Source organism: Magallana gigas, chromosome 1 (assembly GCF_963853765.1).
Source record: "Magallana gigas chromosome 1, xbMagGiga1.1, whole genome shotgun sequence".
In the NCBI taxonomy this organism is placed as follows: Eukaryota; Metazoa; Mollusca; class Bivalvia; order Ostreida; family Ostreidae; genus Magallana; species Magallana gigas.
In genome coordinates, this window is record NC_088853.1 from 33,412,634 (window position 1) to 33,484,722 (window position 72,089).

A 72,089-nucleotide genomic window follows, 5' to 3' on the forward strand; every position below is an offset into this window, starting at 1 on the left:
CTAAGATTAAGTTTTGTAATTTTTTTCTATAAATATTACAAAAAAAACTATTATTCTATCATGATCATCAATTTTGAGCTCATATATTAGTTTTCAGATTATGTACTATCTTAATGGAAAAAGTGGTCAAAGTGAGACTTGAGTTGGGTTCCTACCGAAATATCAGGAGTAATCGGGAGGCTGCCATGAGGAATTACCCAGCTCCAATAGCAGACTCCTATTCACATGTCCCAAAGACTGAACTTGTTGAACATCTGTCACATCTGTCGTTTTAAAAAAAAAGTGATTATCAATAATCTGAAATGAATAAAATTGTAATCTAATGTTTTTAACTTTATTAAAATCATGACATTTTTAACAAAATTTGTTAAATTTATTGTTGGATATTTTATTTAAATCCAGTTTAGAAGACTTTACAAACAATATCATTTTATTTCAAATGCCAGTGAAAGTGATAAGCAGGTAATTTATATGATTTATGTAAATACATGTACACTGTACCTATAAACTCCCTGATGGGTACTTAAAACCAGGGTATTGTTGGGAGGGAAAAGAAGTTCTAATCTTGTTAACAACACAAGATGGCAGAATCCTCCTGTTGTTTTCCACAGTCGCTGCCAAATATGCTAGGTGTCTGTAAACACTGAGATTATAAAAATGTTCCGTCGTTATTTTATTTGTAATGAATATAACTGGCTATCTAAGATACTAACAATTAAATGACAACTCTAGCTAATATTTATATTAGAAATGCTGTACCTTCATAAATAAGAAAATAAAAACACAAAGTTTGATTAATTTAATTTGGAATATTCTATGATATTTATTGTTTCTATTGTACATGTAGATCAAGAATGTGGTAGTAGGATATTTACTTGTGTATCAACTCGTTTTCTTCCAAAGGTCCATTTTCATGTAAATTTTCATAAAGGGATGTTTCCAAGACCAATCTGTTAAGGCAATTTGCAACAAACCCCTCATGTTCTTTCATGCACTTGACACTGGCCTCCTGTAGTATAAACTCTATAGCAGAAAACATATTGCAGCACTTGTACTCTCTTGCAGTAGGCATATTAGTGCAATTTTCACAGGAACACCTGCATTACAAAATGAATGCATGAAAAGTTATTTACATAGGCTTGACAGGGCACAAACAACCACGCATACTTGGCTTACTTAATTACCATGCCACTCAACCCCGCCTTCCTACCCTGAAACCATTTCGATCTCGTCTCCTACCCCCCCCCCCACCCCCCATGGCTACTGTTTACTTTAATCAGCGACATGTATACGTCAGTAATTTAATTAAAACTAATTTTTTATTTCATTCTAATTTAATTACTTTATCATCATTTATTTTTATCCAGTAGATTTACGGTATTTAGATGCATTTACCAGTCCAAGTCTGAAGGTATTATCACCATGTAAAATGTACATTGTACATGTTGCGAACTTTTTCTATAATTAAGCTTGTTGGTAAATTAACGTTAGTTACTCTTCTTAATTATCGTGAAATTCCTCCTGACTGTGATGTGATAGAATGTAAATTAATGCTTATCAAAAGTCTTAACTGTAACAAAGAAATAGGACATCAAAGTAATCAAGTGTAGCTTTAGGAAATATACTTATTAGAAAGGCAGGATTGAAGGACAATGGTTTCAGCTAAGAAATGTGTGTTTGACAATAATAGAGTTAATGCAATTACATAACAATTAGCGGATTAACGCAGGTGAATAAATTGGCGTTTACCTGGTAGATGGTCAGTTTAGGGATAAAGAAATATTCTCTAATTGGGTGATTTATACATGTCAATTATTTAGATGGTCACGCCCGTAAAATATTATTATATGTTTTAGAGATGCTTGTAAGTTAGTCTAGAAGAGAGTAGAGAGTTAGAGTTGATAATTAGAGATTAAGAGTCAAGGTACAAGTCGTCCGTCTAATCCGTTACGTTTCCCCTCACTGTCATATGTAGGTTAACTGTTAACATTAAGTTAGAATTATTAATAAGCGAGTTTCCCCTTTTTAATGTGTACGGAGTGGAGAGTAACTGTTTGTATTAACTGGAATAAATGTGGAAAATACAGCGAGTGTTGAGCTAATTCCCTAGTAATCGCCCGGTACAGAAAATACCCCATACGGTACAAACCGGGCGGTTATAGTATATTTTCATTCTCCGTTGGGTATTCGTCGTCGATTTGCGACGGTTCCGGGTCACTGTCTTCATTAAAAATCTGTTTAGACGGTTCTTTTCGTCGTAGAGGTTCATATTGATAGGGCGTTCATTTGATTTAAGGCATATGTCTATTTCTGGTATACTTTCGCCCGAGTCACGTTCGTTGGATTCGAAATCAACGCGCAAGGCCATGTGCCACTAAAGGGCAGATAACTCGTTGCAAACTTTCTACCTGCTTTTTGCGTTTTTGTTAATTTCTACCTGTGCATCAATAAGGAGACAAAAATAAAAGTGTGGTAATTTTTATTTTAACGTAAACTTACTAAAACGTATTCTTATAAAAAAATGAATATCGTTCCAGTTGACCTTGAAACTGTAAAATTCACACACGTTAATCTGTAACTTTTACACTTTAATCTGTAAATTTTACACTTTAAAGTGAAAAACTCTCAGTGTTGAGAGTGTAAATTTCACACTATAAAAGTGTAAAATCACAAATTTATCTGTAAAATACTGTGTAAACACAACATGGCTGTTTTAATTAAATGTCCGGCATTTCTTTGATCTTGCTTGAATAACAAACATTGCAATCGACAAATGAGTTCTCATTAACAGTATTCAATTTTCTAAAAGTGAAACAGTTATGATTAAATTCTCTTAGACAAAATGTATCAGTGTTACATGGCAAACAAATGTTCAACGCTAAGGGTTTTTTATAATGAAAGCCATTTCCCTCGTCTCTTTTAATTAGATTAAAATTTTAACAAAAACTGAAATAACTAATGATTTAATGGATTAAAACTTGAATCACCCTGTTTTGTTTTGTTTTTGAATTTCAATAAATGTTATGAATCGTCATGCATTTTATTGAGGCCTGTCTTTGTTTTTCTTCGCAGCATTGATAGAGAACAAAAGTAGCTATAATTTGCAATGTTTAGAATATGACATTCGTTCGTCAAACGCGTCTTATTTTCATTTTTAGACTGATAAAGAGTTTTCTCATGAACGTTTTTAGATTAAACCATGAGACTTTCAGAAATATTAAATATATTTTAAGAAGGGTGTAAATTATGGAAGCTGGAAAGTCACAGGTGGAAAATATATTTCATCAGGCGGCCGTCACTTTATAACTGACGATCGCAACGGTCGCCAAAAAATAAGGGGACCGCTTTTCTGGCGAACGCTATATAACTTTATGTGGCGGCCACCAGATAAATAAGTAGCAGTCGTCATAGCGACCGCCACTTATTTATCTGGCGGCCAACCAAGTTTTTGTATACTATATCGAGATGTAGACAGAATGATGCATAATGTATATTCTTCGAATGATCAGTAATTTAAAACTGTTTGTTATTTTTATTGTAAAATCATCAAAGAATGTGTAGTAATAAGCAAAAGCATAAAAACCACTTTTATCTATTTGAAAAACCCACTTTTTTTTTATAAATATTACTTTGTAAAGATATCACTGTATTTAAGACAACTTTTGAAATATTCACTAATTAAAATATTTCTGTACATAATGCTTCGATCAAACCATTGGAAATGATAAATACTTTCCAATTTACGTGTTTATATGTGAATTTTACTCTTTTAAGTGTAGATTTTACAGATTAAATTGTATATTTTACACTTTAAAGTGTAAATTTTACAGATTAAAGTGTGCTTTTAATAGATTTAAATGTAAAATTTACAGATTTAAGGTAGCTCCATACTCGTAAAATTCTCTGAGGAAAGTTGAAAAACCGAACTGATTTCAACTTAATAGACTTAAATGCCATCAATTGTTAGAAAAAATATACATGTCATCACACTTTTTGAGATGCCAGATAAACATAAACTAAAGCATATTTTAGCATTAGAAAAATGTATTTTTTTGTGTTAAAAGTAAAATCTTGTAGGCAGAAATTTGTTTTTCTTGTTTAATTTTAATGTCAACTTTATCAGAAAACGAAAATTACAAAAATATTTTAAAATTAATCGTTGGAATAAGAAAAACTATAGCATTTAGACATACAACTGAGAGAAAAATCAGAAAAAGAGTTATTTCCCCTTTGTATAGATAATATATATAAAAATTTGGAAATTAAGTATAAAATTAAGTGCGAAAATATCTTGAACCTACCAATAATTCTAATTACATCCATGTGATTATATTCACCTTAAATAAATGAAACTATCTTGCACAACTTTTAAAGAATTCAAAGTTTTACCAAAAAGTGTGACATCACAGAACACTGGATCTACTTTAAGTGTGGAAAAAAAAGTGAAATGCATATGTGGCACTAATACACTTCCGTACTTTAGTCATATTTTCAGTGTGTTTATTTTCTGTTTTTACTTCCTCATTTTCTATCGCAAACACGTAAGGAGGACATACACATTTTCTTCCCCATAATGTTTGCTTTACGCTGGATTTTCATCGTTGGTTTTAACTGTTATGTTTTCTGTTATGGTAAGCATTTGTAAACATTTATCAAATTATCATTGAACTGTATCATTGCTTTATGTGTGTTATTATCTGAACCCGCTAATCGTCCTGTGTTATTATTGGCTTTAAAGCTGAACACCGCTCTTAAATAGGCACCGTCACACAGATACCTGGGGCCCGTTTCACTAAAAGGCGTACGCCCGGCGTAACTTTGCACCTGTCGTACATTGTAAGTCCGGACTTAAGACAAATATTTGGACTAAGGTCCGTTTCACTAAAAGGTGTAACTTTGCGCCCGCCATAAGTTACGACAACAATTTACGTCTTGCCAAGGGTAGTCGTAAACAGGAATTGACTGTTAATTCTGTTGCTGAGAATATCGGTGCTGACCGTAATGTTAAATTGTACAATTTGTCATGTAAATTTTCTTAATTTTGATAGGTGGTACCAATTCTCGAATAGAAACCTTGTTTTATGCACATTCTTTATTTCTGCACTTGCCGTTTACATTTTAAAATGACATATTTAGACAATCGATATATAGTTTTTATTCGATTATTTTATTCAATAATTTGATTTACGTTTCATATTTTTTAGTAAATTCGGCAATGAATAATGCAGAAAATATACATACATGATGCACGTGTAGTACAAAGGTATTAGTATAAGAAATGTCTAGCATTTCAAGCATTGCATCCCCCCCCCCAAACTTCCACGCAACATATGTGTGAGCGGGATATTAACTCGCTAAGTGAATTACTGACTTTAATCTTACTCTTTTTTTATTTTTTATTTGGTGAGTAAAAGGTGTTAGCTTAGGTAGTTAATTCACAAAAGTATTTTCAGTATTGTTAAAATGTAAATACCAACATATGATGAAAGCTCCAACTATGTTTTAGAGTCGTCAAAAGTCCTTTTCTTTAAATTAGATAATGTGTTAATCATACAACCGATGCAAACACTGACTCCAGATTAAATAGATTTTAATCGTAGGTTACATACACCTACTCTTTATTAAATTCAAAGTTATATTAAACCTCGTTCGATATACTAAATACACATGTAAGTGTACTTAGTTAGTTTATGTTGAGTTCATCATACGTTTGACACATATATCACCGGGGAAAATTAGGTGTTTCTATATATCCGGCGACAATAAAACTAAAATGCTTTAGATGGTAAAAAGCACTTTATTTGAACTTTAGGTCGGTATGGGTGATTTCTGGGAATCCAAAAACTACACCCGAACAATCCGAAACCTAATTCCTCTCTGTCGACAATGGTGTATAACACAATATAAATAAGAATTGAAAACAATAGAAATTAGCACGAGTGACATATGTCATAGAGTAAAACCTCAATATGAGTGAGTCAATTAAATCAAAGGTGAGGTGTAAGAGTTAATAAAATAATTAAGCAATTATAACTGAAGTGAATTATTGTCTTGTACAAAGAGAAAGGTATATTTATGAATAGATAACAGTTACTCAAATTGCACTCCATGATTTTTCCCTCGCGCTTCGAAAAATGAGACGTCCTCGTCTAGAAGATCATCGGAATGATTTGTAGGGAATGTGCGGTTTGTATCTCAGCGTCGTTTGCTTAGGTCTTGGCCGGAATATGCAAAATGTGTTCTACATTGCGGAGATCCACAACTGCAACACGGCATTCTGGGCTGAACCATATTTAAAACGAACCTTTGTCGTCGGTCGCCACACCAGAAAAATATTCCTAGCATTCGAATGCAATAAATCGGTCTCTTAAAAGAACATATTAGCATAATGGCAAAGAAATCCACACACGAAACACACAGAACGAGAACAAGTGTTCACAGGATGATGTCATCCATCTCTTGTTACATGCTGGATGGAATCCAGGCGTATAGTATGTCCGTGAAAGTCCTGGGATGTCCAAAACTCGAAAAGCAGCGACGTTGGTATATGGTCGTAAAAGGCGGTCGAATCTTCTGCTCTTGGGTTGTATTATCGTCGTTTGTTGACGCTCTTGGAAACTCGCTCGCTTGCTGGTACGCAGGATCTAACTGCTGCAAAGTATATGTAGCAATCCCGGGTAAAATACCCTTAGGATATCTCCACCAAACTATCACTGGGGAAAATTAGGTGTTTCTATATATCCGGCGACAATAAAACTAAAATGCTTTAGATGGTAAAAAGCACTTTATTTGAACTTTAGGTCGGTATGGGTGATTTCTGGGAATCCAAAAACTACACCCGAACAATCCGAAACCTAATTCCTCTCTCTCAACAATGGTGTATAACACAATATAAATAAGAATTGAAAACAATAGAAATTAGCACTTAAGCACGAGTGACATATGTCATAGAGTAAAACTTCAATATGAGTGAGTCAATTAAATCAAAGGTGAGGTGTAAGAGTTAATAAAATAATTAAGCAATTATAACTGAAGTGAATTATTGTCTTGTACAAAGAGAAAGGTATATTTATGAATAGATAACAGTTACTCAAATTTCACTCCATGATACATACATCTGTACCTTGGAACTGATAACTTTAGTGAAACATCTACAAATAAACGTGCATGGTTTGTGTGTACCCTTTGACTTAAATAGATCGGAAAAAAATAACTTCGGAAACAAATTGTGTAAAAAAAAATTAAACTTGGAATTCATCAATTATTTCCTAGGTCCTTTTTGCTTCACATTTTACGTTGACACAAATCTTAATATGATATTTATCCGAGCCTCTACGGTTTTTTTTTTTTTGTTTTTTTGGGGTTTTTTTTTTTTTGGGGGGGGGGGGTATTTTTTTGGCATGAAATATTAAAATTTCGTTATTTTTAGTATCTGTTGTATGGTTGTTTGATGCTTGCTTAATATTGCCCAATCCATGATTAAATACCTCATTACTGCATTTATTCGCTATATTTTCTATTTTAAAACTAATTCACTTCTTTCAATGATAAAGGAAGAGGATACCAGAAAATGTAATAAAAAATATTTATACTCGGACCATAATTGACGCGTGATCAAAAGAGAAATTCCAAGGGTGTTCGAAGCATGATTAAATCACCGTAGCTGTCAATAACAAAATAGTTCTGTTGAGTTAATAATTTTGAATGACCATATTTTATATGCTTCATCAAATATTCTTTCAAATAAAACATTTTAGCAAGTTTTGCTGTGTGATTTTGTCACTTAACAGGATTACTATGCCTGAATACTTTACGGTTCTCTCTCTCTCTCTCTCACTCTCTCGTAAAGAATTTTGGCCTATTATAAATCAATGTTAATAATGGAATAATCCGACACCCCTTTCCAGTGGACTCTCCCATGTGTAAATAAGTGAGAGAAGCTGAGAGTCGGTGTGATTCCTGTTTGAGCAGTGTAAGGAGAAGGTAACAGAAACACTATTTTAAACTTCTGGACCCACACAATTAGATCAGTGGCCCGAATAGAGCCGAAGCTGTTCTATTGTGTGGTATTGTATGTTAGGGGTGTTTGTAAAACACATTACTGACAGTTTGTCAGGGAAGATAGCAAGTGCCAGGGTTAGGGGCCCGAATAGAGCCGACCTGTCCTTGGAACTTGTCTATCTAATAGTTAAGCAGAAGTTAGGTTTTCCTCCTTTATTGCCAATCATTTGTTATTCTTGATTCACTCTTGATTTACCCAAAGTAGGGACATTTGATATTAAATATAAATCTAATTAGTGATTGAGAAAAATTGTATGCCTTTTAATTTTACATTGACAAGCAAAGAAGCGAGTGAACTCATTTACACATTACACTCTCTCTCTCTCTCTCTCTCTCTCTCTCTCTCTCTCTCGCAACCACAATTGACAAGTTTCCATCTTTTTATCTATCTAAAGAATATCTATCTATATATTTATCTATCCTCCTTTCTTCTGTTTAGCATCTGTCTGCGCATGTGCATTAGCTCGTTGTCAAGGACGTAAGTCTGGCCTTAACTAAGTCCGATACTAGTGTTTACGGCCAGGCGTACACCTCTTAGTGAAACGCAGTTTACGCCGGACTAAATTTTGGCGTACGCCCTTAGGCCTAACTTAAGTTTCGTCTTGTCTTACGCCTTTTAGTGAAACGGGCCCCTGATTTTTTTATGAGTTGAAAAACAACGTGTAAGATGTCTAACTATCCGAGTTTTGTAATAATGCGAGGTCATTTGAAATTTTGATTCGTGTTGTTTCCGGAGGGGGGTGAAAAGGCCCAGGCTTGATTTTCAAGCCTCATGTGTAACTTCGAGGTAAACAAAATCTCATGCCTTGCTCGATGCACGTGTGTATTTTGCTAGACAATTGTAAATGAAGCGTTGTTTCAAAGATGTCAAGAGGATTTTTTTCCAGAAGTTTGTTCTGAACTTTTTTAAAATATGTATGTAAAGTTGTGCAATTTTGGTAAGAATATATAGTAAAATTTAATAATGTTATGCAACCTGCACTCCGGCGGGTTACATGGCACGGAGCGTTGCAGATTTCCCGCACTCTCCTCCACTTATTTTGTTTTACAACTTACAAAACACGGTCAAGGGCGTTGTCACGATTTTGGTCAAACAATATTTGTCCGATTTAAATGTTAAGAATGTTTAATCAGTAAGGCATTTTTAATAGGCAACCAAAATTTGAGTGTCATTCGTTGAGTTATAAGCGAGTTACAGAGATTACAAATATTTGCTATGTAAACAAAGATTTTGTTTACATTCTCAATGCTGAAGTGAAAATTCTAGTGTTAGACCTACAATGAATGTGTTAAACGTCAGGAACTGTTTATTTTTGCTTAAAGCTGATATGAATTCATAAATACGCACCATTCCCCTTATATGTACGACTACCGTCATATTAGTTGTCGATTTCTATTGTTCTGTCATCGTTACACACCCCCTATATAAGTCTGAAAGCGCTATTCATATTTTACCGGAGTCATGCAGTTCACTCACCCGATATATTAGACAGAAAGACTTGTAGAAACGCTTTTTTAATAAAACTGATATGACCACCACTGAACTGCTAAGGAATATCCATGAAAGACGAAACAAGACAGACTGAAATCCAGATACACATATTTCAAAAATCTTCGATAGTTGTTGATATTTCTTCACAAAGTTTCTGGCACCATTTTTTTTCGTCGCGGAAACTAACTAAATAATGTGTTTATATGGCTGTTCCATGTGTGTTTAATATCCCTAAGAGCGTCAAAATGGCTTTATAGCGGCGATGCATAATATTTCATACAAATATAGACATCAGTATGAAAATATTAATGTTAGGATTGACTGTTTATTTTTGCAGACAACTGAATACCGAACGTTATGTCAACGGTCCTATGACCCACTAAGCGGTGCAGACAAATTGAATACCGCGCGATGATGAGCGATCAAAACTAATATAGCGACCAAAAGCTTTTATGAATTCATGTCAGCTTTAAACTGATTAAGAAAACAGACAAAACAGCTTCAACAGAAGATTGTTTACTGGTACATGGAACCTTTGTAAACAAAATCAGAGTAGAGCCTTGTTTACATGACAAAGAATTATGAGCCTTGTATCTTGCTTATAACTCTATGCATAACTTTAAAATTTTACATGATCATTAGAAATACATTAGTTAAGTAATATAAATATTAAAAACAGTAAAATTGAATTGGACCGAAAATGTGACCATGCACCTTTAAATACATGTAATAAAATAATCGGTTTGTCGGTATGCAAGTGCATGTATATCTTGATTTGTGTTAACCTTGAGTCAAAATTATTCGTGTAATAATGTTGCCCTTTATGAAACACATAGAAAAATATGCACCGTCTTAGCAATGGATACTTCTCTTCCTTTCTATTTCCTTATGTATCACAAACGGCTAAAACCCGAAAACATAATTAAAACCAACACAAGCATTATTGTTACGGTGATATGGTTACTACAAGACGAGTTTTATTAAAGTGATATAATTACTAAAGGATGTATGGTTTTTTTTTACGATGATATGATAAAAAGGTGGATCAATCGTGTTATGTAACAGTTTGTGGAATTAATTTAAACATACATCAACAGATTGTTTCAAATGATTTATAGTCTGTATGTTTTTTTTTATACAAGAAAATCTCAGTAGAAGACCAACAACAGTGCTCACCCAAAGTTCGACCTACCATGCACAGACAGCATCACTTGCTAACGATGGCGATGTTCAGACTGACGAACAACATTGTGTTCATACTGCCAATAATCACACAAAGGCATGGCTACAGGTGGACTTTGGAGAAGTACACAGTATACACAATGTCAAAATATACCATAGAAGAGAAGGTATGCATTGCGTTCCATTCATTTGTTTTATTCTTAAACATACACAATTTAACAAGTAATAGGTTTCCGAAAAGCTTGCCTGACTAAACAAAATTATACAATGGAATCATGCATGTATCAATAAGGCTCTATTATCAAAAATAAATTTTAGTTATCTCTGCTGATCATTAATTTATAAACGGAACGTGAAAACTTAATAAGAAATATCGGTACATACCGTATATCAGTTTTTTGCACGTGTATCCAATTTCCGCTTTGTTAGCGACGGTTTCCGAATCGCGGAAAATAAAGCAGCGTAAATTTGATTTAAAGTTTTCTTTTTGAAATAGAGTTATCCCTCTTTGCTCATAAAGTAAACAGGTAAGTAAATGTACGGTGAACAATATTCAGTTAGTTTTGTTCAGTGTGCTTTGTTCCCACTATATAAGGAAAACCCCATTAGTAAGGCAATATTTCAAGATCTATATTCTTAGATACATCACTGTAAGTAACAAGAATGTATCTAACACCGGCGCATTTAAAGAAACCACCGCTGACGTTGCAAAGGAACTTGAACAGGGCCAATCAACTCCAAAGCGACTGGGAAATTATGGAACGTATTCTCCGAAGCAACGGTATGAAATCGGAAATATGCAGCAGAAAACAGCCCGACTAGAGCTGCCTGAAAATGTTCACCTTTATTGGATAGAAAATTAATAGAGGTTTCAAAAAAGACTATCTCAGTTATGTAAAATCTGCAGTAAAGCGAAAAATGATCGATACCGACAGCGAGATAGAAACCGAAGTTTTGACCCCAAAGAAAATAGGAAGAAAACTGTTACTCGGGAGATGTGTTAGACAAGAAAGTTAAACCATTTGTTACAGCAATTAGAAGTTCTGGCGGAGTCGTTAATACTGCCATAGTGAAAGCCGCTGGACGTGGGGTAGTTCTTTCTGTGGATCGCTCCCTTCTACGGGAAAATAGGGGTCACAGGAGATCAACTTCCTCTTTAATAAGTACTTTGTTTATTTCTAGCCAAAATGTTTAAACAAATTCCCTTTAAAGATATCTCTGCACGTTTTTATCGCGGATGCTTGAAATTTTAACATACTATTTGTTTTGGCATGCCATATTGTGGCATATATTTTTGTATCAATCGGACGTCAACTTCCTGTTGAATAATGAATTCGTTTGTTTTTAGCCAAAATTTTCAAACAAATTTTCGTCAAAGATTTCACACCCACACCACCAGCTTTTTATGCAGAATGTTAGAAATGTTTACACAGTGTTTGTTAAGGCATGCCATATCGTGGGATATATTTGTGTACAAATCGGACGTCAACTTCCTGTTTAAAGAGTACTTTGTTTATTTTAGCCAAAATTGTCAAACAAATTTTCCTCAAATATTTCTCAGCAGTTATTTATCGCATATGCTTGAAATTTTAACACAATATTTGTTTAGGCATGTGTGACGGTGCACATTTTGATTGTGCTCATGAACTCATGTAAATTATTTATCTAGCACAACGCTTTCATCTTAATATTTATTTAGCCCACAAATTCTTAACTTTCATGTAACTGAAATCTTTAATTGTAAAATATAAATAATTAAAACATTTATCAAATATTATTGACTATATGTAATTGGTACGTAAAATATATAACAATCAATCAAAATGTGCACCGTCACACTACCCCCTATGTACTTTGAATCCTCGACCTTGTCTTTATTCAGGTCAGTATTTTTATGTATTATAAGTTAGTTTGTTTTATATGAATTATAAGTATTTTATTAATCAAGTTGTTAAAAATTAAGTTAAATATTAAGTGATAGCTTTAAATTAAGAAATTAGTAAAAGTTCCATAACATTTTAGCTTGGGTGATAAGATAATTTTGAACATAATTTTGTACAGTAAATATGATTCATATTCACTTACTTTAATGATAATTTAATATTATTTTGGATATTGAGTTCAGTATTTGAAAATTTGTTTAGTCAATATTTTTTACTTTAAAATTATAATACTGTCAATCAACGGCCGGGAATTGATACCGGAAGTTGATTTTAAATATGGCGGCCAATCTTTTAATGGCGGACCGGTGATGTTATATTAATGTTTATTTTAATCATGTTCTTTAATAATGTTCAATTTAAATTTAATTGTCAATATTTTGTAATTATTATTCATTTTTATATACTCGTCACTTACGCTTGGGACACAGAGGAATAAATATCATATGTACATTGAATCCTCAACTTTGTCTTTATTCAGGTTAATAAGGTTTCTAACCATATACGTCCGGGTGTAAGGCTACATTGCAACAGCGAGTTCCCCTTTACGAGAAGAACTTTGTAAAACATGCCATATTGTGGGATATATTTCTGTACCAATCGGATGTCAGCTTTCTGTTAAATGTCAACTTTGCTTAGTTTGCATATTTACATCAGAGCGGGGGTATCACTAGTGAGCATCGGCTTACAGATATCTTGTTTACATTTCTCAATGTACTTGATTTTTTCGGACGAGGTTTTCCGCCATAAACGCAAAATAGAATACACACCCAAAGGACTAAAGACAGTTTTTTTTAAGGTTAGACGACACGTTCCTCAATTTTATATAACTTTTTCCAGGAATTTGTTATTGATTTACTACTACTTTGAGAAGTTTTCTTGCAAAACTATAGGATACCTTACAAGGAACCTCTGCAAAATAGTAGTGTATGCAATTTCCTATATAATCTTTTTGAAAATACACTTGAAATGCTGATTAAAAAAATATGTATTGATATATACAGCAAGAACTGGTGTTTGAACTGACAACCTATGGGTCCTACAGTCCTAGCAGTGTGCGGCCACCGCTCTAACATCTCGGCTATCTGGTTTACAAATGCAAAGAATAAAAATTCTAAATCATTTTAAAAATGATTATAAATAATAATATTTATTGGAACTTTTTATTACAAGGAGATACAAAAAGATGCTCGAGGAACGTGTCGTCTGACTTTAATACGTCTAAAGTAGAATTCTCTCTCCTTCTTTCTCTCTCTCTCTCTTTCTTTCTTCAAACTTAAGTGCGTACAAAAAATTGATAGTACATTGTAAATTAGTTTTTTAAATTATTATGTTTTTTTTTTTTTGTTTTTTTTTTTTTACAAATTCCGAATAATCGGCTTAAGAATTTACAACGGCAAATTTGATACATAGAGGTTGTTATACATTGTACATGTATTTATTTCGTTTCGTTTCGATTGGTTTCGTTTCGTTTCTTTCGGTTTCGTTTCGTTTCGATTTCGTTTCGCACTTTACAGGCGCCCAACTTTGTGTTGGCGAATTTAAGACGGGATGAAACCGTTTGACAGCATAGAATGGCTAAAATAGGAGGGTTGTCAAACAATTCGTGGACACATGTAATTTTATTTAAAATGACGGCGGCATTATCAGGGAAGTATTATAATAGTTTTGATATAGAATATAATAAGGTATATGTATAAAAATCAGAGCAAAATACATTTTTGTTTTGAATTTATCATTATAAATACATTGCATATACAGGTCGCACGGCCCAGTCTGACGTTGAGTTTTAAGGATGTTGGCTCCTTAAAAAAAATTATAGTAAATTTTGCATTTGAATAGACATACATTTAAAGTCACATTTACAAGTAAAACAAGTATGGGCCATATTTCTAAAATTTGAGATATAGCATGAAATAAGCTAATTTTAGGCAAAAATTAAAGTTTTTTTTTTACTTCAATGAAATATAAGCTAAATATGCCAAAATATATCGTAAGAAATATCAAAATATTGTTCAAATATGTTTTTTAGAATATCATGAACATATCGTAGTATACAAACTATCTAGATTGGTCTGTGCTGAAAATTAGGAAGCTAAAGAAACAGTACTCTAAACACAACTGAGTTATGCAAAGTGTTCCTTTCCTTCTTGAAAACCTTCCCCCATAGAATATAGTCCCTTACTAAACTCTGTTAAAAAAAAAAAATTTTAACAGTTTTATTCAGTATAGTTTTTTTTAGCATTGCAAAGAATATACTAGAATATATATGTGATGTACCCAAAACCTAAGGAGCGAACCTCTTTAACGACGTTTCTATAATGTCTTAGTCATGGGCTTACCTAGGAGTAATATGCCGCATGGGTACCAACTGTGCCCCATTGTTAGCAGATCTGTTTTTGTATTCTTATGAAGCAGATTTTTTTCAAAAACGTGTACGTGAACAAAATAAATCACTCGCTGTGGCCTTCAACTCAACATTCAGGTATATCGACGACTTATTATTAATTAACAAATGTTATTTCCATACTTAAGTCGACTCGATATATCCCAGTGAACTTGGAATAAAAGATACCACTGAGTCTGCGTCTTCTGTTTCATATTTGGATATTTTACTGGACATTGACATTGATAGTAGCCTAACAACAAAACAAACTTTATAATAAATGCGATGACTTCAATTTTTTCTATAGTAAGCTTTCCTTACATATGTAGCAATATACCTTCATCACCTGCATATGGTGTTTTTGTCTCATTTGATTCGATACGCAAGAGCATGCTCTTCGTATGAACAGTTTCTAAGACGAAACAAGCTACTGACAAACAAGATGATAAAACAGGACTATCAACAGTCTCGCTTGAAGTAATCTTTTCGTAAGTTCTATGGTCGATACAACGACCTTGTCAGCAAATACAATCTTCAACTGGGTCGTATGCTGACGTACGTTTTTCATACTAATTGTTAGACAATAATTAATCACCTAAATGTCTACGGACTTTTCCGATTTTATCCCCCTTTTACGACCAAGAGCACACGAATGGTGTGACCGGTCAGCAGAGGATGCTCACTCCTCCTAGGCCCCTGATCCTACCTCTATCTATTTGGAGGTCCGCGTTGCTCTGCTTTGAATTTTTATTCCTTTTTTTTTAATTTTTGAGATGGTTCACGGTTTGTTATTGTCATTTGACAATTCACCGTTTGGTCAAAGGGTACAATTGCATACTCCAACAAATTATCGTTTGGGTCACCTTTGGATAAATAAACTCCAACAATGTCGATGTTTTCCTGCTCCCTCCATCGTATGTTTTGTTTCTGTCGATGTTTTACCTCAGTCAACACAATTTATGATGGCGTGCTGTTTCGTTTAGTCACCTGACGTCGCTTTTTCAGGTGCTTTTATGACATGTTCTTGCCGTAATATATTTTAACGAGGCCGGGTCTAATTTGTTCTGCCCTAGATTTTTGAATGAAATTTTTTACATGAATTTCTACTGATATAATTACTATTTTAAGATACAAAAATAAAACATTTACCACACCGTTTGTTTATGGAGTCATCTCAAAGTTTGTTAATTTTTACCATAAGACCCTATGAAATTTTGGTTGAAATGTATCAATTTTGCACATTTTTTACATTTTTTTAAACTTCTGCCCTAGAGATTTCTTTTTCTGTTCTACATATTGAAGTTTTTGCTAAAAAGCATCAAATGGTCAAATAAAACAAGGTTTCGTTACGAGTAACGAGTATGTCTTCCGTCCGATTTTGTTTTCATATGATACGATGAAATATCGATATTCTCTGCCAAATCTGCGATCTTGGTGAATCTAGGTTTTTTTGTCTCAAGACCAAAAACAGACGAACAAAAGAGGTTTATGAAAATAAAAGCTAGGTTTTTTTTTATACATTTGTTTAGTGTACACCACTGTTAATCATGGAAGATGAAACACCAAAGATAATCAGTTAAACTTGTGAAAAAAATGAATTGTTTGAACTCTTCTGGTGAGTACCGGAAGTGACGGTTGACAAAAAAACCCCGTTAAATATATCTTCAATCGATTGTCTATCATTTATAAAAGTTTGTGTCTCAATCACTTACAGTGACTAAAATCTCGCTGGTATCAATTTTGTAAAAAGGCTAGGTACCAAAGATATTTGAAATCTTGATTGTTTTCAAGTTATCTGTAATATAGTTTATGAGTGTCTTGGCCCCTCATTTAAGGGGCCAGCCCCTTTTTCTTGAGTTCAATCGAAAGGTCTCACGAATTCTACATTTTTTGTTCTTACACCCATCTAAAATTGTTGTTCATTTTTGAGATACAAATGATTGAATATTTTAAGGGCCCAGCCCTCTAGATCCTTAATGGGGACAGACTTTAGAGTTTTGATTAGTGGAATCGATTAGAATCATCAATGCAAACATTTTCTTTCTTCATTGCATAACAAAATATGTCTCTAGATATATTGCATCAAAGTTTAAGTACTTTGGCCCCTTAAAATCCCTCATTACGTCATCAATGGGTGTGAAAATGATTTTACCTGATAAATATTGCTACAATCAACAGCTTTGCTTCTATATTGCATTACAAAATTTTTATCGTTTTTAAGTTATTTGTAATAGAGTTAACGAGTGTCTTGGCCCCTAATTTAAGGGGCCAGCCCCTTTTTCTTGATTGTTTTGGAAAGAACGTTTAATTATCTACTACTTTTGTTAAATATGTCTTAACAAAATATCAACTCATAAAAAGATACAGATGAAAACGTGTGAAAATTTTGAACAAAAATTCGTACCCAATTTTTGTGCCCAGGCGAGCTCCAAGAAATGGCGCAACTGGCGTAAAACAACATATTAGTGCACAACTTCAAACTATAGACTACCTATCCTGAAAAGTTCATAGTCATATCTCTAATAGTTTCTGAGATCAGCTCTGCACAAAATAGGTCATAAAAATGTACAAAATGGCCGATAATTCGGTACCAGAAGTGCCGACAGGAAAAATCTCACAAACTGATGAAGTTTACATCAAGACTCATCTTCTGTGAAAAAATGATTGAAATCGGTCGAAAAGTTTTCGAAAAATCTCGTGCACAAAATTTGTGGAAAAAAAATAATAATAACTAGATACGATCTCGAGTAGGTCTTCCGTTCAATTTTTAAACGATATGATTAAAATATCAATGTAATTTCAGATAACCACTCCATTTCAGATATTGTATACGATCGTCAATATCCTTTAAAATGCTAAACAAAGAGTTTTGCTTTATCACATACAGCACATTTAAGATTTAAGTTTTGGTCCCCTTGAATTCAAGATTACGTCATCAATGGGTTTGGAAATGAGTTTTACAAACTTATATTGTTACGATCAACAACTTTGTTTCTATAATGCATTACAAAATTTTGATAGTTTTTAAGTTATTTGTAATAGAGTTTTCGAGTGTCTTGACCCCTAATTTAAGGGGCCAGTCCCTTTTTCTTGAGTTCATTCAAAAAGTTTAACTAATACTAACAATTTTTGTTCTTACACTTATGTAGAATTGTTGTTCATATTTTAGATACAAATGATTGAATATTTAAGGAGCCAGCCCTCTAGATCCTTAATGGAAACAGACTTTGGTGTTTTGATTAATGGAATTGGTTAGAATCATCAATGCAAACATTTTCTCTTCTACAATACTTAACAAAATATGTCTCCTTTTCTAGATATATTGCGTCAATGTTTAAGTACTTTGGCCCCTAAAAATCCCTAATTAGGTAATAAATGGGCGTGGCAATGATTTTACCTGATAGATATTGTTACGATCAACAACGTTGCTTCTATAATGCATTACAAAATCTTGATAGTTTTTAAGGTATTTGTAATAGAGTTTACGAGTGTCTTGACCCCCTAATTTAAGGGGCCAGCCCCTTTTTTCTTGAGTTCATTCGAAAGGTTTCACTAATACTAACAATTTTTGTTCTTACACTTATGTAGAATTGTTGTTCATATTTTAGATACAAATGATTGAATATTTTAGGTGCCAGCTTCTAGATCCTTAATGGGGACAGACTTTTGTGTTTTGATTAATGGGACTGATTAGAATCATCAATGCAAACATTTTCTCTTCTATAAAGCATTACAAAATATGTCTCCTTTTCTAGATATATTGCGTTAAAGTTTAAGAACTTTGGCCCCTAAACTCCCTAATTACGTGATAAATGGGCGTGGCAATGATTTTACCTGATATATATTGTTACGGTCAACAACTTTGCTTCTATAATGCATTACAAAATCTTTATCGTCTTTAAGTTATTTGTATTATAGTTTACAAGTGTCTTGGCCCCTAAAAAAAGGGGCCAGCCCCTTTTTGTTGAATTTGTTGGAAAGAACTTTTGATTATCTACCACTTTTGTTATATATATGTTAACAAAATATTAACTGATAAAAAGATACAGATCAAAGCGTATGAAAATTTTGATTCAAAATTCGTATCCAATTTTCGAGCCCTGGCGAGCTCCTAAAGTTTGCGCCACTGGCATAAAAGAACTGCATTGTGCACAACTTCAATCTATGGTCTACCTATCCTGAAAATTTTATATTCATATCTCTGATAGTCTCTGAGTTTATGTCTGCACAAAATTGGTCGTAAAAATTTACAAAATCTGCCGTAAATCGGAACTGGAAGTGACGATTTCAAGATTTCAAAAAACTTCTAGAATTATGACCACTGGCAATCATCTGTGAAAAAATGGTCGAAATCGGCCGAATAGTTTTCGAGATATCGCGTGCACAAAGTTTGGGGAAAAAAATAATAATAATAAGAAACAGTACGAAAACTATAAGGTCTTCCGTTGGAAACGGAAGACCTTAACTAGATACGATCCCGTTACGAGTAACGAGGAGGTCTTCCGTTCAATTTTTCAAACGATACCATTAAAATATCAATGAAATTTCAGAATTTCCACTCACATTTCACATACAGCACATTAAAGATTTAATGTTTTAATCCCCTAAAAATTCCTAATTACGTCATCAATGGGTGTGGCTATGAGTTTTACAAACTTATATTGTTACGATCAACAACTTTGCTTCTATAATGCATTACAAAATCTTTATTGTTTTTAAGTTATTTGTAATAGAGTTTACGAGTGTCTTGGCCCCTTATTTAGGGGTCAGCCCCTTTTTCTTGATTTCTTTGAAAAGGTCTTAAGAATACTAACATTTATTGTTCTTACACCCATCTTAAATTGTTGATCATTTTGAGACACAAATGATTGAATATTTTAGGGGCCAGCCTAAAATGGGGATAGACATTCGTGTTTTGATATGTGGAATCGATTTAAATAATTAATTCAAACATTTTCTCTTCTATGATGTCTAACAAAATATTTCTACTTCTCTAGTTATATTGCGTCAAAGTTAAAGATCTTTGGCCCTTAAAAATCCCTTATTACGTAATAAATGGGTGTGGCAATATTTTTTTCTAATAGATATTGGTACGATCAACAACTTTGCTTCTATAAAGCATTACAAAATCTTTATCGTTTTTAAGTTATTCGTAATAGAGTTTAAGAGTGCCCTGACCCCTGATTAAAGGGGCCAGCCCCTTTTTCTTGATTTCTTTGAAAAGGTCTTAAGAATACTAACAATTTTTGTTCTTACACGTATTTAAAATTGTTGATCATTTTTGAGATACAAATGTTTGAATATTTTAGGGGCCAGCCCTCTAGATCCTTAATGGGGACAGAAATTCGTGTTTTGATAAGTGGAATCAATTTAAATTATTAATTCAAACATTTTTTCTTCTATGATGTCTAACAAAATATTTCTACTTCTTTAGTTATATTGCGTCAAAGTTAAAGTATTTTGGCCCCTAAAAATCCCTAATTACGTAATAAATGGGCGTGGTAATATTTTTATCTAATAGATATTGGTACGATCAACAACTTTGCTTCTATAATACATTACAAAATCTTTATCGTTTTTAAGTTATTTGTAATAGAGTTTACGAGTGTTTTGGCCCCTAAATAAAGAGGCCAGCCCCTTATTCTTGATTTTGTTGGAAAGAACTTTCTATTCTCTACCACTTTTGTTATATATGTCTTAACAAAATATCAACTGATAAAAAGATATAAATCAAAACGTGTGAAAATTTTGAATGAAAATTCGTACCCAATTTTCGTGCCCAGGCGAGCTCCAAGAAATGGCGCAACAGGCATTAAACAACTACATGCTGCACAACTCCCAACTATCGTCTACCTATCCTGAAAATTTGATATTCATATCTCTTACGGTTTTCGAGTTTATAGCTGCACAAAATGGGTCATCAAAAATTACAAAATGGCCGACAATTCGGTACCGGAAGTGACTACGAAAAAATTAAGAAAAATGTATTAAGTTAAGATCACGCCCTAACGTCTCTGAAAAAATGGTTGAGATCAGTCGAATAGATTCCGAGAAATCGCGTGCACAAAATTTGGAAAAAAGTAATAATAACTAGATACGACCTCGTTACGAGTAACGAGTAGGTCTTCCGTCCGATTTTTTTTTTAAATAAAATGATACCATGATATATCGATACAATTTCAAAATTACCCCCCCCCCCCAAAAAAAAAAAAAAATTGAAGATAAAGAATAAAATCCCTAATTACGTCAGACATGGGCCTGACGATGACTCTTTCAAACCGATAATGTAGAGATCAACAACTTTGATTTGTATAATGCATAACAAATTATTTATCGTTTTCAAGTTATTCGTAATAGAATTTACGAGTCTCTTGGTCCCTAATTAAAGGGGCCGGCCCCTTTTTCTTGATTTTATTGGATAGAACTTTTGATTCTCTACTACTTTTGTTCTATATGTCTTGTCAAAATATCAACTGATAAAAAGATACTGATCAAAACATATGGAAATTTTGATTCGAAATATGTACCCCATTTTTGTGCCTAAGCGAGCTCCAAGGAATAGCGCCACTGGTGCAAAACAACTAAATAGTGCACAACTTCAAACCATGCTCTACCTATCCTGAAAATTTCAAAGTCATATCTCTGATAGTTTCTGAGATCAACTCTGCACAAAATTGGTCGTAAAAAATTACAAAATCGATCGTAAATCTGGACCGGAAGTGACGACGACAAAAAATTCAAAAACATATAAAATTCAGATAATTTCCCATCATCTGTAAAAAAAATGTTCAGATCAGTTGAGTAGTTTTCGAGAAATCGCGTGCACAAAATTTGGAAAAAAAAATAATAATAAACAGTACGAAAACAATAAGGTCTTCCGTTGGAAACGGAAGACCTTAACTAGAAACGATCTCGTTACGAGTAACGAGTAGGTCTTCTGTTCAATTTTTAAACGATACGATTAAAATATCAATGGAATTTCAGAATCCCCCCCCCCTTCCCGATCCACTCCCTGATAATGTATACGATTGTCAATATCCTTTCAAATGCTTGACAAAGTGTTTTGCTTTTTCACATACAAAACATTGGAGATTTAAGATGTTAGTCCCCTCAAATCCCCAATTATGTCATAAAAATCTTTATCGTTTTTAAGAAATATGTAAAAGACTTTTCAAGTGTCTTGGCCCCTAATGTAAGGGTCCAGCCCCTTTTTCTTGAGTTCATTCAAAATGTTTTACAAATTCTAACATATTTTGTTCTTACACGTATCCAAAATTGTTGTTCATTTTTTAGATACAAATGATTAAATATTTTAGGGGCCAGCCTTCTAGATTCTTAATGGGGGCAGACCTTCGTGTTTCGATCGATTAGAATCATCAACGCAAGCATTTTCTCTCCTACAAAGCTTAACAAAATATGTCTAGTTCTCTAGATATATTACGTCAAAGTTTCAGTACTTTGGCTCCTAAAAATCCCTAATTACGTAATAAATGGGCGTGGCCATGATTTTTCCTGATAGATATTGTTACGGTCAACAACTTTGCTTCTATAATGCATTACAAAATCTGGATCGTTTTTAAGTTATTTGTATTAGAGTTTACAAGTGCCTTTGCCCCTAAATAAAGGGGCCAGCCCCTTTTTCTTGAATTTGGTGGAAAGAACTTTTGATTATCTACCACTTTTGTTATATATGTCTTAAAAAAAATCAACTGATAAAAAGATACAGATCAAAACGTATGAAAATTTTTGATAAAAACTCGTACCCAATTTTCGTGCTTAAGCGAGCTCCAAGAAATGGCGCCACTGGCGTAAAACAAAATAAAAGTGCCCAACTTCAGAGTATAGACTACTTATCCTGAAAATTTCATATTCATATCTCTGATAGTTTCTGCGATCAGCTCTGCACAAAATAGGTCGTAAAAAAACTATAAAATGGCCGATAAATCGGTACCGGAAGTGACGACAACAAAAATGTCAAAAACATATAAAATTCAGATCATGACTCATCATCTGTGAAAAAATGGCTGAAATCGGCCGAATAGTTTTCGAGAAATCGCGTGCATAAAATTTGGAGAAAAAAAAAATAATAACTAGATACGACCTCGTTACGAGTAACGAGTAGGTCTTCCGTCCGATTTTTTTTTTTTAGTTTAAATGATACCATGAAATATTGATACAATTTCAAAATTACCCCCCCCCCCAAATTTGAAGATAATGAATAAAAATCCTAATAGCGCCAAACATGGGCCTGACGATGACTTTTTCAAACCGATAATGTAGAGATCAACAACTTTGATTTTATAATGCATAACAAAATATTTATTGTTTTCAAGTTATTCGTAATAGACTTTAGGAGTCTCTTGGTCCCTAATTAAAGGGGCCAGCCCCTTTTCCTTAAATTTATTGGATAGAACTTTTGATTCTCTACTACTTTTGTTCTATATGTCTTAACAAAATATTAACTGATAAAAAGATACTGATCAAAACATATGAACATTTTGATTCGAAATCTGTACCCCATTTTCGTGCCTAAGCGAGCTCCAAGGAATAGCGCCACTGGTGCAAAACAACTAAATAGTGCACAACTTCAAACCATGCTCTACCTATCCTGGAAATTTCAAAGTCATATCTCTAATAGTTTCTGAGATCAGCTCTGCACAAAATTGGTCGTAAAAAATTACAAAATCGATCGTAAATCCGGACCGGAAGTGACGACGACAAAAAAATCAAAAGCATTTAAAATTCAGATAATGTCCCATCATCTGGGAAAAAATTGTTGAGATCGGTTGAGTAGTTTTTGAGAAATTGCGTGCACAAAATTTGGAAAAAAAATAATAATAAACAGTACGAAAACAATAAGGTCTTCCGTTGGAAACGGAAGACCTTAACTAGACACGATCTCGTTGCGAGCAACGAGGAGGTCTTCCGTGTGTTTTAAAACTTGAAATACCTGTACGACCTTGGTTTTGCTATTTAACGGGTAAACGTGATTTAAAATATAAGAAAAAGGTATACATTCTAAGGACCAGATACTATTTTGTTTTAGATGTAAGAGCTTTAGTTGAAAACATTTAGACCTCAAATTCGAGGGGCCAACCTCTTTTTCCTCGTATGAAATAAAAAGTCATTTACTTTTAAAGATATTTTGTTCATTAAGTGTATAGAAATTTGTTACCATTCTTGAGATATCACAGAAAGAGCGTTTTAGGGGCCGATCCATATCTCCTTATAGGGGTCGTTTAACGGAATTTTGAAGAATCCATATTGTTAGTAGATCATTTTGAGTATCTTTTCTTCTCTACTGCATTTCAAAATATTTTTCCTTTCTGAGATATCGGTGATCAAAGTTTTGGATTGTTCACCCCTTAAAACCCTTAATTACGTAACACATTATAAAATCATTACACTGCTTGGATACATAACTGTAAGATAAACATATTTGCTTTTATCATCTTTCACAAAATATATCTCAGTAAAGGGGCTATAGATGAAAGACTTGAGAGCCCTTTGGTCCCCTAATTTAAGGGGCCAGCCCCTTTGTCTTGATATCAAATAAAAGGTCTTGTAAATATAAACATTTTATACATTTTATGTTTTAACAAAATATTTTTCAGAGAAGATAAACAAAAAAAAACCCAGAAACAATTATAATATTTGTTTAAACTCAATTTTCGGGTCCAGGCGAGCATCGGTGCTATTTGCGATCGAAATGATTTGAAACCTTCATACACAATTTCAATCTTCCGTCCACCATCACTGAAAATTTCAAGTGTATATCTGCTATAGTTAAAGATGAGTACTGCCGACACAATACCTCTCTTAAAATCGATAAAACGACTATATCTCAAAACCTGAAGTGACGTCATCAATAACAAAAATTGCAATACGGTTCACATCATCATCTATTAGATCGAAAAGTTTCATAAAAATCAATTGAGTAGTTTTCGAGATCTTGCGTGCACAAAATTTGTAAGAAAAAAATAATAATATAGAAGAATATGGAAAAAGAAACAAAGCAATAACAATAAGGTTTTTCGTAGGAATAGGAAGACCTTAATAAAATAGAAGAATGAGAACGCGTAGAAAGACAGTAAGAATGCTGAAGACGGAAGACCTTAATAATAAAAGACTGTTTTTGTCTAAATCTTAATAGAAGAGTATTTTTCAACTTGTACTTCAGTCCAACAAACCCTTTATGTTGAATATTTTAGTTAGAAAATCAAAAACAAAAATGGAGATAAGGAAATAGAGAGAAAGAACAAATCTTGGCTCTGGCGAGATTCGAACACACAGCCTTTACAGGTGTCATAACAGTATTTCATCGTAGACTGGTCCTCTGTCTCTATCGTACGAAATATATATCGCACGTATCAGACATGCATTGCCAGTCTACATTTCATCGAAGGTTCGCGTCCAAACATGGCTGACGCGAAATAATTCCCGATTTTCTCTTTGAATTTGGGGCGTTTCCGCCTGGGACAGGAGCTGAATTTTTGTATGAGATGAAAAACAACGTGTAAGATGTCTCACTATTCAGGTTTGGTAACAGTGCGAGGTCATTTGAAATATTGATGCGTGTTTGTGTCTGGAGGGGGATGAAAAGGACCGAGCTTGATTTTCGTCGTAAATAAATCGAAAGTAGAATTTTGAGGTGTGGATCTCGGATTCGGTTAACGACGATTAGGGGAAGTCCTAAAACAATGACTGATGCATTTTACACATGTACTTCAGTGTAGAGATTTTTTTGGTGTCGTTTACTATTATGTTTGACTGTTTTATATCAACAGGATTGATAAAATCTTTATAAATGTAGAAATAACGAAATCAGTAACACGTAAATTTATTCAATAAAAATTTAATGACAGTAATTTCCACAGTTCTAACATTCATAAGTAGTTCACACGCTATCGTAGATACAGACTAAACGGAAAACAAGAAATATACATGCAACAGAAATATTACGCGGCTGCTTACATCCCTAGGACTGTGTAAATTTTAAGTCCCCGTACAGGCTATACTCGCGGCTTGATATCGGAAATTTCTTCTTCATTGTTCAATCCGCTGCAAATTTGGCAGAAAAACAGAATGAGGTCCGAGGTACATTTACACAAAATTTCATGAGGATTGAATAAAGGGTTCGGGAGTTAGAATTTTTTTCTACAGTACATGTCAAACACGACAATTAAAACTCAAATGCCAAAAAGTTCATAACTCTGTTAATAATAAACGATTTGGTCTTGTAATTAGTACAGTAATCTAGAATGGTACTAAGTTGAAATTAAAGGTCCAAGATCAAAGATCAAGTAAAATTGGACCAGAAAAACTCTATAATTTTATAAAAGGGGGGGGGGGGTCGGTGACTTCTATATTAAACGGAAAGTACTAAATTCCTAATATCACTAGAGTTTGAGATACATGCATGACCTTTATTTTGCTATTTACCAGCTAAAAATGATTTGGAAATAGAATGAAAAATCCTTTGATTTTAAACAGACCTTTTTTTTTCAATTTCGTTATCCTTTTTTTCTTTTACAAATAAATCATAAATGTATTGGACTTCTTGTCCTTGTTTTGTTTTTGATATATGTATAAGAGCTTTGATTGAAACATTTAGATCCCTCTTATCATCTAATTTGAGGGACTAGCCCCTTTTTCTTGATATCAATGAAAGGTCCCTTAATATAAACACGTTTTGTTCAACAAGTGTTTAGAAATGTGTTACTGTTTTTTGAGATATTTTTGAGAAGATTGTTTTATGGGCCGACCCTTCATCTCCTTATAAGGACCATTAAACGAAACTTTGGTGGTTAAATATTATTACGAATATTATTAGGAATATCTTCTCTTCTATAATGCATTTCAAAATATTTCTCCTTTCTAAGAAATAAATGATCAAAATATTGAACTTCTAGCCCCTTTAAAATCCAAATTATGTAACATATCAGAAAACTTTATTATTATCATTAAAGAGATATAGATTAAAGACTTTAGACCCCTCTTGGCCCCTAATATGAGGGGTCAGCCCCTTTTGCTTGGTGTCAGTTGAAATATCTTTTATGGATAAATTTTTGATGCTCTACATGTGTTAGCAAAATATTGGTTAGAAGAAAGATATTCGCGATCAAATATCAAATTTCGTAAACATTGTCAAAAAAATTTAACATCAACATTTTCAGTTCCAGGCGAGCTTCAAGAATGATGACTTCTTGTCAAATCTAAAACAAGCAAGCAAATCTACTATAACCACTCTATCTTGCATATAAATTTCAAGTCCCTAACTATAACAGTTTTTGAGGAGATGCGTGCACAATATCATGTTCCAAAAAACATGAAAAAGGAAGGTAATTCAGAAGCGGAAGTGAATTTTCAAACAGGAAGTAGGATGCAAAGAGATATTCACCGAAGACATCATCCCTGTAAAAATCATTAAAATCGATTGAGAAATGGCTGAGAAATTAAGGGTGACTACCAAGAAAAAAAATAACTAGATACGATCTCGTTACGAGTAACGAGTAGGTCTTCCATTTAATTTTTAAACGATACGATTAAAATATCAGTGAAATTTCTGAATTCCACCTAAAACATTCCCTTTCCGAAAATGTATACGATTGTCAATATCCTTTAAAATGCATAACAAAGTGTTTTGCTTTTTCACATTTTGCATATTAAAGATTTAAGAGTTAAGTCCCCTAAAATAAATAATTACGTCATCAATGGGTGTGGCAATGAGTTTTACAAACTGATATTGTTATGATCAACAACTTTGTTTCTGTAATGCATTACAAAATCTTGATTATTTTAAAGGTATGTGAAAAAGAATTTACGAGTGGCTTGGCCCCTAATTTAAGGGTCCAGCCCCTTTTTCTTGAATTCAGTCGAAAGGTCTCACAAATTCTAACATTTTTTGTTCTTACACCCATCTAAAATTGTTGATCATTTTTGAGATACAAATGATTGAATATTTTAGGGGCCAGCCCTCTGGATCCTTAATGGGGACAGATATTGGTGTTTTGATTGATGGAATCGATTAGAATCATCAACGCAAGCATTTTCTTTTTTACAAAGCTTAACAAAATATGTCTCCATCTCTAGATATATTCCGTCAAAGTTTAAGTACTTTGGCCCCTAAAAATCCCTAATTACGTAATAAATGGGCGTGGCAATGATTTTTCCTGATAGATATTGTTACGATCAACAACTTTGCTTCTATAATGCAATACGAAATCTTTATCATTTTTATGTTATCTGTAATAGAGTTTACGAGTGTCTTAGTCCCTCATTTAAGGGGCCAGCCCCTTTTTCTTGAATTTAATCGAAAGGTCTTACAAATTCTAACATTTTTTGTTCTTACATGTATTTAAAATTGTTAATCATTTTTGAGATACAAATGTTTGAATATTTTAGGGGCCAGCCCTCTAGATCCTTAATGGGGACAGAGATTGGTATTTTGATTGATTGAATCGATGACAATCATCAATGCAAGCATTTTCTCTTCTACTATGCTTAACAAATATGTCTCCTTCTCTAGATATATTGCGTCAAAGTTTAAGTACTTTGGCCCCTAAAAATCCCTAATTACGTAATAATTGGGCGTGGAAATGATTTTTCCTGATAGATATTGTTACGATCAACAACTTTGCTTCTATAATGCAATACGAAATCTTTATCATTTTTATGTTATCTGTAATAGAGTTTACGAGTGTCTTAGTCCCTCATTTAAGGGGCCAGCCCCTTTTTCTTGAATTTAATCGAAAGGTCTTACAAATTCTAACATTTTTTGTTCTTACATTTTTTAAAATTGTTAATCATTTTTGAGATACAAATGTTTGAATATTTTAGGGGCCAGCCCTCTAGATCCTTAATGGGGACAGAGATTGGTATTTTGATTGATTGAATCGATGACAATCATCAATGCAAGCATTTTCTCTTCTACTATGCTTAACAAATATGTCTCCTTCTCTAGATATATTGCGTCAAAGTTTAAGTACTTTGGCCCCTAAAAATCCCTAATTACGTAATAATTGGGCGTGGCAATGATTTTTCCTGATAGATATTGTTATGATCAAAAACTTTGCTTCCATAATGCATTACAAAATCTTTATTATTTTCAAGTTATCTGTAATAGAGTTTACGAGTGTCTTGGCCCCTAATTTAAGGGGCCAGACCCTTTTTCTTGAATTCTATCGAAAGGTCTCACAACTTGTAACATTTTTTGTTCTTTCATCTATTTAAAATTGTTGATCATTTTTGAGATACAAATGTTTGAATATTTAAGGGGCCAGCCCTCTAGATCCTTAATGGGGACAGAGATTGGTATTTTGATTGATTGAATCGATGAGAATCATCAATGCAAACATTTTCTCTTCTACAATGCTGAACAAAATTTGTCTCCTTCTCTAGATATATTGCGTCAAAGTTTAAGTACTTTGGCCCCTAAAAATCCCTAATTACATAACAAATGGGCGTGGCAATAATTTTTCCAGACAGATATTGTGACGATCAACAACTTTGCTTCTATAATGCATTGCAAAATCTTAATCGTTTTTAAGTTATTTGTATTAGAGTTTACAGGTGTCTTGGCCCCCAAATAAAGGGGCCAGACCCTTTTTCTTGATTTCGTTCGAAAGAACTTTTGATTATCTACTACTTTTGTTATATATGTCTTATCAGAATATTAACTGATAAAAAGATACAGATCAAAATGTATGAAAAATTTGATGCAAAATTCGTACTTAATTTTCGAGCCTAGGCGAGCTCAAAGGAATGGCGCCACTGGCGCCAAAAAACAACTTTGTGCAAAATTACAATCTATGGTCTACCTTTCCTGTAAATTTCATAATTATATCTCTGATAGTCTCCGAGTTTATGTCTAAACAAAATGGGTCGTAAAATTTTACAAAATCGGCCGTAAATCAGAACCGGAAGTGACGATTTCAAAAATTCAAAAAACTTCTAGAATTATGACCACTGCCAATCATCTGTGAAAAAATGGTAGAAATCGGCCGAATAGTTTTCGAGAAAACGCGTGCACAAAATTCGTGGAAAAAAATAATAATAATAACTAGAGACGAGCTCGTTGCAAGCAACGATTAGGTCTTCCGTCGTAGCTGCGTCATACTTGTGACGTAATATAAAAATTGATACCTGACCATGGTGCAATATTAGATGTATAAACACTGTGTAAAAGAAACAAAGTACATGTATATTAAGCAAATACAGATCTTTAAAAGTTGTCTGAAGTTTGATTCGCCGCATGTTGTTTTTTTGCATGTGCATTTTATTTTGAAAAACTTATCGAATCATCATAATTGACTCAATATACACAGAATATGGACGACGATTATAATCACACAGTGGGTATGCCCGGTATGAACGTAAAAAGACCAAACATTTTACTCGCATTTTTTATCGAAAGCAAGGGCCAATGAATCTTTTAGAATGTATGCGGAGATCCTGGAAATTTTACAGGGGGTTCTGAAGAATAATTTTGTTTTTTGAGGGGGGGGAGGGGGCATGCGCGGATAAGAAAAATTTTCCTGGGGTGGGGGTTGAGTGTCTGACGGTTATTTGAGTTTGCCTGGGGATGTCCGAGGCATATTTTTGTAATTTTATATTGTACATGTAATGGAAAGAAATTTTGCGGGGGTTGGGGTGGGGTCTGGAACCCTCACCCTACTCTTCTAGATTCGCGCATGGGGAAGGCCGATGCCGGTAATTTAACGGTAATTTTAACCATTTTTATTTAATTAATCATTTTCAAAATTATCGGAATTCCAATATTACCTTTAAACGCAGTTAAAACTTAAAATACGAACCATTTAGTCTCGGTGAGTATTCGGCCAACATGCGTCCGCGTACGAAAGAAATGGCAATATTCAAGAAATTTGGATGGACGATCTGGGTCCTAGGTCGTCCATCCGATTCTTTTTCAGACTAAGAGCTACAGAACTGCACTTAGAGAATGCCAAACTGATTATGTCAATTTATTTTGTCTCAAAGAATCAGTTTTTTTAATAAAGTTTTATCTTAAAAAAAAAGAAATCGGGCACAATTTTCAATGTTAGCATTTTACAATTTAAAGGTCTAATCAAATTTTGAATGAAGTTTCAAGATACTACTCTTCGTTGTTTTATACGAAATATTGCGTGGAAAAAAGATTTACATCGCATATATATTATAGAACTAATTTCTTCTCTTTTTTATTTACATCAAAATAAATCCAAGAAAAAATCTAAATATTTTTTTTTCCTTTATATGTGTTAATGAAAACGTTGATCAGCAAGGGCCGGTTCTATGTCGTGCAAGCACCTACTTAATAGATTGTTACACGGATCTACCACGATGACAAATATCGAAAAGGCAATATTGTGGGTGAAGGATGAAAGTGTAGTTTGTTTTTTAGGTTTATTTTTGATAATTATATTTATCTGGATCAATTTGGTCTGTTGGTTTGTTTTGTTTATTGAAAAGGGGAATAAAGAAAATGAGTAATTTCCGATATGAAGTCAAGCATATATTTTCATATTATCATTGACTTAAAACATGTTGGAAAAAAGAAATATTGCATCAAGGAGTTAGTTATTATGCGCAGATCATGCATTCCTCTATGGTTTTCACAATTGCATGTATCAGTTACTACACGTATTTGCTTACGGAGAAATAAATTTCCAAAGAGATGATATAGTTATCAGTCAAGTTCCAGATTGTCTTCTGCACATGCAAGCACGTGTGTAATCCTGATTTAAAAATAGGTATAATGTCCGGGGAAGGGGGGGGGGGGGTCATCGCAACAAAATTGTGTATAAGCGTACTAGAGTGTACATTGTTAATTAATAATTGATGTTGAATTGCTATTAACAAACAAAATCATAAATTTATAATAACAAACACTAAAATGCCAGGGAGTTCTGCTGGACGCGATTTCATTTGTCTTCAATTAGTAGGGTGTAGGGATGCCCGCCTACTTAATACATATGCTCACGCGTCAACAGATTAAAAATGACTGTATTTTGGATTTATAAATCGTTCTAAAACATTCGATCTGATATATCGTTGTTAACAATTCAAAACTTTGAACGATTAAATTTGTTTTTATACCTAGTACCCCGACCCTCACGGAAAAATCCATTCAGATCAATGGAAATTTCATTTACAAGACTCCGCGCCAGAATCAGAATGTCTCATTCATTAATTTTTTCGTAGTTATAGTGGACGAGTCCAAAATAGGAATTTTGAGACACATCATACAATGTGAACATATGCCATGAATGCAGTTTACTTTGCGTCTATTTTCTTATTTTGAGAGTCCTTTTTATCATGTTTATCATGGCTTGAAAATGACGGAAGGCCCTTGAATGTTGTTATCTTTATGCAGGCACGTAGCATCCTTTTTGAAAGTGGGGGGGGGGGGGGGGCAGACTCATCCAAAAAATCTTGACAAGCAAAAAAAAAAAAAAAAAAAATTTTAAAAAAATTAGTTGCTGTGAGAAAAAGTGGGGGGGGGGGGGGGGAGGGGGGGCACCCACAAGCTTGAATTAATAATTGCCTGAGGATGCATCTTTAATGTGTCAACATTTATATTCATAATTGATGAAAACGTTATATGGGATGTAATAAGCACAATGAGCAAGAGTGTTCAATTAAAAGGGCATTTCACATTGCACGTGTGTAATCCTGATTTAAAAATAGATTGCCATATTTGAAAGGTCAAAAAAAAAAAAGAGGGAGGTGTCATCGCAACAAGATGATACACATTGTCTAAGTAGTACAATGTAAGTAATAGTTGGTGTTGGATTATCATCATTAACAAAGAATCATCAGTTTGGATTAATTAAAACAAATATAAATTCATATAATTGGAATATTTACTGGAGGGGCTACGTACAAGTAATCCGCCGAAGTGGGGTAGGTGTGACCCGATTTTCGATCAATTGGGCGATTTCATTCATCTGGAAAAGGGTTTCACTCGCGTGTACAAATGTAAATGTACATCTAACAATTGCTAGTCAATTAAGTGTGTATGTTAATTCGATAGATTTCTTCTAAAACATTCAATCAAAAGTATAATATATGTAGTTATTAGTTGACACCCTCCCAGTGGATCTATGCCGATGGATCTATCTGAGATCTCAGCTGTTGCGTGAATGGTAAAGAAAGACTTCGCGCCATAATACGTCTCATTCATAATTTTGGCTCGCCGATTAGTGGGCGAGTCCAAGTTAGGCCATAGCACATGATGTGTAGATGGTCTTACCCACTCTATTTTCTTAACTGGTCATATAATAAATAGAGATATCATGGATCTTTCACTTTTGTCGGAACATGTAATAAATGGAACCAAGAAATAAAGTAATTCTAATTGAATTAAATTGAAGTTAAAATGTAAATACCCCCTCCCACCTACGGATTAGGATTTTCAAAATTCCCCATTTTTTAAATTCCTTGTCAAGATTTTTTTTTGATGAAGCTGCCCACCTAACCCCCCCCCCCCCCCACACACACACACACACTTTCAAATAACGATGCTACATGTACGTGTTTGAATATCCTTTCCTATATGGTTAGAAATAACAAAATGTCTTTGATTTTGCATCTATATAACAAATTCAATTTTCAGTTTGGCTGTTTGAGATTATTCGATACATGTACATTCCTAAAATGATTTAAAATAATGAAATGATTTAATTTCCAGTGATATACAGGTACATGCACTCGATCGAAGAAAAAGATTGAAATTGCTTCTAAACTCTGCGCGTTCAGTTTAATAATTTATGATCCGCAGCGAAAATTAAATTTCATTTCTTATAAGATAGCCTAATTGATACATGCATGCTTCCATTGAATAAATTTGGGTAGTCAGGCAAGCTTTTTGGAAAGCTATTGCTTGTATAATATTAAGGTCAAACGCGACCTTCATGTATCTTCCATTTTTTCCTATCTCCACAATGTGAATTAAGATTTCCACTTTGTTATTTCATAATTCAATTTTTATGTAATATGATTTTTTTGGTTTGAATATAAAGTGTTCAAATTAAAATATATAGTATGACTTTACTTATAAGCATTCAAATGCATTTTGCGTGCTATTTTAAGGGAAGTTCGAAATATTCTAGCTCCAAATCGAGCCTGGTAATGTACTCTAAATTTTTTGGAATTAACAGGTTTAAATGTTAATAAATAAGGAATGAAATATCAAGGAAAATTATATAAAATTGAGGAACGTTTCGTCTGTCCTTAATTAAAATAATATAAATAGACATCATAAATCCCATATGAAACGACATATAACCACTTGAATCTGCGCGTCTTTTAATGAAATTATGAACAGCGGCAATTCTAAGTTAATGTTAGCTGCAAGTCTGTATAGCACTTGTATACAAAATTTCGGATGGTACTTAATTTTTCCAGACGGAGAGCTACATATATGCAGCTAAGGTAACTAATAATGCTTCCGATGAAATACTTTGTTTAGTAATGCAAGGTTTTAAGAGAGCAATACTTATTTGTTTAAAAATAACACCCTAATACTTCGCATTTCATTCGCTATTTGTAGAACAAGCAGAACCAGTATCAGTTCGATCCCTATCGTATGTACATTGTTCGAATTTAATAGCCCTTGCATTGGATTGCTTTGCATGTACAAAATATCTTTTAAAAATTCAACACTGAAAGTGTTTATCTATATGGCTATTAATCTATATGTACATGTACACATAGCGTACACATGTGATTCAAAATACCCCAAACGGAAAAATTCACTTATTGAGTCTACATTTTATAGAATTTGCAAAAAATACATTGCGGGTCTGAATGTTTATTAATGTGTCAATCTATCAATATACAGTTTGTTAATTATTTTCGATTGCTAAGGCTACATCGTTTTTGATGAACATTGAACAACATTTTTTCCATGCCATTATTTCCACGGAAGATAGCGAGTACAATTATAAAGCACAATTTATTTAATTATCTCTTTAATATTGTGTACTAGTATGTAATAAATTATTTATAAATTGCTGCCGAAGGTTGTTTGGTATTTTCGTTTGTAGATGCATTGCAAGTAAAAAACGTGAAACGCGGGGCAAGTCATAATTAATACCCCTAATAACCGTTACTTAAAAATAGCGGCTTTGGATTCAAATATTATCGTATACGAATATTAAGTTCACTTTTTAAAATCATCTCCACGATGATAATATTATATCCATCGGAAATCAGTATTTTGTTTTGCTTTAAAAGAAATGTTCTATCGGGAGCAATGCCGCGTTCGTTTAAATTGCCAGCGTACATTTGTCATGTCAGTAATACACATTGTGCTTTATATGACGGCCGTGTATACGTACTGTAGAAAAGTTGAGTTTAATTACCATGCATTCGAACCATTTAATTAACACATCTCCCAGTACTGAAACAATTCAAAATGTCTCCGTTACAGTAACACAGTGGGGCGTTTAACGTGTACGTCCAGCTCTACAAGCACATGCACTATCGTCTAGGCGACGGCCTGAATACAGCTAGCGACTCTTCTATCGATCGGTTACCTGAGTCTCGTAATGCATCTAAATATAGAAAGGGGCACAGTTATGAAACAAACAACAAAAATAAGGTCAAAGACGTTCATCTTTATGAAATGAATATGTACATATGAATAAAAACATTTGGGAATTTTATGTAGAATTATTTTTGCGCGCTGCATGTATCAGTCAGTGCATTACAAAAAACCCTTTCATAACCTCCTAAACGTGCGCACCCCCACAAAAATGGACCGAACTGACAACAATTGTTTCTGCAAATACTGGCTATAAATTACGAAAACATTAAATTGAATACCACGGAAGGATTCAAAATTAATTTCTTTACAACTTTGCTTCAATAATGCATTAGAAATTTTTATTCCTTTACAAGTTATTGACAAGAAACTTTTGACGCATCTAACTCCTTAATTATAGGGGCCAGCCCCTTTTTCTGTATACCGAATGAAAGGTCTTGGTAAGACCAAGATCTTTTAAAATACATGTTATAACAAATTTTTATCAGGTAGGAAACTAACACGGAAAATACGCGAATTTTTTTGAATTTTTTTCTTGCCTTTGTTTCAACATCTATACCACCCCTTTTATTTGCATTTAAATAATAAATAAAATATATCTCGCACAAATTCAATGTATTAGCTTCCAAACCAGCCCATCTTTGAGACTCTGCCAGTCATCGTTATAGCTAAACCCCCCTGGACAAAAGAAGTCGTTAAATTTTACTAAAAGGGGAATAACTCAAAACCGAATGGGGATTTTCCTCAACTAAAATATGCAACGACAACATCACGCGGCATATTATCAGTCCTGAAAATTTCAAAACAATCGGTGAACAAACGAGCGAGATATTAAGGATCAAAGTTGGCGTCTAGAAGAAAAAAAAATAATAAGAAATTGAAAATTTTTCAGAATAATAGTAAGGTCTTCCGTTGGATACGGAAGACCTTAATAATAATAACTAGACACGATCTCGTTGCGAGCAACGAGGAGGTCTTCCGTCCGATTTTTAGAATATGGAATGACCTTACTCTTGACCTTCATCAGCGAAACGTATCCGGAAAAGGAGGCGGGATCTATGAGTAATGGGTGAAAGACTATCTATCCCTTTGGTGTCCCTTATTTGAGGGATCAGCTCCTATTCATTCATTTTAATCAAAAGGTATTTTTGTGTACCACTAATAAGTATTTAGAAATTGGTTACCGTTTTTGAGATATCTGGGAAAAATCATTTTGATATCCGGTCCTTATACTCCTTTTAGGGTCCAGATAAAAACAATATATGGTTGTACATTGTTAAGCTTAATATTTTTAGCATCTTTTGTTAAATATTGCTTTCCAAAGTTTTCCTCCATTTTGAGATATTGAGCATCAAAGCCTTAGACTTCTGGCCCCTTAAAATCCCTAATTAAGTAACATAAGAGTAAATGATTGCCATGTACAGGTACATTACATTAGAATGAACATAATTGCTTCTATAACGTATCACAAAATATTTAACAGTAAAACGTTATCATTAAAATACTTTAGAGCCCCCTCAGCCCCTTATTAGAAGGGCCAGCACCTTTTTCATGATTTCAAATGAAAGCTCTTGTCAATTCAAACACTGTTTGTTCAACAAGTAATTACAAATTATGTACGTTCTTGAGATATTTTGAGAGGGTCGTGTTAGGGGCCAACCCTGTAACTCCTTTTAGGGACCGCATAACAAAGAAATTATAGTTGATTATTGTTAAGCTCAATATTTTGAGCATCTTTTGTTCAATATTACTTATCCAAATGTTTCTTCATTTTGAGATATTAAGCATTAAAGTTTTGGACTTCTGGCCCCTTAAAATCCCTAATAACGTAACATAGGAGTAAATGATTGCCATGTTTAGGTAAATAACCTTAGAATGAACATAATTGCTTCTATAACGCATCAAAAAATATTTCACGGTAAAAGGTTATCATTAAAAGACTTTAGATCCCCCTCAGCCCCTAATTTGAAGGGCCAGCCCTTTTTTTATGATTTCAAATGAAAGCTCTTGTCAATTCAAACACATTTTGTTCAAAAAGTGTTTACAAATTTTGTACCGTTCTCGAGATATCTGGAGAGGGTCGTTTTAGGGGCCGACCCTGTAACTCCTTTTAGGGACCGCATAACAAGGAAATTATGGTTTCAGATTGTTAAGCTCAATATTTTGAGCATCTTTTGTTAAATATTGCTTATCCAAATGTTTCTTTATTTTGAGATATTGAACATCAAAGTTTTGGACTTCTGGCCCCTTAAAATCCCTAATTACGTAACATAGGAGTAAATGATTGCCATGATTAGGTTAATAACCAAAGAATAAACATAATTGCTTCTATAACGCATCACAAAATATTTCACGGTAAAAATTTATCATTTAAAGACTTTAGAGCCCCCTCAGCCCCTAATTTGAAGGGCCAGCCCCTTTTTCATGATCTGAAATGAAAGCTCTTGATTAAATTAAGTTTTTTTGTTCTACATGTTTTAACAAAATGCTTTCAAGAAACGAGATACTTAAAGAAAACCAAGAAAAATCATGACGCCTTTTTTATCTTAATTTTCAAGCTCGGGCGAGCTTCGGCGCTCTTTGAGATAAAGATGATTAATGACCATTAGACACTATTTCAGTCTTTCGTCTATCAGCCCTGAAAAGTTCAACATCATATCTTTAATAGTAAAAGAGGAGTTCTCCGCACAAAATAACCCTATAAAAACTGATAAATCCACGATATCTGAAGACAGGAAGTGACGTCATCAACAAAAAAATTTTCCAACAAGGTTCAGACCAATACCTATCAGAACTGAAAAATTGACGTAAATCGGTTGAGCCGTTTCCGAGAAATCGCGTGCACAAAATCGGTAAGAAAAAAAAAATAATAATAACTAGACACGATCTCGTTGCGAGCAACGAGGAGGTCTTCCGTTCGATTTTTAGAATGAAATATGACATCATCGACTTTGATTTTCGACAACAAAACATGTTATGGAAAAAGGAGTGAAGTACTTATGCTTTATTGTATCGCTTTTCATAAGTTCTCTTGCTTTTTTAGATACTTGCATTTCTTTCAATTATGATAGAAAAGATCAAACTTGTTTACCTCTGGTCCCTAGAAACCCTAATTGTGTAACGCAAGAGAAAATCATTATATTGTTAGGATATAAAAACGTATTATACCTAATCTAGCTTTAATATCCTTTCACAAAATGGGTCTCATTAAAGGGCTATAGATAAACGATTTTCGAACCCTTTGATCCCCTAATTTAAGGGTCCAGTCCCTTTTTCCTGGATTCAAATGAAAGGACATTTAATTCTGAACACATTTTGTCAACAAGTGTTAAGAAATTCGTTACTGTTCTAGAGATATATGAGTAAGAAGGTTTTAGGGACCGATCCCTTATTTCTTTATAGGGGCAGTTTGACTAAATTTTGAAAGTTGTATATTGTTAAGAACATCATTTTGAACAACAAAATGGGTGATCAAAATTTTGGACTTTTGACCCCTAAAAACCCCTAATTACAAAACACATGACAAAACCATTACATTGTTTTGGTACATAACTGCAGGATAAACACATTTGCTTTTATAACATTTCACAAAATATCCCTCAATAAAGGATTATACATAACAGACTTTAGAGCCCTTTGGTCCCCTAATTTTAGGGTCCAGCCCCTTTTTCTTGATATTAAACGTAAGGTTATTTAATTCTAAACAAATTTTGTTCAACAAGTGTTTAGAAATTCGTTTCCGTTCTGGAGATAAATGAGAAATAAGGTCTTAGGGGCCTATCTCTTATCTCCTTATAGGGGCCGTTTATCGAAATTATGAAGGTTGCATTTGTTAGGAACATCATTTTGAACAGCTCTTCTTCTGTACTGCATTACAAAATATTTTTCCTTTCTGAGATATGGGTGATCAAAATTTTGGACTTTTGGCCCCTAAAAACCCTTAATTCTGTAACACATGATAAAATCATTACATTGCTTGAATACATAACTATAAGATAAACACATTTGCTTCTATAACATTTCACAAAATATCTCTCAGTAAAGGGCTACTGATGAAAGACTTTAGAGCCCTTCAGTCTCCTAATTTGAGGGGCCAGCCCCTTTTTCTTGATATCAAATAAAAGGCCATCTAATTCTACACAAATTTTGTTCAACAGGTGTTTAGAAATTCGTTACCGTTTTGGAGATATATGAGACAGAATGTTTATGGGGCCGGTCCCTTATCTCCGTTTAGGGGCCATTTAACGAAATTTTGACGGTTGCACATTGTTAAGAACATTGATTTGAACAACTTTTCTTCTGTACTGCATTACAAAATATTTTTCCTTTCTGAGATATGGGTGATCGAGATTTTGGACTTTTGGCCCCTAAAAACCCTTAATTACGTAATACATGACAAAATCGATACATTGCTTGGATACATAACTGTGAAATAAACATATTTGTTTCTATAACATTTCACAAAATATCTCTCAGTAAAAGGGCTACAGATTAAAGACTTTAGAGCCCTTTCGACCCCTTATTTGAGGGGCCAGCCCCTTTTTCTTGATATCAAATAAAAGGTCACCTAATTCTACACAAATTTTGTACAACAAGTGTTTAGAAATCAGTTACCGTTTTGGAGATATATGAGACAGAATGTTTTAGGGGCCGGTCCCTTATCTCCTTTTAGGGGCCGTTTAACGAAATTTTGACGGTTACATATTGTTAAGAACACTGATTTGAACAACTTTTCTTCTGTACTGCATTACAAAATATTTTTCCTTTCTGAGATATGGGTGATCGAAATTTTGGACTTTTGGCCCCTAAAAACCCTTAATTACGTAATACATGACAAAATCATTACATTGCTTAGATACATAACTGTGAGATAAACATATTTGCTTCTATAACTTTTCACAAAATATCTCCCTGTAAAGGGCTACAGATTAAAGACTTTAGAGCCCTTTGATCCCCTAATTTGAGGAGCCAGCCCCTTTTTCTTGATTTCAAATAAAAGGTCTTGTAAATAGAAACTTTTTTTACATTGCATGTCTTTACAAAATATTTTTCAGGAAAGAAATAATCAAAGAAAACCAGAAAAAATTACGACGTTTTTTCCATCTCAATTTTCGGGTCCAGGCGAGCTTCGGTGCCTTTAAAGACAGACCAAAATGAAAATAAAATTACAAATCTACAATCTTTTGTCTACAACCCCTGAAAGTTTGAACTCGATATCTTTTATAGTTTAGGAGAACGTAGAGGGACAAGCGACCCCTCTCAAAATCGCTTAAACGTCAATTTCTCAAAAACGTCAATAACGTCATAAATATAATAAAAAACCTATAAGGTTTACATCATTATCTATCAGATCTAAAAGTTTCATGAAAATCGGTCGAGCCGTTTTCGAGAAATCGGGTGCACAAAATTTGTAAGAAAAAAAAGAAAAATAATAATAACTAGACACGATCTCGTAGCGAGCAACGAGGAGGTCTTCCGTCTGATTTTAGAATTTGAGATATATGTTAGATCTTGATTTTGCTAAACATGATTTAGAATAGAAAAACGGGGTCTACATTCTAAGGGTCAGATACTATTTTGTTTCAGGGATAAGAGCTTTGTTCAACAAGGGTTTAGAAATTCGTCACCGTTCTTGAGATATCTGAGAAAAAAAACTTTTAGGGGCCAGTCCCTTACCTCCTTATTGGAGCCGCTGAACCAAATTTTGAAGGTTGCATTTTGTAAAGTACATCATTTTGAGTATCTTTTCTTCTACACTGCATTTCAAAACATTTTCCTTGGTGAGATATAGCTGGTCATAGTTTGTGGACCCTTGACCCCTAAAAAATCCTTATTCCATAACACATGAAAAAATCATCACATTACTTGGATACAGAACTGTAAGATAAACATATTTGCTTCTATAGCCTTTCATTAAATTTCCCTCAGTAAAGAGCTACAGATGAAACATTTTAGAGCCCTTTAGTTTCGTAATTTTAGGGGCCAGCCCCTTTTTTGAAATCAAATAAAAGGTCAATTGAATCTCAACACATTTTGTTAAACAACTGTTTAGAAATTCGTTACCGTTCTTGAGATATATGGGAAAGAACGTTTAAGGGGCTGATCCCTTAACTCCATATAGGGGCCATTTAACGAAATTTTGAAAATTGCATCTTATTAAGTACATCTTTCTGAGTATCTTTTCTTCTTTACTGCATTTCAAAATATATTTCCTTTCTGAGATTTTTGTGATCAACATTCTATAATTTTGGCCCCTAAAAAACCCTTATTATGTAACACATGATAAAATCATTACATTGCTTGGATACATAACTGTAAGATAAACATATTTGCTTCTATAACCGTTCACAAAATATCCCTCAGTAAAGGGCTACAGATTAAAGATTTAGAGGCCTTTGGTCCCCTAATTTAAGGGGCCAGCCCCTTTTTCTTGGTATCAAATAAAAGGTCATTTTATTCTACACAAATTTTGTTCAACAAGTGTTTAAAATATCGTTACCGTTTTGGAGATATATGAGAAAGAAGGTTTTAGGGGCCGGTCCCTTAACTCCTTTTAGGGGCCGTTTAACGAAATTTTGACGGTTGCATTTTGTTGAAAACATCATTTTGAACAACTTTTCTTCTGTACTGCATTACAAAATATTTTTCCTTTCTGAGATATGGGTGATCAAAACTTTTGACTTTTGGCCCCTAAAACCCCTTAATTACGTAACACATGATAAAATCATTACATTACTTGAATACATAACTTTAAAATAAACACATTTGCTTCTACATCATTTCACAAAATATCTCTCAGGAAAGGGCTACAGATTAAAGACTTTAGAGGCGTTTGGTCCCCTAATTTAAGGGGCCACCCCCTTTTTCTTGGTATCAAATAAAATGTCATTTAATTCTACACATATTTTGTTCAACAAGTGTTTCAAATATCGTTACCGTTTTGGAGATATATGAGAAAGAAGGTTTTAGGGGCCGGTCCCTTAACTCCTTTTAGGGGCCGTTTAACGAAATTTTGAAGGTTGCATTTTGTTGAGAACATCATTTGAAACAACTTCTCTTCTGTATTGCATTACAAAATATTTTTCCTTTCTGAGATATGGGTGATCAAAATTTTGGACTTTTGGCCCCTAAAAACCCTTAATTACGTAACATATGATAAAATCATTACATTACTTGGATACATAACCGTAAGATAAACATATTTGCTTCTATAACATTTCACAAAAAATTTCTCTATAAAGGGCTACAGATAAAAGACTTTAGAGGCCTTTGGTCCCCTAATTTGAGGGGCCAGCCCCTTTTTCTTGATATCAAATGAAAGGTCCTGTAAATATTAACCTTTCTTACATTACATGTCTTAACAAAATATTTTTCAGAAAAGAGATAAACAAAGAAAACAAGAAAAAAATACGACATTTTTTTAAACTCAATTTTCGGGTCCAGGCGAGCTTTGGCGCCTTTCAATCCAGTTCAAAATGAAAATAAAATTGCAAATTTACAATCTTTTGTCTACCATTCCATGAAAGTTTGAACTCAATATCCCTTATAGTTTAGGAGAAGTTAGAGTAACAAGCAACCCCTCTAAAAATCGCTAAAACGTCAATATCTCAAAAACGGAAGTGACGTCATCAATATAATTAAAAAGCAATAAGATTTCGATCACTATCTATCTTATCTGAAAGTTTCATGACAATCGGTTGAGCCGTTTCTGAGAAATCGCGTGCACAAAATTTGTAAGAAAAAAAAAATAATAATAATAATAATAGGGAAAAAGAAACCGAACGAAAACAATAAGGTCTTCCGTTGGAAACGGAAGACCTTAATAATAGGGAAAAAGAAACCTAAGAAAAACAATAAGGTCTTCCGTTGGAAACGGAAGACCTTAATAATATAGAAGAATGAGAACGCGTAGAAAAACAGTAAGGTCTTCCGCTGAAGACGGAAGACCTTAATAAGAAACAGTACGAAAACTATAAGGTCTTCCGTTGGAAACGGAAAACCTTAATAATAAGAAATCGTACGAAAACTATAAGGTCTTCCGTTGGAAACGGAAGACCTTAAAAACCTTTTACCTCCTGGTTTGTTCCAGGGGTCTTATCAAAGTTGTTTTTTGTATGCCCACTTTCCCAGTTTGTCAGATAATGGCTATTTTTTATTTGACAGAGACGGAAATGGTGATCTTTATAGTACATTTATTATTAAAACATTCAGACATATTAAGGGTCATTATTTTAAAATGCTTGGTAACTGTCTTGAAATATATGAATTAAGCTATATTTAGGCGGTTGAAGAAAACGTGACAGATGTCTTAGCTTGCTGAACCCTTTTCACGTTTTCGACCCGAGCCCAAATATAGCTTATATTTCGAGACATTTATGTTTATTCCACAATATAATATCAACTTTACGCATCAAACGAGCTATTTTCAACAAATTTTGCTAACTATATGCAGTTGAAACTATCACGCCATGGCGTCAACAAAGCAAAAAGATGACGACGTCATACATGTAAGACAAATGAAACGCTGCGCGAAAGCGTGCGTACTCGTTCTGTATTCGGCTTCGTTAAATGTTTTCTGCTTTTCCTATTCAAAATAACTTCAAATGACGTATGAAGTTTTGAGATCTTTTATAAAACTGTAATATTCCTATTTAAAAACCCAGAAACAAAGTTTGGCCAATTTTTACGCCCGGGCCGTGCGTTTTTTCTGCGACCCTTTGATAAATTAAAATTTTAGTTTATTTCTACGGAAAACAATCAAATCAACCTTTGAAATTTTATGACAAAGGTTTAGATATACAAATCTGACTAAAATGTATGCAAATTTAGTGAAGAATCAAAGCATTTTACTTTCGTTAATTAAAATACCTAAGGTGAGAATATTTGTTTTGCTCCTTGGGGAGGGACGTGGCGTTGTCCGTTATTTTGTCCGTGAGGGATAGCACAAAATGGCTTTCAAAATAAATTCACACATGAAAGTATAGGTGGGGTTACACTACCTTATGATAGATTGTTTACCCCTTAGACTAAGGTTATGAGTCAGTAAACAGCTTATTTAAATGCATATATGATCCAATAAGTATTAGATATGGTACTCAGATGATCCTTAAGGTCTGTTAGCATATGCTGCATTTATCACAGTAATTTCAATTTATGCTTTTAACTAAAACGGCGATAACTTCCATTTTACAATGCTTGCTTGCATCTTTTTACTTACTTAAAACTTAAATGTTATATATATATACCGTTGATAATTTCCTTTCTATTCTGAATTCACCATAATTAAACTAAATAATTCTGATTTATCATAAAATGTTTATAATACTTTCGTCAACTATTCAGGCAATGAAATTGTTTTCTTCAACTATACAGGGAACAGTAGTGGTGACTGGAAACAGTTTCGGTTTAGACAGTTCTACCTAGATGTATCGAATGTATCAATATTACAAACAACAACGTCACAGAGAAATCGCTGTTACAATGACAAAACAAAATACCCAGACTTACCCCCAAACATAATAGACATACCTTGTGAACAGACGACTAGATACGTCATTGTGGAGACAACGTACGACGCTCCTGAAGATGATCCTACTACCGGGGCTATCCTCGAAATCTGTGAAATAGAAGTTTATGGTAATCAAGCTTAAAAGTCTTATATCTGGTAATCAATGGATATTTTGAATCATACGTTTAAAAAAAATAGATTTGAATTTTTGATTTCATTTAATTTAAGATTATAAATTAGCAATGTACAAGTAAATGTGTTTATTTTGATGCATATTTTAGCATTTCTTTACTTTTTTATTATTATTTTTACTATGTTCTATATTTTTAACAAAAGCTTGGACAAATTACTATATAAACGTATACAATTCAATCTATTTTTATCACAACAAATCTCAACATATATTATTTTTTTACTTTTAATTATTACCCTACCCATGTTATTTTTGTTCAACCGCGTCAAGAAAACCAGCATGCTTGTCATGATTGGTCGTTAACTACAAAGTGCAGACGTCCTATAAATACATTAGTTCCTATTTACATAATCCTATTCTCATTCAACAAACCAGCAACTGATACATATTTGAATAACTGGATTTGTTTCTGCCTTATTCCACTTATACATGTACATGAATGACACGATACGAGATGTAAAACTACAGATTAATCAAAAAATGTTGGCAATATCCCAGTATGCCTTTAAACTCCGGTAGAGATTGCTGACGGTTAGCTTGTTTTATACGGTTCAATGTGGCTTGGAGATACGTTCTGAGTATCGCACAATAGAGTCAGTACACAGATCTGTATTGCTTTGTTTCCTGTCAAGTTACTTAAATAAACCCCCCCCCCCAAAAAAAAATGGAATTTGTGTCACGTCACACCAATCTTCGGATGGTATATCCCGCCCACAAAAAAATATAGGTTGACCAAACATTTGGTTACGTGTAATAAGTACTCGCTATTTAGATGTTAACTGCAGAACCTTGAATAATTAGTTTTTCTTTAAAATTTTTAACGACTTAAGATAGAGGGGTGCAATACACAATTCTTATTGATTTCGTAAGGAATGAATTCAATATCTATTAGTTTTATGCGATATAAATGGCACACTTATTGTCTGATGAAATATCATATCAAACCTCGTTATTGTATACAACGTTAATTTTGTCACGTGTATTTTTTGCCTTTCTACATTTAGTTTTACAAACAGCTCCTCTCCGTCTAAAATTCACCAAAACACAGTTGTGTTTTGAAAAGATAATATAAAACAACAAAATTTGCTCAGTTTTAAGTTAACCCCATGACAATGAGGTCCAAAGGGAAAAATATCCCCCTGTATATAGTTTTTTTTTATGTCGCAGTTTGTCGGTATTTCAGAAGTGTGTTTAATTGCCAGATCCGATGCAGACACAGGCGATGGGAATCTTGTTTTAGTAACATCTGCTGATCCAAATGTCGTTTCTATCCACCTTTCTGAATCATTAATATTTTACATAGTTATCTAAGGTAAATGTAATTTATTTGAAATTCTTTGCTCGAAAAGTAGTGCTGAATTAGATGTCAGATATCCTAACACAGGTCTATTTTAAAAAAAAATACACACATGGAGCTTGCATTAATTTATGAATTTTAGGATGTGTGGCAACTTGCAGAAATAATGTATGTGATGGTTTTGGAAACTGTTACAATGGCTGTGTAGACGGATACTGGGGACCAGCATGTGAATTGCAATGTCCTGCAAATTGTGAGGAACTGACCTGTTACCGTACAACTGGAAATTGTATCAGCTGTAAGTCTGGTTACTGGGAAAAAAGATGCAGTTCACGATGTCCAATACATTGTTTCGAAAGAGTTTGTGACAAAACCAATGGTAGCTGTACACGGGGATGTGCATCGGGACTGTATGGAGACATGTGTAATAGACCATGCAGTCTTGGGTGTGTAGGAGGGACATGCGACAAACAAAGTGCAACCTGTGCTAATGGATGTGTGCAGAACTGGGCAGGGTCTCAATGTGACGGTAAGATTCACAATAATTAAAAAAACAAGCTAATAAGATTTACATGGTCTGTGTACTTTTAAATTATTATTTAATGTTCAAAAGTTTTCTTTAATCTTTGTTTCTTTCAAATGTGAGTAAACTAATCCTTTTTTTACTAAATCATTCCTTTAAAAAAAATTTCCTCACTTCTTATTGTTTTCTTCAATAAACAGAATGTGACTCAAATCATTATGGATCTTCCTGTTCTCTGGAATGCAACCATGACTGTGAAAATAGCACTTGTAATGGCACTACTGGTTTGTGTACTTTGGGATGTAAGAGGGGCTTCTACGGATACAAATGTGACAGACAATGTACGTGTTGTCCGTCAGGTTGTGATCGATTAACAGGACGATGTAATGGAGACTGTCTAGTAGGCAAGTTCGGGATATTCTGTGACAAAGCTTGTAACCAAGGTTGTAAAGTATATATAAGAGATGTCCATTAAATTTGAGCTACAGTAAAGACATTTTGCTTAAATATGGTTTAATATATGTTGTTAGTTTTTTATTTTTACAGGTAAACAATTACCGATACCAAACACAGAAAATAGGTCCAGTTTGTATGTAGTGATTACAGTCCTTTGCATCAGTCTGCTCCTCAACATTTTTACAATAACCTGGTATGTTATTATTTATTTACATGATCACAGATCGTACTGCTATCAAATATAATTACAAATGCAATCACAATATAATTGTTCCTTTATATAAGCAGACTAAAATGTGTATGCATTTTATCTGGAATTTAAATTTCATCGAAAACCAACCAAGTGTTTCTTTTTTAAATGATACATCCTGAACATTACACGAGAAGATGAAAGAAACACAACTATTAGTTATATGGTAATTCAACTTAACAAAGTAAAATTTAGTAATTATATGATATATACTTGCATACAAATATCATCTTGTTCCAAACATTGTTTATCCATTGCCTCTTTCTTCATCATTTGATTCTATTGTACATCAATATATATTAAAACCAATCAGTTTGATAAAAAGAAAATCAATAAAAGATTTTTCAAACCAAACATTAAACATCCAACATTTAAAATGGAATAAACTAAAAAAAAACTAAAACAAAACTCTTAACAAAGTCCGCATAAGCAAGATCGAATACGTATGAATACTTTATAAGCAAACCAGTCATTTACCGGCCAGTTATGAAACTTTTTTTAATGTTACAGGATTTTTCGAAACAAAGCATGCAAGAGACATGATGTTAATCAAGAGAAAAAGAAGGACACTGATACCATTTCCACCCCTGGGATTTATGATACAGCGGAAGAAAACGCCGGATATCAAGAATTGGGTCAACTCAGCGGACCCTCTCACTACGATCATCTCCAAGGGCCAGCAACTATTAAATAGACAATACATGTATATATAGTTATGAAACTGATATTTCGTATTTGATGCAAAATCGCATCGATAGATGTGGTAATTAATTTAAATTGTCATTTATTGTATAAATGTTGTAAACTTTCTGATTTTATCACAATAAAATTTTGCATACACATTTATTTTTTTTCTATTTAAATAAACTTAAGGTTTATGATTAGAAATCGTAGCAAGAAAACATTGTTTGAACGTAATGTTTTCTTTTGCATAAAACTTTTCAAAATATTTTATTCAAATCTTATTGTATAGGTCAGCATTGTTTTCTTCCCTTTTAGCCCACCTGAGCTGATAGCTCAAGTGAGCTATTCTGATCACATTTTGTCCGTCGTCCGTCTGTAAACTGTTTACATTTTGAACTTCTTCTCTGAATCTGCTGGGCCAATTTCAACCAAATTTGGCACAAAGCATCCTTATGACAAAGCAAATATAAATTGCCGAAATGAAAGACCGATCTTCATTCAAAACGGAGAACACATCTATAGAGAAAGGGGGGGGGGGTGCATTCTAATAAATTTTCCTCTCAAGAACTACCGAGTCAAATTGAACGTAATGTTGCATAAATAATCCTTATGGAAAGGAAAATATAAATTGCAAACATTATCGACGGATTCTGTTTCGAATTTGGGTGATTTAAGAAAATAAAAATAAAGAGATAATCGCGGTCAATCAGTTTATAACTTTGAGTTCGGTATTCCATAACGAAAACGAAAGTTCTTTCTTTAAAGCAGCCATGACTGAATGTTGACGAATGACAAACGGGTCAAACTAACAAAGATAAAGGACTATATGCGGTTTTATGCATTTTTTGCCCCCAAAATTAAAGTTTTATAAAGCGCTTTAAAAATAAGTGTGAAGATAGTTAGAACCATATTAAAAATAAGGGTGCAAAAGGTTATCACCACAGTGACGTCATAATGTAGAAATGACGTCATGAATATTGCCTTTTTTGATAAATTGATGTTTTGAAACAAAATATGGTTGTTTTCCGATGGTTTTTCGACTGGGAAACTTTGAGCGAAGGCTTTCTCAAGTACCACTTTTTAATATAATGTGTATAATTATCTGTAGAAGAAACATATGTTAAAATCTTATTTGAGCAGACCTGCGCTTTAAAGCAAAAATGAGAATATTTTCATCCCTTTGCAAATTTGCGGGAATAAGGTCATAAAGTTGACGTCATAGATAAATAGCCAATAAGCAATGGTGGTGAAAATCAAGTTTAAAGTGATAGGCGTCCACTGTACAATGGTTTATGAAGATTTTATTTTTATACGACGCTATTTAAAAATTGGTTAAAATTAGGGGGCAGCTATTAGACCATACAGCACATAGTCCTTTACTTGTTGTGCAACAGTTTACGTACGAAGGGATACTTAAAACATGCTAATTTATTTGTGCCGATATCATGAAGTAAATTGAGGTTAAATCTTTCAATGCGTTGACATTTTCACTCGTGACCGTGTTTTACGTTGTTTTGAATTTCGTTTATGCTTTATGGAAATATCGCCTGTATTTTGGAATTTTTACGTACGGTAAATCAGATAGTCAATTGTTTACCTGCGCGAAATGAGCAAAATCTGATGCACTTACAACATATATTATAAATACTATACATTCTATTGATAATTTGGTACGATCTCTAGGTTATGGTTGATTATAAAGAAACGTGTTTTTTAAGATGCTCTGCATTTTCAATCTAAACGGATATTGTTTTTACTGCTAGAAGTATATAGGTATACATATATTATGAACAATAAATTGTGCTCTTTCTTTGTTTTTAATTAAGTGCATGTTTCTTTTGTATCAATTGTTTACAATTTTCTCTTTACTAACCATATTCAGCTGTGTCAAGTTTCGAATTATAAGCAAGATGCAGAGCTTTGCTCACAGAACTAAGGCCATGCTTTTGTTCATTCTGAATAGGAAATACCAAGTTATGTTTCTTGCTTATAATTATACGATTGACGCTGAAATTTTGATAGATCAATAGTAATAGAATTGTCTTGCCAAAAGGATGATATGCTGTAACTACTTTCTGATGCGCCTTCTTCAACGATGAACATGTATATAGGGAATTCGCTTTGTTATCATTACGAATTCGTTATACGGATTTAACGAATTATGGATATAACGAAATAAATCCTTTGGTCCCTTGGAGATCATTATAACCGAGTTTTACTGTACGTTACAGTTGATACCTATACATTATAAAACACTTTTTATTTTATCATCATTGTGTGTCAATCATTAGGTTTGTGGCCGCTGAAGCTGGTCATAGTGTGATGGTCCACTCAATTGTGATAATTCTAAGTATCCCGCGTTGTCCACCGCCATGTCATATGTTCCTTGTTGTGCAACAAAATCGTTTAAATAATTTTGTCCCATCTCTCGTGTTACATCTGGTTGTTTACACTCGTGGTGGTAACTACCCTAAATCAAAGCAATAAAAATGTCCATAAATTCATTATAATAAAGGGTGTTAAGAAAGTTCGTTCCGTGATTTACATTAGCCTAGATTCATTAATAAACAACTCGTTTTTAAGTTTTTTGATTTTTAATAACCAGATAGACCACCTTTGTTTTTCAGTACATTTTTAATTCTGTTTGGCATTGAATGAATTAAAGAAATCAAATGTTTCTGAGGTATCTCCCTCCATGCTCGTTGAAGACGGCGGCGTAATTGGTCCATGGATGTCGGGCGCGGATCCTTGTAGGCCTCACTGTCCAGAATACTCCAGAGATTTTCTATGCAGTTTAGATCTGGGGAATTGCCCGGCCATTCTTCTTTCGAAATAAAGTTTGGTAAATTATCTTTACACCAATTCTGTGTTACTAGGGCAGTGTGAGGTGTCGCACCATCTATGGATATTGAACCAACTTTCGTTCATCAATCCTGCCAATGTTTTTTTGTCGATTCAGTGCAGGTTTAAGTTCTTTTTGAAGAATTTTATCTACATAATATCTTGCATTTATAGTTTTGCCGGATGGAACAATGTGTAGCTTTGACAAACCGTTTACTCCCATTGCACCCCAGATCATGACTTTGGCGCTTGACTTGACGCAGCTGACGTCGGGTACCTCATCTGACTGGGACCCCCACACAACATCGTCTTGTCGGTTCGGAACATGAAACAGATATTTTGAAGATTCGTCACTGAAGATGTAGTTCTCCCAGTCTTCAGCTGTCAAGTGCTTGTGATCACGAGCAAATTTCAATCTTTTTTGTCGTTGTGTTTTCGTCAGAAGCTGATTTCTTGATCGCTTAAATGCCTTCCATTTTTTTACTTTCCGTAAATAATTAAACACAGTCACATGACTTACATTAAAGCCCGAGTTCTTGAGTCCCTTGCTGCATTTTCTTGTTGATTTTCCTCTTTTGTATTTTATGTTCTCGACTTTCCTTTTAACTACGCCTACTATTTTCGACGGTCGGCCCGATCTCGGTTGGTCGGTGAGCTGTTTATTTTGCTCTCGCCTGCGTCTCCACTTTGTTACCCATCGCTCACTTTTACACAGTTGTTTAGCCACATCTTTCACACTGATTCCTGCATCTAATAAAGCCAAAGCCTGGGCTCGTTCGTTGACAGTATCGACACTTGTGCAAGACGTCTGATTTTTCACCGAACTCGTCATTTTGTTTGATGACGTAATAGACATAAATGTTTACATCACTCTATGACACCAACAGAGAGTGCACATAGGGGAGGATAACTGATGATATGTTGAGAGAAAATTCTCTAGTATAACCAGTGTGAATTTGAAACAGAAATATTGCTTTTGTCAATTTATTTTTGTCAATTTACAACCAGAACGAACTTTCTTAACACCCTTTATGTTCTTCAGTGAATGCATAAGTATATATCAATTTGTTTAAGATATAGCTATTTTGAATCATGTATAAGATTCAATTTGATTACAAGTATCAAAACAATCTGATTCCTTTTAGGAGAGGAAAAAATGAAAATTATCCTTTCATATATGTACAATGCGCTACTAGATATTGTAATCTCACTCACTTTCACATATTACAAAAAGATCGTAGATATCAATATTTCTTTTTCTACTTGCACGTATTCTTTTCTGTTCATACAGTTCATACATTGCATATCTAACAAATAAAGGTAATGGAGAACTAACGACATGTTGCAGGAATATGTTAACTTTACATTCATTAAAAAGATCGTGCATGAGTATCTCGGAACGAATTATTATCAGATAAAAAAATCAAATCGGATTTTTGAATTCAGAAACTTATAAATGAATTTGTATATGTTTTAGCTGCATTATAAAATTAAGTTTTAGCACTTGCCATCATTTGTGAGCCTGTTACCATTTCCGTAGGCTATATAAAATATAACCTGACCATGAAATGTGTTTTCTTTAAACTTGTCAATGTTAATTGATTCCAAGTCATTGCTTCAAAATCCATACTTTGTAATGCATTATTTTTGTCAAAAAAGTGTTTCTGATTTTCAATAATTATTTTAGTTATACAGACGAGACTTCAATGATAAACTTAGTGGAAGTGATTACGGGATTTTACTTATTCTCGCTTAATTGTGTACTAATTTTTCCGTTCTTCCCCGATAAGAACAAAGAGCACACGGCGGGTGTGACCGGTCGGCAGAGGATGCTCATTCCTCCTAGGCACCTGATCCTGCCTATGAGGTTTTCCAGAGGTCCGTGATTGCTCTGCTCTGGACAATTGATTGACTACCAAATAGTCATCGGATTTTTCTCCGTTTTTCCTGATCATGCTAGTTTCCCCAAATTACCACATTTTTCCCGATAATGACATTTTTCCTAATATGACATTGGGTACACGGCGGTTGTGACCAGTCAGCTGAGGATGCTTACTTCTCCTAGGCACCTGATCCTACCTCTATTTATTTTGAAAACCGTGTTGCTGTGCTTTGAATTTGTATTTCGTTTTATGGATATTTGAGATGGTTGACGGTTTATTATTTTTTTTAGATTATTCATAGATTTATAAACATAGCGTAGGTTGACATATACTCTTAACAGTGACATAATCCATTTCCATATACTGTCACAGTGAGAAAGCATATCACTTTTATTCTTTAGATAAATCACAGTATTGCATAGTTGATAGTGTAAAAAGTTAACTTTTCAATCATCCATAGCTTCATTATCTTATAAACGTACACAACAATGCTGCACACACCGCTAAAACTTACACAATAAGCTCTCATTAGATGCAGTTAAACAAAATAATTCTTAGTTCTACTTCTTTAGCACTTGGTTTTGTTTTTAATTTTCACATAGTTGTGTGCCCCATTTCTTTGCAGTTGTAACAAATCATCCTGATGGTAATAATCCTAATAGTCAACTGCAATGTTTGTCACCCCAACTAACAAAGTTTGCATTATCGTCTTTAAATCTGTATGTTCTGTTGATTGTGGGGAGATAATAAAGATTGTTTTATTACTCAATCATTAGGTCTACTATACATGTATTTGAAGCGAAAGAAAGCATTTGAATGTAATTATGCAAAATCTCTATGCATCTCTCTACCAAGTATTTCCTTTAGTCTCGCTAATGGCGTAGATAACTTTAAAAATCAATTAATCAATTATTTTTTTTTACTGATTTCCTGCGTATAACATGATCAAAGGTTATTATTTTTTTTCAAACTTCAGCAAATGTGAAGTATTTTTTTTTTAAACAGGCATAAAGGTTGAGGTTTCTTTGCAGAAAACAGTATAACATGCGTCAAGTTTGAATGGTTTGAATACTAAATTGTTGCAACGATTTAGATGATATAGGGTCCATATTTATACACATTATGATAAAAATGGCTTGTCATTAAATTAAAAAGATATGTTGCTAATTGTATATCTCATTTAAAATCAAGTTTAAGATTGCGTAGATCGTTGAGTATACAAATTACCTAGTTAAAGGATAGAGACTAATGAAGGTACAGTTTTATCTGCAACAATAAAAGGTAGAACAGGCTCAAAAATTGCGATATCACCTTTTATTAAGTATATGATGAAATATAAAACGATGTAGTCAACGTAGAGTTCATTTAAAAAAAAACAGGTACAGTATCCTTCCTTACAGTGTTTCTACCTGCTTAATTTATTTAGCATTAGTTTTATTTGTCCTTATTAAAATTTAAAAAAACCCACAAACATCCTTTAAAGTTAATTATACACTTCCTCTTAATGTGTATTACTTCTTTGTTGGTACATCGCTGATTGACTCAGAAAATATACAAACGTCCTTTTACAAAATATGACATTGAGATTATTTTTCCCCCACTGTAAGTTTGATTTCTACTTTGTTGTCTGTAAACGAGAAAAATACATTTATTTAAGAAAACCGTTACATAAAATGATAAACAATTATAATCAAAATATACAAATGAATGCATTTTTTTGAAGAAACGTACTTTGATATATTAGTTAACCTTACAAAATCACAATTAACTATACCAATTAAAAAATCGTACGGTTCCAGAACAATGTGTGTGCCTAATCAGTTCGTATCATGCATAAAGTAAACAAAACAGGAAAAATGTTTTTTTTTTTCTGGATTAATCTAACTAATAACTCATACGCGTAATTAACATGATCAATTATTTTCCGTAATGTTAAATGTGCATTTTAATCCATGATAATTTGCACGGTATTTAATAATATATAATGTTCATTGTTTTAATTAGGTGTATAGAAAAACATGCTTTTTTTCCGAGCGCGCGAAACGCTCTATTAGTCAATAATTATATTTAAAATCGGGGGAATAATTGAACGCTCTTCACACATTGATTTTTTTAAGTACTGATATATGAACGCTTATTACATCCGCAGACCACCCAAACCACGGATCTGTCTATGTAAAAAAGGGAAAAAAACATAATTCTAAACACTAAGGCAATTTTGATTTTTAATTAGCCAAAAGCATTTCAAATTTTAGCGAGTTTATTCCAATTCAGTTTTTAAAATATTTCAATTCCCATCGCAAATTGAATATACCGTGGACGTTCATTATTATTACCGTGAGTATTATATTATTTACACTAATACAATCTACTGCAACATCTTTGCATTATTGAAGAATAAAGAATCATTTTTAATAAACAACTACATGTACATGTATATATTTACATTCCAAATATTTTTTGCATGTAAAGTGTGTGAAAAGACACTGCAGTTATAAGACCGTAACACACACAGGGTACTCAAAGGTTAGGATGACTAGTTTTATTATGACATCACAAACGTTGAACGCTGTAAAATGCAACGTCACAAGCGAGAATAAAACTTCACGCTTGTGGCTGTTACAGTGGCTCTTCCATTAATTTGAACTTACCCTTAGGATAAAACAGAAATTCTGACGTATAAATCACATTTGCAGACAAGGCAAGAAGTTAAAAAAATGTAAATATAAGCATTAAATCATTATTTTTTGAAAGATATAGTCTCATAACTGCAGCGGTGTGTGCATACAAATTTTCATAACGCGCTAGCGCGCGTTACTCAATTTGTATGCACACACCGCTGCAGTTATGAGACTATATCTTTCAAAAAATAATGATTCAATGCTTAAATAAGACAGGTTAACCAGATTTGAAGGTAAGCATGAATATTGGCTTGATTTAAAAATAATCAATAAAGTTTGTAAAATTTAAAACTAATAGAAAAGCAACATTTATTAAAAATTAGATATGAAATTACATACACTAGCATCCACCATGTTGAGACATTTAGATACATTTAGAAGGATACTTATAAAAGCTGACGCGTTTTTACATAAATTTTATAAGTATAATATTATAATTCAACAGACACCGACATTAGACAGGTGTTATAGATATGTTTGCCTCAACGTAATGTATTAATCACCGTTTAATTTAATGATAACAGAGCTTCATTCAGTCACAGAACATGCAGACATAATTGTAGTTTTTTGCGACGAAAATAAAAATCAAAGTACTGAAGAACTGACGGGAGTTGATTTCGTCGATGTTTATTTATTTTAAAATCAATGATATGTTATTTTGCATGACAAGTACATGTAGTTTCTAATTTGAATTACGCACATTTTTATCAATGAATTTTTGTACTTTTTCGACAAGAATAGACCTCAGCACAAATCATGTTAAATAATATTTAAAGATAAAATTAATTCAATCAAACTATGTATCAGTAATAGAAATATTTCTCGAAAATTGTATGGATCCAAGCAATATTAAACTCTAGTATCGTTCAACCAAACGCTCGGCTGACACGGTAAATCTCCGACAAGGATTTACGGAAACAGCCGAGCGTCGAGTTGAACGAGACTACATTGAGCTCTGGCGTAGGAATACATACGACAACCAAAAATATTTTAATTGTTCGTACCATTTACAATCTGACTATTTTCAAGGTATTTATAAATAAGTTTCCTTGAAAAACAATGCTTTCGCATACATTACATAGAATTTATCAATTATTTTCAAGAACTAAATCTTGTCGGCAGCATTGATTTGTGCTGAGGTCCAAACACTGTGTCACTTTTGGTTTGTCTGAGTAACTGCATAGGAGAGTTGATTAAAATCAACTCCCAAAAATAATTGTCAATATTATTCTTTAACTTTTATAGATCCAATTATTGACAGAAAGCAAATGAGAAATATTAAAAAGTAGTGTTCTTATGAAAATATTTACTTATGAGGGCGTTAACCATTATTTGAATAAGTTTGAAATTATGCAATAATTGTTGTTGCGAATTAAGTTAAATTTCGCTTTAGGTTTCTTGGGGAAAAAATAAAGAATAAAGATGGACAGACGGACGAACAGAAAACAAGCGACAACCTTACATTTGAAACGGATGAAACTTTATAAATAATATTCAAATGTTTGCTGATTATTTAAAACTTTGCTTTAATATGGTAGGGGGTAGGATTAACCTATGCCTTTCAGTCAATTAAGATATTAAAGATTATTACATGCAATGACGAGTGACACGACTATGCCATTCAGTCAAGTTTTTGGACCTCTCAATTAAATTTTACTCCTTAATAATTGATTGGCAGAGTTTCATCCTGTAAGTGGCATTTAGTTGAGATTACGATCACTTCTCTTTTAGTTAATGGGCTAAGCTTTTAATCATTCAAGCTGTAACTTCTGTTTTAATTTGCCAAAAAATGTTGTATTGTTTAAATGTTTTTACTAACAGGTACATGTACTCGATGGATGCATTACCCCCATGGATGTCACAGAGTTTTGTATCACTTTGAGCGTTTTGTTCTGTCAAGGTGTAGCTCACGGTAGGAACATTTGTATTATTTTAATAAATATATAGGGTCAAAGAAGTTGTGATTTTATAAATATATCTTCGCTGTCCAACTTATGGTTTTAGCGATGGATGATTTTTTAAAGAAATAACCTGGATAATTTGAATCTAGGTAGGAAAAAGAGAATGTTGCCTAAACTAAAAACTATTAAACCAACATCAATGATGACGCTTCACCTCTCAGCCATCTTAAAGGTGGCTGAACTATATATAAAAGCTTAAAGCCATTAAGTCACGTGTCCATATATTCTAAATACAGTACTTATTAGTTGATTGACTTGCAGAGCCTTTTACTTCGCATTCTTCCCTTCTAGGCTGTTAATTTAGCATGCAATTTGCGTAAGCTTCAATATTTAACAAGAATAGAGACAAAGTACATTGTTTTGACAACACAGAAGTGTTCTATTGACCCGGTGGTCATTGATTTCACAGTTTAAGTAGTAGACATCATAATCATGCATTTAGTTCTTCTCAAATGTATATGGGAGTAGAGAAGATTTTTAAGATTTATTAAATGTTTACTAAATGACCATATTTGTCCCATCCTGGGGCTTCAACCCCAGTAAAAGGGGTCATGAATTTTACAATTTTAATAGATGGCTGCATAGACAACACAATCAGGCATTTAGTATATTCCCCACATGCGTTGGACTAGAGAGGAATGTGTATATATTTTTAAAATATTGTCATTTAATTCTGCTTATTTGGCCCAATATACGGTGTCCTAGGGCTGATAGAACCAAGAAATTCAAAATTTAGATTTTCCTAACCATAACGATGCTTCACACCATACATAGTGACAATTGGTCTTGTGGTTATTAAGAATATGTTAAAAAAATAAATTGTTAACGAACGTCGCACGACGATGAACAACTGAGTAACAAAGGTGTCTTTTAAAGCAAACCTATTTGTTTTCTGTGATTTCAAAAATAATATTATCTCAGAACTATCTAAAACACGTATATTCAATCAACAATCTATAGCGGAATAAAGAATAACACGCTTCTGTATTTAAAACAAAAAACATTGGATTAAATAAATCAGCATGGCAGCCTACTATGTTAAAGAATGGGGGGCGGAACGTGCTGTGGACGGTTTGTATTCAGACCTGTCTGCTTTTGGGGGGCAGTGTGTGATATCAGACGATTTTAAATCAACAGCTGAGTGGCGGCTGGACCTTGGAAGAATACATATACTACATCATATTGTTATCCATTACAGAACGGAACATATAGATTCGGGTACCTTTTTTTTTTAAAGATTTCATCTCTAGTAGTTTTTTTTTTTATACGGTGTGTGAATTGTGAATAGATTTTAGCTCATCTGAACCGAAGGTTCAAGTGAGTTTTTCTGATCACCCGTTGTCAGTCATTTGTCTGTTAGTTCGTCCGTCTCAAAATTGTTCAAATTCTGTAAAACAACAAGTCCAAATTAAACCAAACACGTTACATAGCATCCTTATGGAATTATTTATTAGATAAAGGGCATGGTCCTTTATAAAGACAAGACAACTGAAAAACAGTAGAAATATAGGGTGCATGTCCTTATTTTTTTTCTTAAAAGCCTTTGCACCATAAGCGCCAATATTTACACTAAAGCTTGTATATAGATGAAGATTTGATAAAATATATACCCCCGGATATCAAGAGGGACACCAAGAGGGGTTAAAATTTTAAATAAAAATACATAGGAAAAATGTTTAAAAAATGTTTACAAATATTCTCAAAAAATACAATGCTGCAATTTGTGAGCCCTAAGGTAATATAGAGTCTATATTGTAAGTTAAAATAGAGACCCACGAACCAGTACTGGAGCCCTATGAGATGTTCAAATTTTGACATTTATATATACACTGTGTGTGTATAGGGAAAATGTATAAAAACAACTTTTTCTCAAGGACCACAATGCTTCAATTTGTGAGATTTCTATTCAGATTTTAAATTGTTAAAATCATAACTACTTACTCATACTGGGGCCAGAAGAGGTGTTAAATGCTTAACATTGAAATATATTAGGAAAATATTTAAAAACTAAAATGAAATGGTCCACTGAACTGTTGTTCAGGTGAGCAATGTGACACACGGGCCTCTTATTTTTTTACTTTTATTACTCCTTGTATTTCTTGTATTGCTTGTACTACTTGTATTTCTCCCCAGTATATACCAAAAACAGTAATAAAGTTGGGGTTTTAATTAGATATCAACGTGTATGCATCGAGATTTTTGGGATTTTCGGTTTTCGTATCAAACACGACTGACAAAGAAGATGGAATACTTTGCTTCATGGACATGAACTACACGATAGAAACAATACCTAACCCGATAAACATAACATGTCCAAACCAGGAAAGCGGAAGATACGTCATATATTACAACAACAGAACGCATCCTCCTTATCCCGATGGTTTTTTCTAATTATGCTCATAACGAGCTTTGTGAGATGGAAGTGTTTTGTATGTATTTTTTTCTTCATTTTTTTGGTTTTGTTTTGTTTTTACCATTATAACAGATTGATACACAAAGAGAGACGAGACAGAAGAACATTTATACCTTCTAACTACAAACTTGATATATTTGCTAGCTTGTCCCTATGGGTTCTTTGGAAAAGATTGCACAGACAAATGTAACTACACGTGTAATGGATGTAATGATGTTGATGGTTCCTGTGACTCTGGTTGTCACCCTGGATGGTTTGGGAACTATTGTAATAAAGGTTGTTGTTTTTCTTTTTACACTATACATTTATTACATACAAGATTCTACTTTTGTTTGTTTTTAATTTCTTTTATTTTGTTTTTGTTTTTTGTTTTTGTTTTTGTTTTTTTTTTTGGGGGGGGGGGTTTGGGGGTTGGGGTGGGGTTGTTTTGTTTTAATATCAAAAACACTATTGAAATGTAGATGACCACAATCTTAAAAATTATTTGTCTTCTTGGATTTAAAATCAATTTGAAAATACCCTTTTTAGTGTTAAAAGTTGAAAGCAACATATCATATCGTGTCTTAAAATCCCCGAAAATAATCTAATCTCATCATTTGAATATGTTATTAACAATCATTACCAATTTTTTTTGTATGCACTTTTTTACTAATAAGTTCAACAAAATTAGCATTCGTATGATTTGTCATTATTTACTACGGGCCGACATGACGTTTATTTCTTCGTTGTTTTATATAGAATCTCCCTACGTTTTAAAAATAAATAAATACACTTTACTGTAAATGCAGCTGTTTAAAAATGTGTAAATGTAAATCAGTTTGTATCCATTTAGTATATGCACATGTTTTCTTAGCTGGTTTTAGAACTACAGGTATAATTTAAAAAAAAAACGAAGAAGAGTTTCCATTTTAATGGGATAGGCCCACTATTCTCAATCGACCCATGCTACATTTTATTTATTTCCTAGTTATTTGCTTACTATATTTACAAAATCGAATACATTTTAGCAGACACAGTATTGAATAATTAAACAATGCTGTCAATGTTATTGTTTTAGGACGACATTGATTATGCTCGTTAATTGCTTTAGTGCATGAGGTCTATTTTTTTTCTACATTTACATGTAAAAGCATGTACAAAGTGTATATTTATATTTTTGAACAGCTTGTGCTATAGGTACTTACGGTATCGAATGTAGGGAAACTTGTGGAAACTGTCGTGACGTTAACCAATGTATAAATAATAATGGGACGTGCTTAGGAGGATGTAAAGATGGCTTTCAGGGAATCTTGTGCAAATCACGTGAGTTGATCAATCATAAAATCAGGAATTTTACACCATAATTCTCAAGAAATTCTATCATGATATTTTTCCGATGTAGTTCTGTTGAAAGTACCAAAATAAAACATGTCTAAAAGTATTTGTAACACTAGTTCATATGGTGTTAATGATAGATAGATGAAAAGATGAATGAATGGCTTTATAAAAAGATAGATAGATAGATAGATAGATAGATAAAAAGATAGATAGATAGATAGATAGATAGATAGATAGATAGATAGATAGATAAATGGTACGTAAAATTAGCTATATTTAAATGTCAAACAGCTTGCCGACAAGGATTCTTTGGGAAAAACTGTTCTTATACATGTATCAAAACATGTAATGGATGCAACAACGTCAATGGTTTGTGTGATTCTGGTTGTCTCTTGGGATGGAGGGGATATATTTCTGCAGTGAACTCTACGGTACATATACCTTCCTTCACCGCTGTATTTCATTCAGGGTTATACGTTGTTCAATAGTTTGCAGTGCAACTGATAGTTTATATATGTTACATTTAATTCATGTGCCTTATAAAACCAGTAACAATTTGATACCATTTGATTGAAAAGAAATCCCCTTTATTAATGCATACACACGTTTTAGTGAATGAAGCGACCATGAAAACATGGATATTATAAATGTACATGTTAAGTTTTATTAATACAGATATATATTTTTGATAAAGGTAATCATAATCTAAAGACAAGAATATATTTCAAAATGTATGATTTTTACACACATAACAAAGATATTCCCATCAAATATAGGCAAAACATCCTTTATCACCTTTATAATTTTGACGAACATTATGAATTTTCTAGAATGTACTCCAAAAGGATATTTTGGATCCAACTGTAGCATCCCCTGTCCAGATGTCAATTGTCAGGAGTGTCACATGGAGTCTGGCATCTGTCATGTTTGTAAACAGGGCTACAAAGGTCAACGATGTGAAACTGGTACTGCTTTTATATTGCGTTGAAATATCTAGAAACAATATTTAATGATACCTATTTAAGTAATACAAAGCAAACCTGTTAGCCTGGACAAAAACCATTGTCTTAACGATTCCCTGATTATCTTTTTTGCCATTAATATATCGGTTCCATTAACTTAAATATCATGTAAAGTTGCTTTTATTAACGTAGTCAAATATAAGTTTCAGAACTGGCAGACATTATAAATGGTATAAAGTTCTACAGTCTTCTCGGCGCCTTTTGTCTATCTCTTACTGTCATTGGAATACTAATTGTTTATAATACAATGATACGGTATGCATTCCTTTTCTCAGTATTTGTTTATAATTTAAATGAAAGTCCGAATTGATATGTTTAACACACCATAAAATACACCCTGCTTTTTAACGTGATTTTTATAAATCTTGAATGACAGGAAGAGACAGCTAACACAGCATCAACCATCTGATCTTCAAGGGTCACGTGATGTCAACCTTCCCAATGTCTCTAGAGACTATGATAATTGTGAAGAGCTAAGGGAATTACGAAGATCTGAAATATACGATACAATTCAGTAACTGATAATATATTGTTCCTAGCTTTTTGTCAACTTTTCTTACATTAGAAAGAAAAGAAACACAAATTCAATATATATTTTATTTAGTACTTTGAACAGAAAATATCTTCAATATCATTTAGTTTATAGAATATTCCTTTTTATATCTTGCCTGATCTAGTCTCAATTATTTTTCATCAATGGATAAAACGCGTAAAAAGTAAGAATGGGATATGTGTGGGTTTTTTCCCCTTTTTGGAGATATTACATTCATATTTTTCTCTATTTCATACATTTTCTAAAAACAAATGAAATGATTGACAGGTCGATCATTAATTCTCAATGGATTTTATATTTTTCAAGAAAATTCCAGCTTCTGATTGCTTAACTAAAATTTTATCACAAAATAATAAGATAGTTGTAGTCACAAACCCTGGTTCATATGTAAAATGTTATATACATGTAATTTAATTTCCAAATGATACTGTCTGGGATTATGAGTGTGTCTTATTTATTTTTTTTTTCCTAAAGGGAAAAGGGTTCAGCGGGAGCGTGGTACACTGTATAGGTTGAAATGTATACTTGTTTAGAACTGCATTTTTTCTTCTCTCTGCCAAGTTTCATTGCCATGTATCAATTGTATATTCAGAGAGGAGTGTGCAGTTTTTGTTTTTGTTTGTTTTTTTTTGTTTTTTTGTTTGTTTTGTTGTGTTTTTTGTTGTTCTTTTTTTTTGCCCTTTTCTCGTACAATGCATATAAACCAAATTTTTAAAAACAAAGTTGTTTTCATATTTTGATTTTTATATTTTTCATGTTTGTTTGAATGTCATTTTTGTTTTGTTGACATTCCTTAAACATGTTTGCATCTAAAATTCCTTTGGTCCAGTAGTCCAATGCAACACACGGCTGAACTTACTGTTCAATCAGGTTTATCGAAATGTTTTGAAAATCGTGAAACTTTTGGTTAAATGAATAGCTATTGGATGCCTCCTTACTTTCTGTAATTTGAAAAAAAAACATACACGAAGCCATAAAATTTAACCCATGAAATTACACAGAAAATAAAAATGGTGCGTCAAGCACTCTTGTTGATGATGTGGAACGTAAGCACGTGAAATCAAACTATGCTGTTTTAGTGTAAACTTTAATCCATTGCTAAATACATACTTTTTTTGAAAATTCCATGAATGTGGTTTAAATAAGGGTATGGACAACGTCCAATGCTTTGTTATAATATTGTTATGTGTCAATCCTAATCTAAAGTGTATGTCCATGTATTGTGTATATATAAGGGGTCAAATTTATAAATTGACTGTAACATGATATTTTAATAATTGTATAAAAAAGGTCAACCGTTCAAATATATGTTCTATTGACAAACCCCTTTCTGATTTACTTATTTTTGGTTTTATATATTAATGTGTACATATAGTTATTGCAAGATATTATGCTTAGACTTTTTTTTTGGAAATAAAATATCGTAAATTAAATAAATCGCAAAAATATCGTATTAAAATCTTATTTTAAGCTATAGATAGGCATGCTACACACATTTTTCACTTGTTTCTGTTGCATTATATATGTACATATACACGCAAATTTGTTGAACAGAGATAACTCTCTTGTCCAGTGCCTATATACTGTATTTTATATTTGAACCTCGGTAAATCATCACTCCCTGTTAACTTATAGCGCACATGTTAACGTTTGCATCATTTTCAAATATTAATTAAATGTGCGTTAATAGTTTGTGACAAGCTACAGAGAGAGAGAGAGAAAGAAAGAGAGAGAGAGAGAGAGAGAGAGAGAGAGAGGGGGGAAGAGAGAGAGAGAGAGAAAGAGAGAGCTGTTTCCATACTCGGTGCTTACTTAAATATCAAACTAAATTTTTTTTATAAACGTTTTATTCCTATAATCATTTTTTGGTACCAGCTTCAAAAAATGGACTATACCCATGTCTTGTAACATCAATCCCGTCATCAAAAGAAATGAAAATTACAATATGCGTTACCGGAACAAAAGTGTTAAGAAATGAAAATAATTTCCCTTTGATACAGTAACTGCCAGAAAAAAAATAATAGTATAAATATATTTAAAAAAAAAATAAGAAAAGCTATAATTTTTGTGAGAGCATGTCTGAAAAAAAAAACCAACTAGTGGGTTTTGTTTTTGTCTTTGTTTACAAAAGAAAACCAAAAAAAAACAAAACATGTCTCCCCTATACCATTGGTTTGTAATATGGGGCAAATTTAATAGCTTAAAAAGTTTAATATTAGCTAGTTTAATGTATCTAGTGTATTTAGACTAAGCAACATTTTTTTAAATTAAAATTTAACCTCGAAAATCCAAAAGTAGGTTAAGGTTAAATATTATTGGTAGTGTTCATTTATGTTTATACACCCGGTTATGGTACAAGTCCTTAATTTAAGGAATTCTTATTTATGACTAGGAAAATATTGTCAAGTTTTTTTCTTTCAGGCATAAATATCGAAGTTTCTCTGCACAAAACACTATAACATGTGTCAAGGGCAACCAGAAATACAGATTAAGTACACAAGTTCGGCAAGTTGATATGATTTGTTTACTATATTGTTGCAGCGATCTAAATGATATAACATCCATATTTTATAACAATTTATATTACGTAGATCGTTGAGTATACAAATTACATCGTTAAATGATAAGGACTTAATTTAGGGACAGTTTTATCTATAACAATAAAAGATAAAACAGGCTCGAACATTGCAACATCACCTTTTTTGTAAGAGTATGATGAAACATATAATCAACGTAGAGTTCGGTTAAAAATAAACAGGAACAGTATCCTTCCTTACAATGTTTTCATGTGCTTAAATTAGTTAGCATTAGTTACATGTGTCCCCATCAAAATGAAAAAAAAAATCCTTTAGCATTAATTATAAACTTCCTCTTTATGTGTATCACTTCTGTGTTTGTACGTCGCTGATTGACTCAAAGAAGATACAAACGTCCTTTTACAAAATATAAAATTAGGATTATTTTTTTTATATTGTAAATTTGCATTCTACACGTTAAGAAGTCGTTAAACTAGATAAATATATTAAATTTTGTGCATACATTTAAGAAAACTGTTACACAAAATGATAAACAAATATAATTAAAAACTAGACAAATGAATGCATTTTTTGAAGGAACGCACTTTGATATATTAGTTAACCTCACATCATCACAATTAACCATGCCAACTAAGAAAATCGGACGGTAACAAAACAATGAAATTTCTTAATTAACTCGTATTATACATAAAGAAAGCAAAAAAAAAAAAAAGCATTTTTTTTTCTAGACTAAACTAATTAAAACGTTATACGCGTCAATCCGTATTGCGATCAAATATTTTGCCTAACGTTGAATGTGCCTTACAAAAGATGATTATTTGCACGGTATTTAGGAATTGTTAATGGTCATTGTTTGGATTAGTTGTATAGAAAAACATTGTTTTTTTTCTCTTTTCTAGCTCACGAAACGCTTTATTAGTCGATAGTTATATTTGAAATCAGGAAATACTTGAACGTCCTTCACCCTTTTTTTTATTACTGATATACATGTATGAACGCTGATTACATGAGCAAACAACCCCAGCCAAGGAAATGTATGCGTAAAAAAGGGGGAAAACATATTTTTAAACACTTAATTAATGGTGATATTTGATAACCCCATAGTATTTCAGGTTGAAGAGAGTTCATTCCAATTCAGTTTTTCAAATGTTTTTATTTGCATCGCAAATAGAATAGACAGTGGACTTCATTATCATTTACCGTGAGTATTTTATTAAGGTCTTCCGTTTCCAACGGAAGACCTTATAGTTTTCGTACGATTTCTTATTATTATTATTATTATTTTTTTCCACAAATTTTGTGCACGAGATTTCTCGAAAACTATTCGACTGATTTCGACTATTTTTTCAGAGAAGATGAGTCTTGATGTAAACTTCATACGTTTTTGAGATTTTTTCTGTCGGCACTTCCGGTACCGATTTATCGGCCATTTTGTACATTTTTACGACCTATTTTGTGCAGAGCTGATCTCAGAAACTATCAGAGATATGACTATGAAATTTTCAGGATAGGTAGTCTATAGTCTGAAGTTGTGCACTATTATTTTGTTTTACGCCAGTGGCGCCATTTGTTTGAGCTCGCCGAGGCACGAAAATTGGGTACGAATTTTCATTCAAATTCTTCATACGTTTTCATCTGTATCTTTTTATCAGTTGATATTTTGTTAAGACATATATAACAAAAATAGTAGATAATTAAACGTTCTTTCCAACAAAATCAAGAAAAAGGGGCTGGCCCCTTAAATTAGGGGCCAAAACACTCGTAAACTCTATTGCAAATAACTTTAAAACGATCAAAATTTTGTAATGCAATATAGAAGCAAAGTTGTTGATTGTAGCAATATTTATCAGGTAAAATCATTTTCACACCCATTTATGACGTAATTAGGGATTTAAAGGGGCCAAAGTACTTAAACTTTGATGCAATATATCTAGAGAAGGAGACATATTTTGTTAGGCAATGTAGAAAAGAAAATGTTTGCATTGATGATTCTAATCAATTCCACTAATCAAAACTCCAAAGTCTGTCCCCATTAAGGATCTATAGGGCTGGCCCCTAAAATATTCAATCATTTGTATCTCAAAAATGAACAACAATTTTAGATGGGTGTAAGAACATAAAATGTTAGTATTCGTGAGAACTTTCGATTGAACTCAAGAAAAAGGGGCTGGCCCCTTAAATGAGGAGCCAAGACACTCGTAAACTATATTACAGATAACTTGAAAACAAGCAAGATTTCAAATATCTTTGGTACTTAGCCTATTTTACAAAATTGATACCAGCGAGATTTTAGTCACTGTAAGTGATTGAGACACAAACTTTTATAAATGATAGACAATCGATTGAAGATATATTTAACGAGTTTTCTTTTGTCAACCGTCACTTCCGGTACTCACCAGAAGAGTTCAAACAATTCATTTTTTTCACAAGTTTAACTGATTATCTTTGGTGTTTCATCTGCTATGATTAACAGTAGTGTACACTAAACATATGTATAAAAAACCCTAGCTTTTATTTTCATAAACCTCTTTTGTTCGTCCGTTTTCGGTCTCGAGACAAAAAACCTAGATTCACCAAGATCGCAGATTTGGCAGAGAATATCGATATTTCATCGTATCATATGAAAACAAAATCGGACGGAAGACCTACTCGTTACTCGTAACGAGATCTAGTTATTAATACTTTTACAATTTACTACATTATTTCTGTTTTATTAAAGAATAGAGGATTATCTTAAAAACAACCACAGGAATGTTTGACAGGTTAACCAGATTCGAAACTAGCCATGCATATTGTCTTAATTTAAGGTATCGGGTGTACAATTGAGCATGAGAGCTCGGGGTTTTCCGTGATGAACTCAGTAGATTACGGAGATTGAAATAAAATTTTAAAATGCGGAACTATTTTTGATTTTATATGATATACAGTAAAAAATACCGAATTAATGCATACAGGCAAACACGACTTTTTTAGTTTAATTTTAAAACACTATACGAGGGTTGTCCCAAAATAGCGTAGACAAGTGGCGTTATTCAGTTAATCGAAGACAAAGGAAGATGAAATTTGTGCCACAAAGGGTACAAGAAATTTACATTCAAATATTGTTTTAAAATCGAATATTGTTTGAGTTTAAATTAGTGAAATGAAAGCATGTTAGATCAGAAATTCGACATGCGGCGCAATGTCAAAAACAAAAAGTTAAAATCAACATAATGAATTGAAAATTGGGCGGAAAAGTACTTTTCGAATGAAAAAAATCAAATAAAACATACACTAATATTTGATAATAGTTCTATTATTTACTCAGAAATTTTTTTGGCTATAACAAAACTTTTAAATATTTTATAGCGCGTTTTGTGACAAGTTGAAAAGTTAACTAGTAAAAAAATGACGTTGTCAGCGTTTAAGGCGGCGCAGCATTAACTGATACAATTTTGTAAAGACCATGAAATAAATCCTAAGCGGCTTTTGAAGTAAATGAAATTAACAAAATCGATGAGAAATGCGTTTTATAAATGAGTAGTTAAAAAACATTCAAAATATTTGAACAAGTATGATGACAATAAGTGGAAAAAAGAAACCCCGAACGATATCAATGGACGTCAAAATGTTGAACGACACATTTCGGTATGACGGACGTTAGACAACAAGTTATACAGGACAAGTTTGGAACCGACAGATCGTTTGTACTTAAAACGTAAATGTTATCGAAAACGATGTGGAGGGTTTAGGAACAACGTAAAATTGGAAATTTTCGACATTGCTCATCGCGCCGCCTGACAAAACTTGTTGTTACTAATTATTCATTTTCTCGAGAAATATATAAAGTACATATTTGAACTTTTCAGCATTGTTTGCCAAAGGGTCATTCAAGAAAACATAGAAGTCTAATGAAATTGCAGTAAACAGATTATAAATTATGTGTCTTGTCTACATTATTTTGGGACAACCCTCGTATTTTCACTCTTTTTTCCGTAAGCTGATTATAACGTTGTAGCAGTTATAAGTCATTTGCTGTTGTATGACGTTATTCTTTTTTTCCCACAGTGCTCTTGCGATAACGTTAAGAAAAAATCTTTAATTTATAGAGTAAAGTTTGCAGTGTGTGTTTCTCGTATTCTGTCAAAAATAGGTCGTTTTAATCATTGAATTTTAGCTATTGTAACTGTACATAACTTAGATTTAGTTTCTTTAAGTAATTATATAACCTTATTTAATTTAATATTTTTGTTACTATGCATTAAAAAGGTTTACATACATAATACTTCAGACCCAACATTTGTTTAACGGCGTATTTACCATCAACTATTTTTATCTACCATGCATACGCATTTCCTTGTTGTTTTTTTCGTACACGTTTATTGTAATCACTGTGTTTACATCTACTTGTTAATTACCGTTAAATCAAGTTGAAAACAGCCAAATAACATCATGTATAATCATTTTTTTTTCGGGATTCAAAACACATTTCTACTCTTGCATTTCACAGAATTTTAACACTATATAATTTTCATTCTTTTTAAAATTGCTAGATTTCCAACCAGTCGATTTATACTACTGAATGATGATTTCGATTGCTTTTATTTCAATTAATCTCAATTGACTGTTTATATGAAATAGCGCGTAACCATTCAATGAATATTGAAAAAGAATACAATTTTGATCAAAATATAATGCAATGATTTTATTTCACACAGTTCTCACACGTTTTGCTCGTAACGCTTCATACTCCTGATGTGATCCGTAATTCACGACTTCTTTGTAGTGGTAGCAACATTTTTTTTTGTGTAAACATTTTGCTGAACGAAAAAAAAACTCAACAGTTTAGCTGTTTAATTCTTAAATAACAAGGTCTCAATCGTAAAGAAATAGAGAAAAGGGTAAAATTACCGGGTAACGAGAATATATGTTAGATTATGATTAGGATGGCCGACGAGGGGGGGGGGTCGCATGACATCGCCCTGGTCATTGTAAAGATTAATTCTAAAAAAACCCCACAAAAACAGATATTTATAAAGTCAAAAATTTGTTTCACAACTTTAGTATTATCAAAATATGTAGGCAATTTTAATTTGATAAATATAAACCATGTTTACACATATCTTCGTCAAAGAAAAATAGTAAATAACCGTGCTTATTTTGTTATTACCTCATAGTGATTTGGCGGGAAACAATTCTATGTTTAGAAATTACATACCCATACCTATCAAGTGTGTATATTGAATATATGCCTTACCAGGCATCAGTTCTTGGTCAATTGTACATCTGATACCTTAAAAATAATCAATTAAATTGGTAAAATGAGCAACGAAAAAGCAACAACTTTCTAAATTTTGGACATCAAATAACAAACACTAGCATCCACCATGTTTATTAAGGCATTTAGATATGGTTTATCTGTATTGAAGCATAGTAAGTTTTTATATAAATTATATCAGTATGATATCATGATTCATGTGACACTGACACATGACCAAATGTTATAACTATGTTAGCCTTTAAGGTATCTCACTCCCCCTGTTAATCGATTTCATTGTGCAGATGATCATTATAACTAAGTGAATATGATTTTATTTATTTAATCATCACAAAAAGATTGTTATTTCATAATTACACAACGCTCATAAAGAAAACCCATTTGAATTTAGGAAGGAGACAAGTCTTGTGAGGAACTCTCTTTTTCGTTCGAAAGTTTTTTTTAGAGGAAAATGACAGAAACGAGCAATTTTATGAATTTTCAATATGCTTTTTTAGTATACTTTATTCATTATTCACATTTTTAACAGATAGGTTTGTCACTTATTTAATTGGTTCTGTGAGACACGTAAATAATTAAATATTGAAAGAGTGATAGACGTTAAGCATAAAATCATGCAAATATATAGAAAATATCTGATTTTTGGAAGTTGATTTTTAATCAACTCTCCTATGCAGTCACTCTGGCAAACTGAAACAGTGTTTGGACCTAAGCACAAATCATCACCGCTGACAAGATTAAGTTCTTAAAAATAATCCATAAATTCGATGCTATGTATCGTGAAGCCTTGTGTTTTAAGAAATTTATTTATGAAGACTTGAAAATAGTCAGATGTTAAATAGTACGAACAATTTCGATATTTTTTGCAGTCGTATGTATTCATACGCCAGAGTTCAATATAGTCTCGTTCAATCATCGACTGTCTCCGTAAATCTTTGACAAGCAGAAAGTCATTCTATATTTAGAGGTCGCGTCATCAAGCTTTCACGTGACCTGGTATACACATTTTCATGCTTGTGGGAGAGCCGAGCATCTGGTTGAACGAGACTAGAGTTTATTATGCTTGGATCTATACAATGTTTGGAATATTTTTATTACTTATAC

General features: G+C 32.9%; 1 protein-coding gene across 1 annotated transcript; it reads left to right on the plus strand.

The window, feature by feature from the left end:
* The first annotated feature begins 4,515 nt into the window (after positions 1-4,515).
* On the plus strand, positions 4,516-48,527 carry LOC105318434 (scavenger receptor class F member 1). Its single transcript, XM_066078866.1, has 6 exons — positions 4,516-4,631; positions 10,696-10,902; positions 44,982-45,245; positions 46,750-47,136; positions 47,331-47,779; positions 48,347-48,527. Exons 1-5 carry the CDS (start codon positions 4,574-4,576, stop codon positions 47,603-47,605), a joined length of 1,191 nt encoding a protein of 396 aa, XP_065934938.1. The 5' UTR covers positions 4,516-4,573; the 3' UTR covers positions 47,606-47,779; positions 48,347-48,527.
* Positions 48,528-72,089: the final 23,562 nt, after the last annotated feature.

Excerpts from the sequence above, each read along its gene's own strand:
- LOC105318434 (XM_066078866.1), top strand. The coding sequence starts at position 4,574 with ATGTTTGCTTTACGCTGGATTTTCATCGTTGGTTTTAACTGTTATGTT. Across the intron at positions 4,632-10,695 it reads CTGTTATGTTTTCTGTTATG|AAAATCTCAGTAGAAGACCA; the intron begins GTAAGCATTTGT and ends TTTTTATACAAG. Across the intron at positions 47,137-47,330 it reads GGCAGGGTCTCAATGTGACG|AATGTGACTCAAATCATTAT; the intron begins GTAAGATTCACA and ends TTCAATAAACAG.